Raw genomic sequence first — 64,776 nt, 5'->3', positions numbered from 1 at the left:
TCCTTGGGCAATATTGTATATGTGATGTAACTGTTACTTCAATGGTGACGATATACAAGAATTATTTGGTAAACATGCATGTAGCTGCCAGACTGCTAATCCAAATTCCATTTGCTGCTATGATTTAGTGATGATTCGACATAACGCATTACTAGGAATACTGCTGCTGAACCAAGACTCCACACACGTACATAGTTAATTACCACTAAAATTACAAAAGGCATTAAACGTTATTAAACCTAGTGAACCTTTGGGGAAACAAATTAAAGCTTAAGATATATTATCATCGAAACCCTGTCTTTCCAATATAAAAACAGTGAAACAGCGTAGTATGATGATGATGATGATTATATATATATATATATATATATATATATATATATATATATATATATATATATATATATATATATATATATATATATCTTAACAAACCCAATTTTATCAGTCATCTGAGGACAATATATATATATATATATATATATATATATATATATATATATATATATATATATATATATATATATATATATATATATATATGAAATGAAAAAAACTGACCGAAATATTTTTTTTGAATGAAATGAACTTACTTGAGGAAAGAAAAGTGACAAGCTGTAGGAGTCACCAGAATTCTAGTGTGATTGCTCTGACCATCTGCCCCATGGCTTCTCACCTGTCGAGGAATAGATATAACCAGGACGACACATGAATCTACCACTGTAACAGTTATCTCAGCTGGACAGACCACACCACAAGGGACGTGAGTTCGACTACTACACGTGTACCTTTTCATTCCGCAATTAAATTTCAGTACACACACACACACACACACACACACACACACACACACACACACACACACACACACACACACACACACACAGATATACATGAGTTTAAACGTTTTCACCATACTGGCATTCTAATATGTTCACATTGTCTTTGTTACATAATATAGTTGGAAATAAAATTTACAAACACGTGATGTAGAGCTTCGAACGATTATTTATGAGTCTAGGGGATAGCGTACAATGCGTTTCCAGACCTTGTCATCGAAGAACACCATTGTAAATATGTTCTAGATAGTGTGAATGTAATGTTATGTGAATGAAACTAAAAAGCAACTTTACATTATTTATCGAAATACTCTGAATGCCTCAAGTGTTTTAGTAATGGTACTTAGGGATATAGCTGTTTTACTGTGTTCAGAATACAGATTGTCTTAAAGGTTCAGGTAAGGGAAGTAAAATTGACAGGAGTGAATCCCAACTTCGATAACCTGCCATATTTACATATATATTTAAACACAAAACATTGAAATTTCTTCATTGACTATCGTCATTTGATACTCTAAGCCAGAGTTCGCTTAGTGGATATCTGCAACAATGGCGTCTAGAATGATTATGTTGTATTAATGTTTATTAGTAGAGCATGATTTATGACACACTAAAATAGTAGGCTATATACACATAAATATTTGTGGATCTTTTTGCTATTAAAGTTTAATTCTTTTGCACCACTATACTATATTAAGCATTTTCACAGTTTTCACATTTAGATATTGTAAGCCACTTTATTTTTTCTTCCAGATCTCTTCATTTCAGTCCTCTGGCCATGGAGGGAGGGGGCTATTACAATGGACTCCATCCGTCTTCCTGTCCGTCCGTCTGTCCATAATACATCATTTCTCGAGCAGGCAATATCTGATTTCTTTTGAACCTGGCACAAAGATGAAATGTAATATGTGACATATATACGTCACTATTTCTTACGAATGCTGGCCATATTTATAGAAAAATCGATATTAGCAGCATAACTTTGAAAACTGTAATGTCTAGAGACTCCATTCAAGTGTCTACCCCTGCCTGCCTTGTTATCAAGTGCAAGCTTTATTTAGGATATTGATTTTTGACCATGACCTTCAAGATCAATTAACAAAATCTCAGCCACTTTGTAGTATTTATTGTTGCCAATTTCTCTCAAACCATGTTCACAGGTGAAATGCTACAGACTGCCTGCAGTATGTACTAATTAGCTCGATTTTAATAATTGATACTGAAGGTCAAGGTCAAAGGTCAACGTGTTTAAAGAACGTTGCACCTGAGATTAGGGTGTAGGCACTTGAATGGATTCCCTATGTATTCAAGTTTTTGAGTTATGCAGTTATATATTGATTTCTTACTCCAAATATGGCCTCCATTCAGTAACTAAAAAGTGACATGAGCACAAGCTCATATAATATTTCTCTGAATAATGGCAATATTCGTAGTGAACAATCATGATTTGTTGCATATCTTAAACATTATTAATACAGAGACGCCATTCAAGTGTCTATCCCCGTGTTATTTGGTAAAACCTTGACCTTTGACCTTGCCTTAACGTTCAGGGTCAATTATCGAAATTCAGCAATTTAATGCATATATCGCAGTCACTTATTAGTAAAAAACTCTTAATGCATTGTTACTAATTACTATTAAATCAAAGTATATAGGGTAAGGTATATGGGGGATTGAGTCTTTTGCGAAGACTTGTTTTCGTCAAGATTGGAATACTTCCAGCCCGGTTGAAATATTACTGCTGTGGCATTATTAATGGACTTCCGTTTTCTTCAATTAAGATTAAGACAAACCTGATTCAGAAAAGCAAATACACTTTTATGGGTTAATTTTAGAGGATTGCGTATGTCCAAATTACTTTTTTATTTGGCGGTGTTGACGCATATGGTACCAATACTGTTAATAAACAAATTCACTTATTGTGTTATCAGAAGTGACACCGTACTACCGTATGTTGTATGATCATGGCAATGTATAGATAGACCGGAAAACAAATTAATATGTTCCACTTTCTGTATACCTTCATCCTTTTATTGACATGGAATAACGAGGAACAAGGTTGCATGCAATTACTGTCTTACAGCAAATGCGTCAGTTGCTTTGAAATGCCCACATTCTTTACACAGCGTCTGCACGCAGTATGGAGAAAGCTTTCTATTTGATGGCCTCGATGACTTGATTGGATATAACGACAGTACAGTGTGGCCAAGAATAGCAGTTCCACTCGGATATAGAATGACAACAAACACTTCCTACATTCGTATCAAATTCTTCCAACTGTACGTTGCACTGAATAAGCTTAGCAACATTTTGCTTTCCTCAAGATCAAGTCAGAGCGGGCGTTATACTGGCGAGGGGGTCAGCTGGGTCAAACACGGAATAGTTCACGCCAAGAGGAGTCGTATTCATAGTTGCATATACCCACAGTACTGTTGTGTGTCGGGATGCCTTGATGTACGGAGAGACTGACTTGAATGTTGCTAACCCTATGTTTATCATAGATTAGTGCACGGGATACAAACAATAAGGGGGCGAGTCTACTTTGTTTTTTTCACGAAGAACAGTAATGGATATTACGGAATTACTGTATGTCGTAGTATGGAGTGTTTGCCTTCACTGGTTGTCAATACCATCTGCAAGAGCGGGGCTTGATGTCAGCCATCTACCAGGTATGAGTTCATTTCTGTATTAATACTGTTTATTCCTTTATGAATAATGCTTATTCTCATGTAGTACTGAAATAACATTATTCAATTGCAATCGCTACTTCTGTATACTATCATATCACAGAAAGTTCTGCTTCTAAGTGTAGCTAAATCTAGTGCAACAGAAAATAAACTTGAATGGCGTAAATAAGGTAAAGATAAACAGCTTCGCTTGTGCTTACAATCATATGATATAGTAGACGCCAACAAATCACATTATTTCATGATGTGTTTAAAGGAAATAGAGGTAATACAATATTGTCGGTTTTGTGGTCATTGTATAAATTACAACTACAATAGGTTCCATGCAATTCTCCATATTTCATCAAATCAACCCTAAAGACGTAACAATGTTTATTTTCAAAAAAATATTGTTTTCAATAAATAATGACCATATCTGTCACACTAGCACAAGCATATTCTCAAAAACAAAATAATCCGTCTTAACTCTATCAGAGATATCTCAAAAGGGTCAGTTAGAGTCCATACATTTCTACTTAGACATTAGTGTAAATAGTCGGTCGAGTCATTACACATATTTCACACGCACATTATTAAGTGGTCCTGTTAATTCGTATTGTGCCATTAACAGTATGTATTTACTTACTTAACTTTGTCCACAAATTCACAATGATTAGTTTTGAAATGATGGATTACTTGGGTGATACTCAGAATTTCAGATAATGTATTCGAGAAATCATGCTTTGTGCGTTACACTGTGAATACCTGATGAATATTATAAATGGCGCATTAAAGTTTAATTCAACGATGCATTACTAGCCCTTAAACGAATCCTCTCTCCTGTCATTTCACAAGATAATTGCAATGACAAGCTCTTGATATATTTTACACGACATTGGATATATTTCAACTGTCATGACTATGTTGTGTCGTTCTTTTTTGTCGGTACCTTTCGTTTCCTCAATTTTGTCACAGATGCGTGCCATAATGGAACGCTTCAGGTGATGACAAAGTCAGCAGGGACTGTCCGCATCCACACAACTGAACAGAGTCTTCGAAGCGCATGCAGGTTTCTGATCAGTGCTCCACAAGGACACCACATCGAGGTAATGGCAAACCCAATGTCAATAACATATTCTCTGAAAATTAATTTCGCTTTTTTTTCTGTATGCGCTTTTCTGTTATATACCATATATTGTTGGTACAAACTTCGCGTGTCCGTATGTTGAAACAGCCAAATTATTTCTTCTGCCAGTATGCCACCCGTGAAAATAATTTCAAGATAAAACGACCTTGATAATTTGTTTCCGACTCACGCACTCGGATAATTTACAATGTTCCCCTTGAAGCCCGCTGGCTTTTTATTGGGCCACATAACGACCTTATGTGCTCTGTAACTCCTCCGTACAATCGGATATGCTGTGTAATTTTCCTGAACATTTGTTCTTAATGCTATCTTGCCTTGGCGATATATTCGACCCCTTATGAGTATCGATCGATAAATCACACTTGTTGCTAGGCAACGCCCACACAACATGTGTAGTGTCAGGTAAGTTCAGGTTTGATCCGTTTGGATATTTGCTTTTATTATTGGAAATAGAGACCCATAACAGTATGGTATGTAATTAAGTTAATTAGATCGTTATAACGTCTGTCTTTCGATTGTGAGTCCGCTATCTATTTTAGCGAGAAAGAAAGATGGCGATGGATAAAATATATAACACAAAAGAATGTAGGAAGACTTACACAATATATATATACAGTACATTAATACATACACAATACATAGATAGATAGATAGATAGATAGATAGATAGATAGATAGATAGATAGATAGATAGATAGATAGATACATGCATGCATGCATGTATCCATCCATCCATCCATCTATCCATCCATCCATACATACATACATACATGCATACATACATACATACATACATACATACATAAATCAACATCTATCGACAGACAGACAGACAGACAGACAGACACATGGCGTATTTTACAGATTACCCCCCCCCCCCCAACCCGTGTCGGTCTTACAAACAGGAATAATTTTCATCCCATTTTCTGGCCGTTCTTGTTGATGATTAATTTACACGAAGAAGCAGCCAGAAAGAAAGCTACACTCGTGTGTGTTTAGTCGACTAGACAGAAAGAATGTTCGTCCTGTTTCCGTTTGTGCTGATTGGCAATTCACCAATACAAATAGTAACAACTAGACTAGTCCTAATTCTGACTGACTATGTCATATACTACCTGTAATGAAAGAGAGAGTGGAAATGAATTGCTGTAACAGTTACAGACACTGACGTCTCTTGTTCTTTTATTCATTATCTCATAGAGGTAGTCTTGGTTACTCAACCTACGTGCAGACGAGGCTAGGTAACTGATAATGCTATTTTGAAATTAACTTTAAATTGTATTAGTTCTGCCTATAGTATAGCATTACATACGCATATATTTTTGTCTGACTTGGGGCAATAAGTTCAACGCGATATACATTTCATATGTATAGATATTCAGTATATAACCCTTGAATCAACCGCCCCCCCCCCCAATTTTCATAAAGTTTCTGGCAACTAACACCGATCACTGTTGAAGTTCCTAAATGTTTTGTTTTATTATAGCTTTTTATCTGGAACCTAAGGGTTCATACAACGTATTCACATGGCTTCAACTTGGAAAGTTTCTTCACTGTTTCTTTCGTATATAGTATGCCCACCACCAACCCACCCACAACGCAAAATGAATAAATTGTATAAAAACGACATAGAGAAAACGCATCTAACTATGCGTTTATCATGTTTCAGAGTCCCTCTAACCCTCGAGAACCAACAATGTTACCGCCGTCAAGCAATGTTATTTAGATTCATTGCAATGATATCGATTTAGGTAATGATATAGAACTGCTATTTTTGTTTGAAAACATCCACACAAACAGCCATTTTTAAAAGGTCGAATTAGTACTAGTAAGATACAGCTCATTATTACCTACATTGTACTTTCACATGGTAATGGCTGTTCACTACTCTAGGGGACACATCTGCACTATAACGTCTTCGTTAGATGGAAATACTCATCTAGGTGCTCTGATATAATGGTGGTAGAGCCATGTTTCCTTAAAGGAAGTACAGTATAATAAGAAAGGTTGGCAGGAAGTCATTTATCAAAACTGAGAATTGAAGCTAATGAGGCTATATTGTTTGTCACGTGAATTCGCGAAGACATGTAGCTCGGAAAAGGTTTTATTTTATTCTCCTCTCAAATGTACTTTATTTGAGCTAGCCTTTAAAACATTTGACTTAAACCGGTTGTAATTCAGAAATTTATTCATGAATTGAGGTAATATCAAAAGAATGAAATACTGATGAAACCTTGATATGACAGTTAATTGCATAGCCAAGAAACCCTAGAAATACAACAACACACCTAGCTTCTATTATTTTGCCACGTTGGAAAAATACTTAAAGGTAAATGAAACAGGACATCTTAGAATAAATTTGCCCTGTCCTATATCCATTTCAATCAACCAACTTAATGCTGTATTTTCCTTTCACAGCTTCACAATATTGAGTTTCGAGCAAACCATCCAGGGAATTGCAACGAGGAGTATGTCGCCCTCTTCGACGGCCGCAATGAAAGTGCACCTGTTATCTCGCGATTCTGCAGAGACGAACAACATGCTCCTCCAAATATTGGATTTGCATCTCGAGGGAATTACATCTATGTTGAAATTGCTGTCCAAAGTATCACTGAAGAATTTTATTTCAGAACTAAATACATAATGCGGAGAAAGCCACCTTCTGTTCCTTTCGCAGGTATTCACGGACTAATGTATTCTAAAGTTTAGTTCTGCATTGAATCTTTTAAAGCTGGAATTACATAAATAATTTCAATATACGTTTAGGGAGCCTTCAGTAATTACAAGAGGGATGAGTAGGGAAAATCAAGCCCGGTCTGTGGTATGATAGAATGTGACCCTCCGCCAAGTCCGCTGTGCTAAAAGTCTCCCTCCCTCATTTTCCTTTTTCTAAAACATTACCCCCACCACGTGATGAATGCAAAACTCTTCCTACCGAAGTATCATATATGAACAGCTGCTTGCAAGAAAACGTTAGTTCGAAGTACCTGTAATTATTATCACAAGAGTACGAAAAAGTTGTTCAAATAATTTCGGCAGAACAATTTCGGTCGTGTGAATATTCTTAGTAACACCTGGTCTGTTTAGGATTTTTATTTTCTCACCCTTTCTTAAGTATATGTTTTGCTGATAAAATGCAACATTTCAAAAACCTTGGATAACAATTATTCTTTTGCAGGATTTTCACTTGTAAAGTGTAAGTTTTGAAAGAGATTATCAAAACCTGAATATTATGTTGTCAAATTTATAACATTTGCCAAGAAAATAAATAAAAATAAAAATAGATCAGAAGGTGTTTGTCTAATTCATATTTTCCTACTTCCAGTGTGTACAGAATATAATCGCATACGACTACCTCTGGATAGCCGTGGTGGCCATATTACATCACACGATGGATATCCTAAATCACACCGACAGAGTAATATTACATCTTGCCAACTAGATATTATCAGTGATGATCCCACCGATAGAATTTACATCAAAGTTTCATCTGTGCTGAAACAAGAAAATGGTATGTATGACCATAAACTTTGGCGAGAAACTCCAACGTCTATGGTATAATGACATGAATACTTACTAGATAATAGTTTGTAGGCCAAGGTCGTAAACCACAGCCTCTTTTACGGCACAGTCTATGACGCACCGTCGCAGGGTCGCTGAAGAAAAATCAGCTCTAGTTGGCGAGCATGTTTGTAGGCCTACACTGCGTAAAGCTGCAGTGAAGGATCACAATACACTTTAGTGATATGTATGTTACACTCTCCATCCCACACTGATTTTAAAAGTGTGAGGACCAAGAACTTCAATTCTGTTCCTATCAGCATTAGCATGCTTTTAGGTGTTATATGTTATAATAACGATTGAAAGTGCCCATAAGTGGTTGATTATTGTATTCTGGAGAAAGAATATTAATCAGATGCTAATAGACTTGTTCTCAATGCATCAATTAGATGAGGAATATATAGGGACAATATAATATGATACATTGATTTGAAAACAATTTCATATTAATTGTACCTTCTTCTACATCAGGGGAATCGTCAGATTGTCTCCAAATTACGGAAGGAAATGGAAAGCAAGACGTGCTTGGTCAGTTTTGTGGACAAGCAAGTGGTGAAGTCATTTCTAAGTCTTCCAGCGTCCATTTAAAGTTCGTCAATAGTATCAATTCTACACGTGAATCAACCAGCTATGGATTTCTGGCTAGCTTTACAGTCTTCTACTTCGTAGGTAATCAACGTTACTTTCTTCATTTTTTTGTGTGACAAACAGTCCACAATATTGACACTGAAGTTGTCTTATAGACAGGCAACAAACATCACCACCAACGAAGCAGGTATACGTATTAGTCACATATATATTCCATCTACAGTCCATACAAACTTAATGAATGAATGATCATAAATGTATACTCATGATAATTAAAAGTTGGCGTTACCGAGAAGCAATAACATTCGATAACGGAACCAATTGAAGAAAATACTTCAGTTGCAAAAGCGAAAAATTGTTATCTTTTTCACTTTTTTTTTATCAGATGATACATTCGAGTGTGAGAGGAACCCACGTGATTTCCACTGTGCCTCTCACTGGTGTATACCAAAATGGATGTTATGTGATGATACAAATCATTGTTCAGATAAAAGCGATGAATTGGCCTGTGGTAAGTAAGCCAATTATGGTAAAGAGTTTAACGTTATTTATCGGTGCGCGATGAAGAAAGGTAGAACGAAGGTTGCTTTTTGGTGCAAGTTATTGATTTGGAAAGAGAGAGAGAGAGAGAGAGAGAGAGAGAGAGAGAGAGAGAGAGAGAGAGAGAGAGAGAGAGAGAGAGAGAGAGAGAGAGAGAGAGAGAGCGAGAGAGAGAGAGAGTGTGTGTGTGTGTGGGGGGGGGGAGAGGCGGGCTAAGTGAGAGAGGGCATGGAAGGGTGGGGGAGACAAGACAGACAGACAGCTGAGGCTGATAAAACAGGCAGACAGACAGTCAAGTTTAATTATTGATGTTTCGCAATGACGAACTCTGTCCTTTTTAGATTCACTGTCTTCTGCAACATATGTCGCAATATTTTCTGGGATGGGACTCTCAGCCTTAGTGATTTGGTCCGTTGCTATGGTACTGATGATGCTTCGTTCTAAGGCAAAAAAGAAACACTTCCATCAGTCACAAGGTACTCGTAGTGTGAGTCAAAGTCAGAGTCAGAGACGTCATACTTCCTCTAACAGGTAAGGAAGATATATGCATTGGTTCGCCGCTCTTTATTTTCCAGTTGTGCCCTATATAAGCACTCATTCATATGCACATTAAAATATTTCGACAAACGCTAAATTTAAATGATCGTATCACTGGTATATTGAAGTTAGGTTGATAAACTGATTAGTGGAAAAAACTCACACTCGAACTAAAAGTATAGTTTGAGAATGGATTTATGCAATATGTAGATAAAATCGTAGTGTTCGCTGACTCTATTGTTACAATATGTCCAATATGATATGAAATGACGAATTTGCTATAATGCACAATTGCTATTCTGATAACATACAATTTATTTCAATGAAAACTTAGAGCGTACATGATGTGCTCACATATTTTAACAGTACGACCTCCTACAGTTGGAATCTTATTCATGGAAATTATAGTTATAAATACTGGAAGTCCATGTTACCATATAAATACACCGATGGCTTTGTGGTAGATGGGGGTCAGAGATCCTTAAAATTAATACAAAATATGCTCATATACCAAGTGCTAGTACTACTGTTGAGGTGTTTTCGAAAACGATACCTTCGAAGTTTTTTTTTATCCACAGCGAACTACCCATTTCAAATTTGCTTCTTTTTTCAAAATGCTCCAAGTAGTTGAAAGTGATGATGTTGATTTTTTGATAAATGCTAACATACACGTATTAGTGTCAAAACATCTCTTATATTTATACGTTGTTGTGATCATCATATTGAAAGCATGGTAGTCAATTCTGCATTGCAATTGTCCATTTTCAGAATTTTTTAGAGCCAAGAATGTTATACGTCACTGTTCAAAGGTCGGTGTCTTTTTGAAAGCTATTTTTCGTGGATGGGAAAATGCCAATAATGCATGAGTGGAAGCAGCCATGCTTTGCATTAGTTTGTTCGTTCGCAGTGATAAAGAATGTATTCACAGCACGTGCATATATTTGCATGAATCATAATTAGGTGACACCATAAAACCCAATTTGCCAAGAACACAGAACACAGATAGTACATGTAAATAGACAAAGCGTCTCCGCTCCTCCATTAGGGTTCACTCTTAGGAGGAACAAAATGGCATCCATAATTAACTTGCTTTGATTCACTAATAGTTGTAATGTGAAAGGATACCTATTTTATTGACTGGCTTACCAAGTGCGAAACACATTAATCACTTATTGTGTTCAATACCACCTTGACTGATCTGTGAGTTTCGATTTCATCACTGTTCGTCTCTCCAGTGAAAACGACGCCCATGACTATTCAAGATGTGTTGTGAACAAAATAAGTGATTCTGCGACGTAATCCATTTCAAGTAAATCAATGTTGTCATGGTACCATTGGACATTTGCAATAAAGTGGCACAGTCTGTAATAGGGAGGGGGTTACATTCTTTTGGATGAAAGGTACATAACGCAAGTACATAAAACATATTTACAACTATGTGGGACACAACGCGATAAATGTGTTCGTGTATCCACAATGATGTATATCAATTGCAAAGACCAATCTGATTAAAATCTGATGTGGTGAAAGCGGCTAAATGCCTTTATTTACCTCTATTTCCATCGTTTTGTATCGTTTGTTTTGTCCTGGTTGATCGCTGCCTTCCCACCCAGAACAAAACAAACCACACAAAACTATGGAAATAGAGGTAAATAAATGCATCTAGCCGCTTTCACCACAGTAGATTTTAATCACATTGATCAAAGACTGCAATTTTTACCAAAATACCAGTACATCATCTGAATACCTGATTAGTGCTCTACAAGTTATTAGCTATGAAATGACATTGTTTTGGATATTGCAAATTTGCAATACGGTATAAGGATAGTGTACAATCACAAAGTTACAGACTGTGCCCTTTAAACGTAACGGCGAAGTACGGAACCATAAAGTTGCAGACTGCATCCCGAGTAACACGGGGTCATAGCACGTACCGGGGCCAACGGCGACGACAGTGTATATTTCAGAAATTGGATACAAATTACGTTCAAGTCACTGTGTCCATTTCTGTGTGTGTATCCATTTGAAAAACAGAAATAACTGGAGTATGACCATCACCTCTGGTATTCACGGAAAGAAACTAGAATTATCCACAGCAAGGAAATTAACTTTTGGTGTTCCTTTTAAACTAATACATATCTAGGTGATTATTTTGAATAAATTATTTGTCAAAAATGATCATGAATATATTTTAATGTTTTCCTAAACTTGCACGTGCTACCTGATTTATATGTAAAAGAGACCAAATGCAGTGTTTCTTTGTGAAAGATACAAGGAAATCTTAGGTGCATGCATGGTTTATAGTTAAAGCATGTGTTTACATTAACACAATAAAGTGGAAGTACGTTTTACAGTTACTATTTATGTGACACTATTTTTTCCCTGTTTCTCATTACCCGACTGACCCAAATTTTCAGCTCCAACATCAAAATAAAATATAAAATGTTATTTTCGTCAGCCCTTAATATTTTTTTTGGAACAGCGTCATCTCTGGCAAGAATAAGCGAGTGTCTGGACTGTTGACGTCATCTACAGTCATGGTTGCGGGCGACGATTCTTGTTCACGAACAGAGCATTTCTTTCATGGTGGAAGTTATCATTATTCAAGCAGGGGGCCTGAGAACATGCCAATTGTGTAGAGAAGCTGGGAAAGGGTTTGTTACCAGGAATCCAATAACAAGAAGATAAAGAGGAGGAAAAGGAGAGGGGCGAATTTAGAGAAACATGAAGAAGATGATTTTTTAAAAGATTTTTTAATTTTTTTTTTAAAAATCGACCGACCAACCCATAGATGATATGAAAAAGTAATGAGAAACATAAAAAAAAATAGAGTCACCCTAAGTTATAACATAACGGGCCCGACGAGAAAGCACCATCGTCATTTGAATTCCAAAAAAAATTCTTCATCGTCATCTATTAGAATACCGTAGTATAAGTTTAGTTAGATTTTCTTTTCATTTTTATTTTGTTGTTTTTGTCACTAGTTTGAATGCTTGTTACACATCCGTAATAGTTGGCCGCACTACATTATGGAAGACAGTTGACTTGAAACAAAATTCAACAAAACTCTTACTGTGATAACGACTTCTCGTTTAGCTACACTTTCTGTGCATGAGCTACCATAGTCCTGCAGATCATCACCGAATCACATACATTGTAACAACGTTTACTTACCCATTGCAGGCATGTCAGTAGATAAAAATGTAGCTAACATACTTGCCAAACAATAAAGATGTGACGTTGTGTGGCGCCAGTCGATAAGATTTAGTGTAATGGTAGTAAGATATTCGTCAAGCATGAAAGTAAATTTATAGACATGTTTATAGAAAGAGTTTTGTCGAGCCGGACGACAATTTTTTTTCAACTTATCTGGTTTATATTGTAATATAACCATAGGGTAAAGGACAAATAATCAATTTTGTTCTCGCGATTTTCCGGATTTCCAATATTATTTTCTCTATATTTCAAATAAAGTTTTTAAATATTGTTTCCTCTCACTTTGTTTTCCGTGTATCACGGTCTCAGAGTTTACCAACGTTGCATTGATTAATAGATTGTTAATCCTAGAACAAACTCACGCCCACATTGCAAGTGAGTGTAAACATCTACTGATGGCAGTACAAGCACAGTAGATCTATACTTGTCTGTGGTACAAGGTACACGGGTCTGTGTACCTCGTCACATCTTAATGGGCAATTAGCCCGTGAGTTTGTTCTACGATTAGCAATCTACTAATGAATGCAAAGCTGGTAAACTCTGATAAGACAGTGATAACGGTATGAAATAGGAAAAAAAACAGTAAGAGGAAACAATAATTTTATTAAAATTTTTATTTGAAATATAATATTAGAAATCCGCGAGAACAAAATTGATTATTGGTCCTTTTCCATGTTGAGAGCGAACTATGCGCACTACTATACTACTTGAGAAATTGATAATTGTTGTTGGGTGCTGTACTGTTTTTATAGCGAGGTTCGCCTTGTTGGAATATTACGCCACTCGTCCAATTCTCTGTCGACAAGAACGCTAAATGTTTACAATTTCACAGCTATGTATATAATTTCTATTCCTAGATCGAACCACAGTTGGACTGGTAGTAGACGAGAAACCAAACATTCCAGAAATGTAAATACATGTTGTGGTAGGAAAAAGAAACGTCCAAGAAGGCAAACCTCAACACCTTCGGTTGAAGAACGACACTATAAATGTAATGGAGTACGAAATGTGACTAAGACATCCGAAGGTCCAAGGACTGTCATTTCTGAAGAATTAACTAGCATTGATCTAATAGAACAAGCGTTTGAAGGCAATGCCTAGTTTGTGTTGTAATACTAATTCCTACAATCTCGATGATCGGATCGACACGATCTGTGGTTCTATCTATCTCAAACACGTACACGTTCAAATTGGCAAGTTAAATTGTAATTGTGAAGGCTATGATAGGTCTGCGATATGTCTCAAGTAATGTCACGGTGTATGGTGGTTCTATACGGAGTCAAGGATCTGTTTGATATGTAATTTGATCACAAATCGATGACACATAAACCCAAAAGGTGTCGCTGCTCGGTCCAGATCTATGCTGGGCTTCGGTGATCTGAAGGCATGAACATTTTTCAGTTTGAAGGGGTAAGTGCCAAACGGGTCTAATGACGAAAATGCCATTTTGAGAAAAAGGCCAATAACGCAACTTTTGGTACTATGCCTTTACGCATGGCTCTGAGGCAGATTTATCTTTAGTCATCATTACCCATGTCTGTCTCCGCTTATGGCATCCATTGGTGAGATCAGAGAAGAAACAGTAAACAATCGGAATCTATCACCAAGGTCTTTGACAAATATGCAATTTCTAGAAACGAAAGCTAGGAGATGTTTTCACTGGACACTTTATATTTTGACGCCGAACCAACTTTAATTCATAATTTGCTTGGTTGTATTTCAGAATCTTGAAAGGTTGGCCTTTCGTGACTGAGATCAGAAATCATATTAAAATTATCAAAATTGTTAAAAGAGAAAAACCCATAAAATGGCGCTAGGCCCTTTTGCCGTTTCATTTCATAATATCTTGCATTGACTTTTTACCCTGATGTATGACTTTGGTACTCCTTGGATTAAACCAGTTGACTTGAGAGAAGATTGAGACTTAATGTGCTGTCAAAGTCATGGTTTATAAATCACTATTCAAATCAGTGTTTGATGAAGTCAGACATTTTTGGTGCAAAGACTGTCATAGTCGAGGAGTAGCCACAATGATTTGGGACAGACTAGACTACAAACTCGAACTAAACGGTACGCGTGGTAGCTTTTAGTTCTTTCACAGCTGTTTTCACAGAAAATTTAATAAAGATGTACATTCATTTTCCATTCTGACTTTTGCACGTTAGTCAAGTTTAAGAAAGTTTTGCTCCTCCTCACTCTTGTTAAATTGTTTTGTGTTTTGATTATTTTCAAGATTTTTCTTTGGTCATTTGTGTTGCCAGATGAGTTATTTTGACGATACTACATGTTCAATATATTGAGGTGTAAATTTACATATGCGGCTTAATAATTATCTTCTCATTTCATCAGATCACGTCACTCACACCTCGTCTCGTCTCGTCTCGTCTCGTCTCTCGTGCATATTGACACGAAAGCGGGGTTGGGGTGGGGGTGGGCGTGATAAAGTAATGACAAACCTCTATGTTGCTTTGAAGTTGGTGAGAATTGAGAATGATATAATTATTCTTTATGATTTATTAAATTATGACTGTGTTATTATATACCATTGTAACAGTTTCGTGTTCTTGTTATTTTACCTTAACGTATGCAGACTCTGTCTTTTTATTTTTTTCGAAATTAAACTAGTCTTGTCTGAGATGTTTAAGTTTACAGTTTTCGTCTCTTTGGCCCCCACACTGTCATATTTTACTGAACCAGTCAGTGACCAGTAGAACAATGGAAAAACAGTCAGTAATCATCTTAGGCAAACAAATTTTTTTTTCTAATAACATAACTTCACAAAATAGGGTGGGTAGATCGGAATTTTATTTTATTTATTTATTTATTTATTTATTTATTTATTTATTTATTTATTTATTTATTTATTTATTTATTTATTTATTCATTTAGAGATTTGTTTATTTAGAGATTTATTTAGAGATTTATTTATTTAGAGATTATACTGTGTAAATTCAACTTACAGTCTCAAAAGACGTGGAATGTGAGTTTAAAGAAAAGTTGACCAAAAGCTACTAAGAAAATTTACACGGAAATAGAAGTAAATTATCATCATTTGATGTGAAAACTATGTTAAAAATTTACATGGTAATATTAAAAACATAATAAAGAAAAAGAAAAAGTCAAAATAAAAGATAGATAGATAGACAGACAGACAGACAGACAGACAGACAGACAGACAGACAGACAGACAGACAGACAGACAGACAGACAGACAGACAGATAGATAGATAGATAGATAGATAGATAGATACGATGCCAGGCCGGCCACAGCAAGAAATTTCAATTCATGAATTCATTTCAACTGCGAATTACGTACCGTGTGAAATATATTCATTTGAATAAGCTTCATCCTAAGGTAGTTAGTTCATCATAATCGTTTAAAACACGGTTAACATCATCCCGGCATATTTGATTGATTGATTGATTGATTGATTGATTGATTGATTGATTGATTGATTGATATTAATCAATTGATTAATTGATTTATGGATGGATGGGTGGGTGAGTGGATGGATGGATGGATGGATGGATGGATGGATGGATTGAATTACCATGATATATTGGGTCTGTTATGCTATGTAGTTGCTCGGTACTCACTTACTGGAGTAATGCATGATATAAATAAACGCGCAAACATACGGAAGTATATCGCTGCTTTCCTGATGCGGGACAGCTTGGCGGTGGGACTACGACAGGTCTTTCACGAAGTGCAGGCGTCGGCAGAAGAAAAGAAGGTGGAAATACACATACTAGATGCTTAGTAAAGGTGAAGTCGATAATTGACAGGTAAGAAATCAAATGTAGAAAACTCATTTTGTTACGGGCTGGTGAAACATCTGATCGATGCAACCGAGTTCATTACTAATACTTGGCGAAATACTGCATTTGTCACACCCATATTTACTATGTGTTCATTTACTCGGTAGATATTGTATGGGAAACTCTTCCACTTTCAGTTTTCCTCCGTTCTTTTACTGGGGTTCATCAACCTTAGCAAAATACTGAAGTATTAACGTACTGTATATCTATGTAAAGAAAACCTTCTGTGAGAGGTCACCTGGCAAACATTAACTTTTGTCACTGAGTGACACTGTATGTGAAATGCATAAGGAACTTGTGAGACAGTCCGAATAAATAGATGTAAAATACGACTTTTCGAATAAAAATTCTTTTTCAAGGCATTTATAGGCAAGACAAATTAGGTAAACACCTGAATATATATCTGAATGTTATGTGACAGAACAAAAAGAACAAGCCTGAAATATAAAATAAGCGTGATTAGATTGGGAATGACGTGAATAATCTATTAATTCCAAGGGGTTCCAGCGTTCCGAGACGGAAAATGATTTTCTCTTCCTTTAACCTCATACATGTATGTGGATGTTGATGTAGTGGTAGTAGTAGTAGTACCCTGACATATCATTCATACATGGAAGTATCACCCACATTCAAGTAAAATAAAAATAAAAGAGGCAGGTAAGAAATGGGTTACAAAAACTTGTGAAGGTCTGACGTGATACTGTTTAAAAATGACAAGATGTAGTTCACCAATCACCAATCTATCCAAGACACGATAATCCCATATTAAACACTTTCAAAACAACATGGTCCCTTGAGATATTCAATGTAAAAAGCATATTGACTCCTTACCAATACCCATTGACGATCCCCAGAACTTTCTATGGCAGGTAAAGAAACTCATAGCTTCAGTAAAACCCTATCTAGAAAGAACAATGAGATATAACATTAACAATTATATGATAAATGTGCTAGCAACATTTTATCATTGGGCGCTGTTCTGAAATCAGATCGTTGACATTTAGTGTTAGTGCATGCCCCCTGTACAATGATACATGTAGTAATTTAGTGTTGGGTATTGCATAAACTTCGACACAGAATCTAAATATGTTTCATCATTTACAACTAATTTTTGTTGAAAACTCATTGTTTTAGGTAAATCAACTCTTTTAATCTACCTCATTGAAAATTTGTGAGGTGAGATTTTTGTAGCAGTTCTGAGAACATTTGAAAGAATTCATTTTGCAAGGATGGCATATCCAACGGCCATGACACCAGGGACAGCTGGCAATCCTGCCAGCAAAGTTGAACTGAGGATTTCGTGTAAGAACCTGCTTGATAAAGACATTACATCTAAATCTGACCCATTGGTGGTGTTGCTGATGGAACAAGGATCAAGATGGTATGAGGTAGGTATTCTAAAACATGTACATGTTCAAACGCTGTTTGACTAGTCTATAACTTATGAGTTTATGACATAAATCTGTTCATTAAAGTGACTGGAAACACAATTCCAAATTAGTTATTAATTTTTGTGACTCATCTGTAAGTGGCTTCCTTATACTGCTCCTGATGGGAAAATAAATATACAAAAAAATTAAAGAGAATAGTGACATTGAATGTGTATATTATGCATTGTAATTATGTATTGCCAAATATGGATCATCAAATGCTAATGGTAATTATGTTCAAAGTGTAATAAATATTAATTTCTCACCTTTCCAGTCTCATATCAGCTGTTGGTCCCCAAACAGGCATTATAAACACCAGCGGGGACACTTGGAATGGGTCCCAGCTGTCTTTGTCTGTGCATCTATCCACAATTATAACAGATTTTTTTTCATATTTTTAGTTTGATAGAACCGACAGAGTGATGAACAGTCTGAATCCACAGTTTTCCAAACCATTTGTGGTGGATTATTTCTTTGAAGAAGTTCAAAAACTAAAGTTTGCAGTTTATGACATTGATAATTCTACAACGTCAATGGATGACGATGATTTTCTTGGAGCACACGAAACAACTCTTGGACAGGTTAGTAGAATTATGTGTGATGAGGATGACAAGGTTATGGTACCTGTTGTCTTGGAAATGTGTTGTGACATGTAAATATATACACCCTAGTATGATTTTATCCTCATTAGATAAGTCATCGAAACAACCACGGATTTATGTTATTTCATTTTGAGGCAAATCAGTCATTGTATAAGAACTACAGCATACTGTGGTTGAGAGTTATGTCATGGATGGGAGGTGAGAATTCTGTTTTCAGGCATCAGACTCTTTGTAACACTGACTCTGATTGGTAACCCATTATTAACCTACTGTCAGGGGCTTCTGGGTCAAATGAATCTTCTAAAACTATGGTAGAGGACTTATGTGATACCTGGAGCCATTTAGGACATGTCTGGTATAAGGTTTACTGGCTGAAATCTTGTGTGTGGTTTCGATATCGGAGTGACAGTGGCCAAAAATTCACAGATGTTTGACATGTTTCTCAATTCATTCACATTTCTGGTATGAAGTTGACTGTGTTTGATCTTGCTGACATCTTGGGTATTGTTGAGACATCTAGGATCTTGGTGACAGTAACCAAAGATTCACAGATGTTTTGACATACTTCTCAATTCATTCACATGTCTGGTATGTTTTTTGTAGGTGGTTTCAAGTGGTACATACACCAAATCCTTAGTTCTGAAACATAACAAGCCAGCTGGTCGTGGTGCTATAACAGTAAGTATTTTAACATCAATGTAAGTTTTACACTGTGTAGACATTCTGTGTTTTCACATTGATGAATAGTAGTATTCCCTGCAAGGTTGTGTGAAGTTGTATTTACAGCACATTGCAAGATACTGTTAACTGGCTCTTTGCCGAAACTAATAACAAACTGTACATGATAAACTTTCAGTCAACAAGATCGAATGAACTTAGTTCCATATTACATTTGTCTAAATCAGATAAACTAATATGCCATCATGCAGACATCAAATGCTGACATGAAAACATCTTTGCCGGCATGTCTGCCATCTAGGTGCACATTTGAATGGTTTATTTCATTTAAATGGTTTATTTCATTCAGACTATATGAAGCAAGAAACCATGATTTACAAGTGTAGAATTTACAGTTTCCAATCGATTTCTTGACGATGGTCATCAAACAAAGCCTGTGAACAGCCTGTGTAATGAACTATATAAATAAATTGAGAATGTGTGTCAGATATACCTGTATTTCGTGTTCAAACACATACAACTTGTTTTGTTCATGTAAGAATGATTCAGATCTGAACAGTTATATACTACCCAAAAGCTAAAGTTATTTAATGTCTACAGTGAGCATGTTTGTCTGGTACTCAATATGCATCATAATGCATTCTTAGCATGTGTAGAAATTAACTTTTAATGTTTTGATACAAATACATAGCGATTGTCACTGATTTACAAATCCAATTTGTTGGTATTTTTACCTTCCATTAGATTGTTGCTGAAGAAATGTCTGGTACCAATGACATCCTCAACATGTCTTTCAGAGCAACAAAGCTAGATAAAAAGGTAAGATTTAGTATAATTAGATATTATTCTTTGTTCAGCAAAGGAAAATATGAGTAACCTTAGGGGCCTTGTCACTACGAGTCACCAGACGAGTAGTGACAAACCCATATGTCACATTTTCTGGCTAAATGAAGAGAAATATTAGGAAATAGCATAATTGTACACCTATGGAAAATCATGAAATCTAATGGTGACTTGGAAAGTTTTGACTCAAAAACTGCAGAACCAGTGACGTAGACACAGATTGTTGTGATATAGAATGACAAGGGTATATAATCCATATTTTCTGTTCAAATGATAACTCGGGCCTGTGAATGGTAAAATAAGATTTAAAGGGATGTAAACTGAGTTTGTACATATTTTGGGAGCATATTCAAAGGTATATATCCTACTGAAGCGTTACATGTAGATATTGGCGGAACTGAAATCGGGCATGCTGCATATTTGTATGTAAATAATTCCATGACATAAGTTAGTAAGTCGACTGAAATGTCAAAGCAACCCGTATTATTGGTTCCAATAAACTGTACTTAGTATTTTGATGACCAAGGTCAAAGACTGGAAAACAAAAGAGTTCAAGTGAAACTTTTTTCAAAAGTATATCCCTTTGTACTTGACCAATCAAGTTTAATACAGAAAAGCAATAAAGTGAATTTTCTCTCTCTCTCTCTCTTCTTTTTATTTCAGGACTTCTTTGGAAAATCTGACCCTTATCTAGAATTCTGGAAAGCTGGAAATAGAAGTGGAGACTGGGTTCTGGTTCACAGGACAGAGGTAAAGAGACACTGATTTGTGAGATTTCATTATTTTACCTTCATTCAAACACAGACTGTAACATACATCATTTTGTTCAGCCCTATCAGGCTTCTTAAATCATGATTGCTGTCGCATAGCCTCTTCAAATCCTAATCTGTGATTTTGCTTTGCGAGTTCACTAACCGCTTGTAATGCTGTCAACAGCAACCAATTGATTTAACCACACCCACAATTGCAGGTATCAGCATTTTCTGTTTATAGATATTTACAGAATATTCACTGTATGTAAATTATAACAAAGGCGACACTCTGGAAAAGGCATCTCTTGAGAGAACAGTGCTCAATGCAATACTACAAGGAATTAGGAGAAACTCTGGAGTTAATGATTAAAGTCTCCTAATTCCTTGGATTAAGTATATATATAAATTATGTATCTCTTGTACTCATCTCAGTGATAGCACATTTACATATTGACTTCATTTACAGGTTCCCTATTCTATAGTGTAATGTGCTAACACAGTTATGTAAAGATATTGACAGATTATTTGGTTATATTTGCAGTATATTAAGAATAATATAAATCCAACATGGAAACCTTTTAAAGTATCTGTGCAATCAATGTGTAATGGTGACTTTGAGAAAAAGATCAAGGTAAGTAAAATGCTTTATTTGTATTTCAAGTTCTTAAAATGGTGAGCATATCCAAGGACAGTGCATGGTGGGAGATTTTTTTAGCAAGATGGAGCTGATGTTCAGCTGTAAGTATTGTGAAGTGTCAGTCTTGTTGTCTGTTCTAGCTTGTCCAAATCACATAATCTAAGACTCTAAGAGTGTATGTCAACATCAAAAGCAAAATTGTAATTCACTAACTAACTAACTAACCATTCAATAACTGTTATCTTCCAAATTTTAAAAATATATTTACTTAGTTTTCTTCTTCAATAGATACAGAAAACGCAAATGTAAAACAATACTATCATTTGGTTTAAAACAATTTCTTTTTTTTTTGATATTTCATATTAAAATATTTTTCAAGATCTTATTTTCTATCAAAATAGCATAGGTTGATATGAACATTTACAGTTAAAAAGAGATCTCTGGACAACAGGCCTATTATAAATATACTTGATCATCATCATCATCATCATCATCATTATTATTATGATGATGATAGTACTACCTACACTGACATGCCCCTCTACAAAACTAAGTCTAACATGGTAAACTTGCTAGCACATTATTTTAATTACCTAGAATGATTGCACCCTAAATGTGGAACTATTAGGCAAATAAGATATGAAAATTAACTTAAGCTTGTTCTTGTGTAGTTGTCATTTTTTAACAACCTTACAGAATGGTAATACTACATCATTACATGTAGACATACTGGTGCTGATATAACCCTTTTGAATGTCGTTAACTCTGACCAATGAGAGTGGTTGTATTTGTACAGGTAATCTGTTACGATTGGGACAGTGACGGAAGCCATGATTTGATTGGTGAATTCTATACATCTGTACAAGAACTAATTGACAATGGAAACAGACAGGTATGAGATGTGTTCATGGAACAGAACTGTGTGATACTTGTATGCCAGTATTGCTTACTCGGGGTATTTGCATGAGTGCTTATATGGTGTTACCTACTGGCATACTTTATGATGAGTCTAGTGAATGAAAATGCTGCAAGTACAAATGCAAGTACCCGAAATGTTTACACTGACACTTTTAGAGTCATTATAAAGTTCTGTTATTATTAAAAAGTAACACGTGATAATATAAACGAGCTAAGTTTGTAAAAAAAAAAAAGTTACAGCTGTGTGTCCAAATTATTGTAATTACCTAGTAAGACTGCACCTTTAATGTGGAACAATTTTGAGAAATGAGATATCAAAAAAATTGTTATTGTGTAGTTGTTAATATTTACACAACTTAAAGAATGATAACAATACCTCATCATTACATCTAGACAATCTAGTCAATTTTATAATGTTTTGTTATTGTCATTAGTATGAGGGCGTTATACCATTACTGAAATTCTTATACTGTAACAATCATTAAGTTTGACAGTACACAATTGATACACTGCATCTTTACATCCAATACATGTCATTTTTTATTACATCCAATACATGTCATTGTCGATAACAATGTTGTGCACAATGCAGTAAACTCGTCATGTCACCACAGCTAGACTGTGAATGACATAAGAAGAAGAAGTCAATAACACTGTAATTGACAATAAATGTTTGTCTTTTTTAATTCAACTGTTTAGATGGAGTGGCAGTGTGTTCATCCTAAGAAGAAAGCCAAAAAGAAAGGTTATACCAATTCAGGTCTTGTGTTTATGACATCATGCAAGGTAAACGTACAGTCTGTTTCCCCAACATATCTTCTCTATCTTCTTATGATATATAATTTGTACTTCAATCTTCATGTTGATATTCAAAGAGTAATCCAGTGAGGACAATACTACAATAAGAGAATTTATGTCCAATAGCTAAGCAAATCTCAGAAGATAGCATGGCAACAGTTGTCAAGCATGTGATTATAGTCAAGCTTTTTTTGTGGCCTTGTTTATTTACATGAAAGTCAACATGTTTGACTTAGAAAATACTGCTTTTGTGACCTTATCTACTATTGTCTGCCGAACAGGTGCTGGCATTACCAGGATTTAGATGAAGCATGTATAAAATGTCAAACACATGCAAGATTTTTCAGAGAGAATCACTTTCATTGAGAGGAAATGACCAAACTAACAAGTCTAAAATGCCCTAAGTTTATAGGATCATTAGCATGACCTGATGCCTCATGATCAACCTTTAATATATAACTTTATAACCTATCTCTTGTTTGCTGTTTTATCACATTAAAGGTATAGTGTGAAAAATTGAATTATGCAATTTAGTTACTATAATTGGAGGATGCATACTGATTTGATAAATATTATAATACTATAATGAATTTTTTGTTTTACAGGTGACAAGAGAATATTCCTTCCTTGATTATATATTTGGAGGCTGTCAACTGAATTTCACAGTAAGTAATCTATTCTAAGACTCATAGTGAGGTACTTGGAAAAGGCTTGTACATTAATTTGTTCATCCCTTTGTGTATTCATTTGTCCATCATATGCACCAACCAACTACAGAGTGTACTTTCATATTACTTAGGTAATATTGTTGTATGTATAATTCTGTGTTTGCTGTTTGTCATATTTGTTTGACTGCTGGCCATTTTTGCTGTAAAAATCACAAATCCACAGTTTGTACAATGTTTGGGAAACTACAATACAAAGAATCGCCAGGGTTGAACTTTTTGTTCAGAAAATACAAACTGATTTGAATGGAGAGTATAGGTACCGGTAAAAATTAATCTGGTTATTTATGTTTGTAATAATTGAATGTTACTGGGTAACTGTAGTATTTTACTTCACCAAGAGTACAGATTAGTATAGCGAAAAAACAGTTTGTTGAAATTTCCCCAGAGTATGGAATGCATTTTAAGTATAATTAGATATTATTTCCCTACTCACTCAGCTGATGAAAATGTGACTAAGGGGCCTTGCCACTACAAGTCAAGACAAGTAGCAAGAAAACTCTTTCATCTCAAGTATTTTCCCCAAAATTTACAGTTTAGTGACAGTATTTGGAGAATAGTATTATTATACCATTTCAAGAATGATTTATGTAAAATGAGTAAAGGTAATGGTGATTTTGAATCTTTTGACTGATATTGTGAGAACCATGCACAGAACCAATAATGTAGACATAAGTTAACATAGAATGAGCAGGGCATAACGTCCATATTTTCTGTTTGAATGCATTCAACTTGGCTTGGATGAAGTATAAAATGATGTTATTTTCCTTCCCAGGTAGGTATTGATTTCACTGCATCCAATGGTAATCCAGCCAATGTGAAGTCTCTTCATTATATCAATCCATATGGTCCTAATGAGTATGCCCAGGCAATCGTGGCAGTTGGAAATGTCATTCAAGACTATGACAGGTGATCCAATAAGATATATTTGAGATTTTTATCTGCACGCTCTATGCATATGTGCACGAGGGCGTAACACTATGTCAGTGGAACGTGTGTGTATGCGTTCACATCTTTTGAACAGAAGGCTGAAGGCATGCCATTGTTTTCCAAACTTGTCAGTATTTTAGACAAAGTACCCAAGAGAAAAATACAATAATTAGTTTACAGTTATTATATATCTCCACTTTGATATCAAAATTATGATATTTGATAGAAGAAAAATGACAAAAACTTGACACATATTTACAATTATGTGTAGACTGCCCTCTACAAATGCAGATGTCTGCTATGGAATGATGCATGCATTGAGACTATGATGCAGCAATGTGCTTCTAAACCTCAATATTATATGATGATACACATTGATACCAAAAATCAGAAACATTATTGAATACTTCTATGCAAGTCATTCCATATGCACAATAATACTGGCATCATTAGGAAAGACATACAAATGTATACAGTATGTAGGAATAAGAGATCCCTGGACCATGACTCATAAGTGCCATTGTGAATAATCTTAAGTATTTGCACCTGTGTCTGTGGTGTTTTATGCTGCATTCATTACACTCCTAAGAGTATACACTGCATAATGGCTGCAGGGAACACCACAAATCCTCAACAACTACTCAAAGTACACCACACTAGCACCCAAACATATAATGCACTGGCTGTCATTACGATTTGCTTCACAATTGATGTTTACCACTAGATGATGTACATGCAATCTGATTGAAATCCGATGTGGTGAAAGCAGCTAGATATCCTTATTTACCTCTATTCATCGTGTTGTGACGTTTGTTTTGTTTGGAGTGATTGCCGTGGGAAGGCGACGATCACTCTGAACAAAACAAACGTTACAACACGATGAATAGAGGTAAATAAGGATATCTAGCCGCTTTCACCACATCGGATTTCAATCAGATTGATGTACATGCTACTTACATCTTCTCAGTTCTCATCTATACTGTTCACTTCACACTCTGTAAAGTAGACTGTCATTGTAGTGTTGATTTACTGTTATAGCAATTAAATATTGTCATACTTTCTAGTGACAAGCTATTTCCAGCATTAGGATTTGGGGCCAAGATTCCTCCAGACTATCGTGTTTCTCATGAGTTTGCCGTCAACTTTAATATGAGTAACCCTTTTTGTGCAGGTAAGAACTTTGACCATTAGCTATTTTAGTCTTTCTAAGACAAGAGAGAGGCTGAGAGAGAGAGAGAGTGTTTGCGACCATATAAAATTCTGGCAAATGGTACTCCAAAAATACAAATTTTACAATTTACTCTTTGGCATAACTGAATGATGGTTCATAAATGCTATAAGGATGATCAAGTGTGTGTGCCATTGTGTGTGTGACATTGTGTGTGTGTGTGTGTGTGTATGTGTGTGCGTGCATGTGGGTGCACATGCAAATGTGTCCATGCATGTGAATTCAGTTCAAAAACCACTGGATCAAATTTAACAGTATTATATGTAGATTGAATCAATCAGTAACGTAAATGTCTTATGGGTTGTTACAACAGGAGTTCAAGGTGTACTTCAAGCCTATGAGAACTGTATAAGACAAGTCCAGTTGTATGGACCAACCAATGTGTCTCCAATCATCTATCATATGATAAGATTTGCCCAGGAAGCCCAGAAACTACCAGGTGCTGCAGTAAGTAGGATGTCAACAAATATATTTATAAACAGACAGATTTTAGCCATTGTTAAAGATGACATAAGAACTGATCTGTCGGCCCATATCACAGGGAGTGGGAAGCATGCAAAGACATAGAATGTAATGTACAGTGCCACTATAGATTCTGTATGTGCAGGGGGTTTGCATGTGCTTCTCTTGAGAATGGTTGTCACCTGACCATACCCTGGGTTTACCACTAAAATACTTCTCTGCCATTGATGGTGTTTAGTCTTTGTTCTATAAAATCACTCACAATTAAAGAGGTCAACATGTCTTTCCATCATTTTATGATGAAAATATTCTTTCAGCTGTGATAAAGATAAAACAAATATAAACAAACACCATAAACTATGTTGTCTTGCGCAGTGCAGCTTTGAACCAGAAAATCGACTATTATATATTCAGTCAATAAGGCGTAAAAAAAATTGTGTGGTTTCGATTACATTCAATTTTAAAATAGGTAGGGTAGGTAGATTTTTCATTTTATTTTATTAAATTTTTTTTTCATGTGTGAGTGTCTAGTTCAGGTTTTTCATTGTTTTCCAAATGGTCTTTTTGTTGTTTATTTCTTCCTATCAGATGTACAGCCATTACAGATTGGAAAAATAGTTTTATATTGTGTCAGTTTCCGCACCCACTATTTCTTGTGAGACTTCACAATTTTCACAATTTTATTATTATTTTCCTCGAATACGTAAAAGCAGTTTTGGGTTGGCGTGAAAAACTAGGTGGGGTTGGGTAACCGGAACCAAATAGCATTTTTTATTTAGCCCAAGTAGGGTGAATATTCAGTCAAAAAAGAAGACCAGAACTCAATCTTTATATTTAAAACACAGTTACTCTATATTGGCTTCTCTTCCCTTACAGCAATACTATGTCCTTCTTATCCTGACGGATGGTGTACTAACAGACATGGACCAAGCCAGAGAAGCAATTGTCCAAGCATCACATCTCCCCATGTCAATCATCATAGTTGGCGTTGGCAATGCTGACTTCTCGGACATGAGAGTACTGGATGGTGATGATGGAGTGCTGAAGACAACACGAGGTGAAAAGGTGGCCAGAGATATCGTACAGTTTGTTCCATTCAGAGACTTCAAAAATGTAAGATATTGTGATTTTCTTCAAACAATTATGGACTGTAAGATATGTTGTGTCACTCTGCCCTCACCGGCCTCCTCTCAGGTTAACCGATGTGTGAGGGCGCCCCATCACAGCATACCTTACAGACTACTTTATAAATGAGACAGGGATATTTCCTTAACTCAAAAGGCTGATTACAGAGAGACTCCTTTAAAGAGTCTACATATATTTTTCTGAAAGATCTTGAACTTTGACCTGTAATTCAATCTTCGAAGTCAGGTAACGAAGTTCTTAATAATACAATACATTGTATGCAGTTTTAGTACACAACACCATTCAAGTGCTTGCACCCATGTCATTAGAAGTATGGTTTCTGGTCAGATACTGACGTGGTAGAACACGAAAGAGTCCTCTATCATTATCCAATTGAATATGTGCTGCAACAGAATCTCCTGCTCCTTCTCAAGTGGAAAATAACCCAGAATGATTGCAGGATCCAATCTCAAAGCTCAGAACGAAATGGTAGTGGTATATATTAGTTTGATTGATCAATGAGGGAGCTAAGTCTCAAAGTGTGTAACTTACAAAAGGGAATAACAATTGCAATTAAATTTTGTATTTCATTTTAAAAGTGGACAAATGAAATATTTCCAATATTTTGTTTTGATATTTTGTATACCAGGCAAGCCCAGCAGCATTAGCTAAAGATGTGTTAGCAGAAGTGCCAAAACAAGTAACAGACTACTTCCAGAAGAGAGGAATTTCACCAAATGCTAGAATGGATGCAAGTCAAGGACAGGCCTCAGCACCACCACCACAACCACCACCACAAGCCCCACAACCATAAATCATTAACTACATTATTATAACAGGAGAAGGGATACAACTCTAGGACAGGCCTTAGCACCACCACAAGGACCACCACCACCACAAGGACCACCACCATAGAACATAAACCGATTATTATTATTATTATAACAGTAGTTGGTTATGAACTATTTATGCCCATATTTTGGGTCTATATATTTTATGTAGTAAACTCACCTTATATAATTAACACTGAAACACTTTGAGATGAAAACACTCCAATTCAATCCTCACTGTGAATAGATGTTTTTGATTTAAGGCAAACATGAAGAGAATGCTATCATTCCAAAGATAACTTAATGTAAGTTTGGTCTATCACTAAAATTTGAAAATGGACTTGAATATCTGTATGTCTTAAACGACCCATTACATGTCAGTGTAGGTTTGAAAAGTTGGAGAAAGAAATGGTGATCTGACAAAGATGTAAGAACTGGTGATTTCAAACAAAAGAATGATCCTGTCTAGTCCCTATGGTTTCACTGATAAGATAACACGAATGTGAGAACATAGCATTGAATCATTGGCCTTTAAACTGTTATCACACCTAATTGAAGCCAGCTGACCCATGAAACATAACAAAAATATTCCTGTTTTCCCAAATTGTACTTTTTTTGTATACAAACAAATATCCCTCTAGTACAAAAAGGAATATTTTATTCAAGAGAAATATTGTAAAGTTAATATGTAAATTTTTATGTAGCCTTTCACAGACAGTTGAACAGAGACTGATGAAATATTTGTAGGCTTTAAAGGCTCACGTTGGTTTGGGATTAAAATATGAATGGGAAAAATAATGATGGTGCAACAGATTTATAAAAAGAAATATCTTATTGTGGCACAACTGAAGAGATAACACTAAATGAAATCATGAACCTTTTATACTTTGCCAAAATGTGTGAATCACTTCAGTTTCGAATAAAGTTAGACAACATCAGATCCACAAAATATAATGGAAACTATGCCAACCAGATAAATAATGAATGGTAAATTGGAAAATTTATAATGTTATTATTATTAATTTCTATTTAGCTTACTAACAATCTGCCTTGGTGATATTTATAAGGGTAAGTGGATACATTTATTTTTATAAGACACATGAGTAAGGAGAAGTTTCATCCTTCTATACAGTGGTAATGTTTTGCAATTCTGTTCATTTTGAAGACACTGATATATTTTCTGTTTTTAGGGTGATTGTTTTGAAATCCATGGCTGGCTTGCTATACTGTATAAGTTACTAGTATTTAAACAGATTTTCTTATTATGAAAAGTGAAATATTACTGATATCTTTGCTGGATTGTTATAGAGTATATTATGACAATTCATTAAAGTACCACATATCTTAGTGATGTAATTCACACTAAATGGGAATAAGCTGAGTTGACAAATTTCGGGGTGTAATTCTTGCTGTAGATAAAAATGTATACAGTATGTTGTGTTCTATGTCCTGAACCATATTAAACTATCACTCACTATTGGCAGAACTGCAACCTGGCATCTATGGATAACATACACACAATTTGATGACATAATTTATTGTATGTTTACGATAATGTTTAAGGAAGCCACTATTATGCTATCAAGTGTGCTAATAATACCAGAATACAATTTCAGTGCTGTTGAAGACATGTATTATATTAGTGTAGTTACAAGTGGCCATATGGATGAGAATTTGGTATTTATTTTCGATTTTATTTTTTATAAAACAATTTATTATGGCTTCCTACTTGAAAAATCAATATGAAACAACATATACATTGGAAAAAGCTTAAAAAAAAATGTGTTAAAAAAGTTTGTTATTGTACATACAATAACAAACATTTTACACACTTATTAATCTTTTGCCATTGATTGAGTTACAAACAAGGACTTGGCATATGTTGTTTCACATTGATTTTTCAAGTAGGAAGCCATGATAAAATTGTTTTATAAATTAAAATCCACAATAAATACCAAATTCTAATCCATATGGCCATCTATATTTCTATGTAAATATTTTCACTCGTCAGCTAGCTAATAACTTTAAGCTTAGCTTGTACAACTTAATACCTCGACATGCTGTAGTAGGGTTTTCCTTCAAACGGTTGGGGTTGCTAGCTACAAATCATATTTACATGTCTGAAGAAGAAACAAACAGTTACTGAACATATTTGTCATGTACTTTTGCATACAATGCAGTTAAAACTCGAGAGATGTTTGAAAATGAATATGTATATAAAAAATCGTCTTGTCAATTTGTGCCACCATAATTCGCAGCAGTGTAGTAAATTTACTCAATGCACTTTACTCTGTAGTGTAGGGGTTGTTGGTTGTCTTCTAATGGTAGAGATAGCTAACAAATCATAGATAGCAAGTCTACTGAATGGAATAAATCAGAAATAAATCATTTACTGTAATGTATTTCAGCTTTCCTATGTGCTTTGCATACTATTAAACTTTTTAAGTTACATCTGGCAGCATGTTTGTGTCAATGAATATAAAATCTCTCAGTGGCGTCTTCTTGTGCTGTTACATTGTAGCAATCCTAATAACGTCAATGACAAAACAGAATGCAATTGCTGGTCAGTGGATAGCGCCCTCAAGCACTAAAGTTGACTTTTAATGGTGATCGAAAGTGAACTTGGGGAAAATTTCATCAAAAGTTAAGTTTGTATAGCAGAACTTCTTCTCGCATGCAGTAATTGTCGCCAATAATTAAAAACACACCTTGGGTTCAAATTTTAAAAGCATCTTGATGTTGCGTCTACTGGAATATACTGACGGTCGGTGGCGCACATTTCGTGTTTCTACCATGTGTTTCTACGAACATTCCAAATAAAACGTCCACATTGTACGTAACAATTCAGTTAATGTTACTATTTAACAATTCGAGATATATAAATATTGCAATCGATAAATTAGATAAAAAGAGCTGATAATGTCCCAAATTTACGATATCCCACACCTGTCGTTTCTCTAACACTTGAAAATCGTCGCGTCGTATATACAATGGAGAACTCGGTACGATTTGTTACTCTTCTCAGTATATTGTTTCTCTACTTGGGGAAAACTCACCAACAATGTCCATCACCAATTCCCGATGAGTCTCGTGTGGATTGTCACCCCGAAATAAATGCCAGTCCTGAAGCGTGTGAGGCAAGGTAAGTCATGGGGTTCCTATAGTTCCAGAGAGACTTGAGACTACCGACATGTTGACTTAGTTATCTCTGCCCATTCTCATGCAGCGCAGTATACGACTCGCAAATAAAGCAAATCTGAAAACCTTTCCCATAACTTTGTTCAAGAAAAATCTGACCCATTCTAAGTTCAAATCACTGAACATTTTTTTCAAAAAGAGAAGTCAAAATGATATAAACATTTCATCCTTTTAGAATCCAATATGGCAGCTGAATACTGTGTTAACTCGGTATGGGAAAATAAAATATTGCCAGTTTCCTTGAAAACAAGACGACGAACCGTAAAATTCAAAAGGACCAATTGCAAAAACAAACTTTGAAGTTTGAAGAGACTTTAAGAACTTTGATTTTAATGGAAATTGGTCCCCGAGGCACATTCTAGTTCAAACGACATACAGGTTCGATCGGCTTTGTAAGTAGTTTGAGGGGGAATGGCGCATATTTGCTTATTTATCAGAGTTGCTAACCTGTGAACCATCTGGTTTATCAAATTAATCGTCACCACTAAATGATACATCAGTACGAAATATTTTCTAGTGTCGAAACAAAAATGTCTCTGACTAAGGTCAACTCTGAACGAGTATATTTTGTATTTATAACTGATCTAAATTCGGTACATTCCCGTGTCTTGGAGAAGTGTAGATATGTAGAGATAAACAATGACAAGTTGAGAGAAGGCGACAGCAAACGTAGACAGAAAAATAACAATACCTATTTAGTGTACGTGTTATTCCCTCCTCAGAGGTTGCTTGTGGTGTGAGGCTGAGACACCTGGGGCACCATGGTGTATATACGGAACAGCCTGGCAGATACCGTCGGCGGAGAGAATAGATTGTCACCCAGAGCCAAATGCTAATCCAGGAGTTTGCAGTTCAAGGGGATGTATTTGGCGTGAAGACTTCGATTCTGAATCACCCTGGTGTTTTTATCCTCTTGAACGAGGCTACAAAATGATTGGTTTGTAACAAATTCAATTTCAATCAAACTTGGCAAAAATATCAAATGCTATAGGGCACATATCTGTACGTCACATAATTTTGCGACCTTCATCACCTTGCCAAAATCAGTGTCTGCACCTATATAATGAACAGCAAGCTTTTTAAAAGACATTTACTTTGCTATATATAGGCAGTCACTCCTATACCATGCTATTTTCAAGTTCAAATTTATATAAATTTTTCCATAACATCCTCAGAAGTTTTGTACAAACTCGATTCACATAACTTCCTACCCTTATATGCTAACAGTAATACGTTTTCAAGTCAAACAGTCCGTTGCCCTTGCCCTTCATCTTCAAGGTCAAATAGCAAATATTTCAATCCCTTCAGATGTGTTATACACATCTATAGATTCTATTCACCTATATTATATATAAATAAGTAAATGAAAATGGACCTTAAGCTTGTACATCGTACGTGTCTAGTCATGAGTTTAATCATTCACAATGACCTAATATCTCAGGCCGAAATATATCAAATAACTGGTCTACATCAGAATACTTGTCACTTCATTCCCCTTGCCTTCTTCTTATATAAAAAGGTAACCCGGTGGAAACTACTCTGGGGTACAGTGTATCTTTGGAAAAGATTGAGCCATACACACAGCATGGTGATGACGTCATCAACTTGGCATTCGAAGTCGAGTTTCAGACTGACGACAGAGTACGATTTAAGGTATGAATTTATTTTGGATTTTATGATGACGTTACCTTTAAAGTGGCCATATAGATAGGTTATTTTGGATATCGGATTCATAACACAATTTTACAATATGATTTTATCGAAAAAAACCACATGTGAAACAGCCTCAACCAAATCTATGTAAAAACAAATGGGGGATGGGGGTGTTTGTTATATATTGTACGTACAATAACAACGTTGTACAAATTCGTTATTTTACAAAGCTCAAAAATAATCTTTGCTTTTTTATTTACTGTATTTGAAAAAATAGCAAACTGCTCATCAACTGCATGCTTTGTGCTACGGTGTAAGTTCCACCTGCACAGTTCTCACGAATCAACGTTATATAGTTAGGTAAACATGTAGTTCACGTTAGAGAGTTCTTACTTTTATATTACAGTTTTTTGATCCAAGCAATCAACGTTTTGAAGTGCCCATGACGATTTCAGCTCCTGGAGGCAAAGCAAGTAATCCTGACTATGACATCATTTTTGGGACTGATTTCGCGTTTTCCTTCCAAATCATAAGAAAATCAACCGGTACTGTACTGTAAGTTCTCTTTCGTTACTAGCAGGAGTTAAGACACATGTGCTCCATTTGCATAATGCTTAATTAATTCCACTGAATATTGAAGCTTCGATATAATTGTTAGATATGGTGAGAACTGTAAGGACATTAATCACCGTAATTTTTGTAACTCTTGCAACACGTGGTACATGTATGTATGTCACTTGCAATGCTCAGCTTGTCTGACTTCATATACAACAATGGTCACCCCACACTAGTAACCACAAGCCTGTCTTACATGTAACAAATATACCCACATGGCCATGACATGGTTTCACGCACTAAGTTTAATATACCATTCCATGTTCCTATTTTCCTATTTAAGTTTTGATACTTCTCTGGGTGGTTTCCTGTTTTCTGACCAATACATCCAAATTGCTACAAGGTTAGCTTCCAGTTCTCTATTTGGGTTTGGAGAACATGAACACCAAACATTCAAACATGACGTTGATTGGCATGAATATTCTATGTTCGCCAGAGATCAACCACCACAGGTAAATAATACTATTACCAAGACAGCACACATGTTTTGTTTAATCTTATAAAATCTTGTTATTTACACCAATTTAATCAGATTTCTTTTTTAAAACCAGGTCCAAGAATAGAGCTGATTTATTCCCAAATTTGCATTATTAAAATTACTCTTCTCATTCTTAAGAAATATTACGAATTTAAAACAAAGTATGTATGTATGTATGTATGTATGTATGTATGTATGTATGTATGTATGTATGTATGTATGTATGTATGTGTGTGTGTGTGTGTGCGTGTGTGCGTGTGTGTGTGTGTGTGTGTGTGTGTGTGTGTGTGTGTTCTAATTTTGCCATTTCTCAGTGGGCAGTAGAACATGCGCAGAAGAGCATGATTTGATACTAAGTTTAGAATGATTGTGTCCAGTCCATGTTAAAGGTACTCGAGTGGAAACTTCAATTCAACCACTATTGTAGGATATAAGTGTTCGTATTTTTACTGAGTTTATATTCAGGTTATTAAGCGTGGTGTAGGTGAGGTTTTGTATCTCGTTAGGAATAAGTGGAGGCATCTATACCAATTGCCCCAGAAGACGATTTACTACACTATACGACATGTCTCCAAATTTCGGACAGCTCAATATATTTTTGTCAAACTAAATCTTGAAGATACAGATAGTATGTTGTTGGAATATTTATTTGCTTAGCAACCGATATGATATTATATCAATAGTACGATGTTTATTTTATATCTAGACAATGCAAGTTAGTTAATATGTATTGAGATACTTTAGACACCTCATTTGTTAACACACATTATTTAAATACATCGAACCATTATAGTATGGTTAACACATCTGGTGTGTTCTCATGGCCGATTTTCGTTGTCAAGTTAGAACGCGAATGTAATGTGTTTAACCTTAGGAACGACGATGATGGGTACGTGCAAGCAGTCATGCCTTATGACATACACTTATTCAAACCTTGTGATGACATCACACAATACATGTAGAACATGGCAGTGCACACAGGATTATTATTGTGTGTAGGATAATTGACTATTCACTGAAACATGAACCATTAATTAATACCCATACCGATTTACCGATTCGTAATTGTTCACCGGTTCGTAATTTACTTGACTGACTGATTTATTGATTGGTGGAGATATTGATTGATGGAGAGATTGTGTCAATGAATGAATGAATGAATGAATGAGTGAGTGAGTGAGTGAGTGAGTGAGTGAGTGAGTTGTTGTTGTTGTTGTTGTTGTTGTTGTTGTTTCTTTATTACTCCTCAAGAAAGAGAAGATTACATGAACACAAAATCAAAAACTACAAGCATATAACTCAATTAATTAATTTGTTTATTTATTTGTAGCCATATGCCAATATGTACGGAGTACACCCTTACTACATGGTCGTTGAAAATGACTTCAATGCCCACGGTGTTCTGATCTTGAACAGCAATGCCCAAGGTAAGTGATATCGTTACCATGGTTACTAGAGTATACTGTGAACATGAATAAAATTAAAACTTACTCCTTACACAATGGTCATTTTGCGGCTATTAATATACGTGTATCATAAGTACAGTAAGGGTGATTTACAAATAGAGGGCTGAGTGACAGAAACTATTTTTTAACATAGAAAAAGTTGGTTATGATCAAATTAAGAAACATCATTCACAAACCTTACGACTCAATTTACATGGAAACGCTAAAGTACTGAGGATCGAATCATGAGCCTTTAACTTCAGTGTATTTGCCCACCTATAACAAATCAAAGGAACAATATACCAGTTACCTATAAAAAGTGGTCGTGTTGTGTCTAAACTCTGTATATTTGGTTGTGCATTCACTCAGTTTTGCTTATTTTCCAATTTTCCAATTTTGTTGCAGAAATCGATATCCAGCCTGCACCATCTATCACTTACAGAACTATTGGTGGAATACTCGATTTTTACTTATTTCTTGGACCAACTCCAGAAAACGTCGTCCAGCAGTACACCGCTGTAAGTTGTCACATGTTTATTTGAGAATTAAGACTTGCATTTATCATTCACAGTGTGTATGAGTAGGCGCTGGTAAAGCTTGGGGGTCACCGGAATCACGTGTGAAAGAGCAATAGAAATAAAACGATTATTACGACATTCTACACAATAAGGTTCAACCAATTCAATGTAAGTATATTTGCATATATTTTGATCACACAATGTTTTCAGGTACCTCCTGCGATATCTGCAAACGTATATTATTAAGTATTTCCCTCACCCCCACCGCCCCTCCGCGATCAGTAATTGCTAATACAGCTCGTATGCACAGTGTTGAATTCGTACAAGTGTTTACCATAAACTTCACATACATACATACATACATACATACATACATACATACATACATACATACATACATACACACACACACACACACATACACATACATACATACATACATACATACATACATGTAAACACATGGATTCATAAATTATACATTTGTTCACCTTTTAAACAATGTCAATATTGTTTTACAGGCTATCGGCAGAACTTTTATGCCGCCATATTGGAGTTTGGGATTCCAGCTGTCTCGTTATGGTTATGACCATATCGATGTCCTCAAAACAACTGTTGACAGAATGAGAACATATGATATACCACTCGTAAGTACACTTACACCAACATATTTTAATCTTCTGAGTAGTTTCTAGTTTTAATATGTAAGAACGGAAAACACTTTGTGTTGTCTAGTTATTTATGATCCCCATTCATGATATGGAATAGGGAATTATGGGTCATGTCACCAGAACATCTCTAAAGTTGATGGCATCAAGACAGGGATAATATTCATAGCTATTCATTCCAATGCATTCTCATATTTTTGATATATTGATATTTAAGTAAGCCGCAATATCAGCTGATAATATTGCCTATTGCTAAAAATACACAAATGTTCCCCCTACAGACACGTTGTACCCTAGAGCAGTTACCACTGCAGTGCAGTACCTTATACACACGAAATGAAGTGCCAGGTATATAAATAGTAACGTAATGACGTATAAAGTAAAATTATGACGTAGTATATCGTATTGTTTATTGCAGGATGTTCAGTTTGGAGACATAGATTATATGGATCGTTTCATGGACTTTACATACGATAAAGTGAACTATGCAGGTTTACCGGAATACGTGGATCAACTCAAAGAAGAGGGCACCAATTACATCATCATATTGGTAAGTTGAATTTTGCGATCGCAGTGATTTTGTTTCGGTTGGTAAGAAAGTAAAATCAACCCAAAGTTCTTCAGGTGTTCAACTGAGGTTTCACACCAAAGATATGGTATGCAACTTTTACTGTATGTCCATTCTCTTACGGGGTTCCAATAGCGTGGCAGGAAACTGAAACATGATTTAAAACGATCACCCTAACTACGTAAAATGTATTATGAGTAATATGTTACGTCACAATTCTTTCCCAGGACCCGTGTATTATGATGGAACCCCCTGGCTCATACCCGGCCTATGATCTTGGCAATGAAATGGACGTCTGGGTGAAGGCCGCTGATGGCACTACCCCGGTTGTTGGAAAAGTAAGCTTGAACAGGTCTCTGAAAAGAACAGATTTTTAAGTCTCTTGATTTACTTGTTGGTGTTTAGTTTCAATGTGATGGCCAACAAGCTTATTAGAAATCATAATAAAGTTGTCCGGTGTTAAATATTTGTTTCCAAAAGGATTGTGGACACTTACAATAATGTTGTGAAATTAGGTTAACTTACAATCATTTCATCTCAACACTTACGATATATGACCTATGATCTTGCCTAGGTGTGGCCCCCAGAAGAGGTAGTATTCCCTGACTATACCCATCCCAATGCTACGAAGTGGTGGGTAGACCAATGTTTGGAATTCCATGACGTCATTGACTATGATGGACTTTGGATTGTAAGTATTTGGGGCCAATATTTACACTGTAAAAAACGTTTGCTGGGGTAAAATGGAAGTGATTTTTGACGACAGTTCGAAAATGCTACTAGAAATATTTTACAATAGTGAAATTAATTCTAGAACCCCCCCCCCAAAAAAAAACAAAAAAAAACAGTATTTGCCTTAGTTTCTATAACATTCTCACAAGAATCTGAGACATGCATACTTACATGCATACTTTCTCTTATATCTTCCAGGACATGAACGAGGTTGCCAATTTTTACAATGGAGAATTAAATGGCTGTGCTGCCAATAGGCTTGACAACCCGCCATACAAAACAAGTATTGCATATCTTAAAATCGCATTTACTGTGTGACGTCATACTCACGTGACGTCAATTATTCATAGACCTTGAAAAGTGTCATCCTATATGTTGCCACGTGCTATTGGTTTAGTACGCCCCTATAGTGTTTTATTTGATTTCATACAGCTAAACGTGTGTCTTATCTGTGAAAGTTATCTTTGTGTGACTAACAACCAGTCAACAAGGTTTTACCTTCTTTCCGTATTTTTGGAATTTTCAAAAGAACCATGATTAACAAAAGACAGGCCACAAAGAACACGCAAAACTTTGTGAGTTGTCAAATACTGCACTAATACTAACGGAAAATATTGTTGATTTTTGAATAGCGCTTAAAATGGTCAAACTATACAAAAATCTGATACACGACGAAAAACGCCCGCGCAGCGGAAACAAAAATCTAACACAAAAACAATAAAGCAAAAAAGTAAAAACAACCAACCACGTTTCGCATTATGACAATACCATTAGATAATAACTTGAATGAGAAGACAAAAGCAACAAAGAAAACATTATCAACACGAACATCGAGGCTAATGAAAAGACATAGATTGACATTTGTCACATTCCTCTTTGGTGTAAAGAAAGCATCATCTTATGTCATGATACTAGTTTGGCCCGGGTTCACAACTCAGTAATTATTCGTAACTACTTCAGAAGGCGTACATAACTACTTAGCTCAGTATACAATAAACTTCATTATCACATATTTTCAAACACTGATCAACGAACTCCATACGAACTGCTGCCTGGGTATTTCTGATAATCGGCGATTTGGTTTGAATTATTTTTCACAGGGGCCTGGGGACAGACACTGTCGGACAAAACCATATGTATGGAACATAAACAGTTCCTTGGTTATCATTATGATGTACACAATCTGTATGGATGGAGTGAAGGACAACCATCTCTGGAGTGAGTTGACATTTTCTATTTAAAAAATATAGTATGTGATAAAATGTAACAGTTAAAAGCAAATTTAGTAGTTAAGCAAAACTTTGACAGTAAAACTATCTATATACCAATTCCTTCTAACATTGTTCAAGTTTATCAAGCGGGTATTCGATATGTGTTTGAAACCAAAGAATCATTGCTAACTATCTTTTTTTCTTCAAATTAACATTTTACAGAGCTGCACGAACTGTGACTGGTAAACGAAGTATAGTTATATCTAGATCAACTTACCCTGGTATGAATAGTTATGCTGGACATTGGCTTGGTGATAATTTTAGTAATTGGCCAAATATGCATTATTCGATTATAGGTAAATATATCATATACTGCAACTTCATAAACATGAAACACATATACGAATTATGGGCATACAACAATATCATTGCAATTAATTTTCTGATAATATGTATTATCCTCGTGTGATGTTAATTACCATTTTGAATAAGAAATGTTTATAATGGGGAGACACGAGCTGAGTTATACCCTGGGGAGGGGAGAGGGGATTAGAGAAATGTTTGCTGCGCACATTAATATGTATTATGATTCGAGGACATAATATATATATATATATATATATATATATATATATATATATATATATATATATATATATATATATACACATATACATATACATATACATATACGTATACACATACATGTAACGATCTTAAATCATGGTATTTTCTTTACCTCTGTAGGAATGCTGGATTTTAATATTTTTGGAATTCCTTACGTAAGTCAATGTTATGTCTCTGTTCTTGATCCATAAATTCCTCAATTGCACATAGAAGATAAATAATCCAACAGTAAATCTAAGTGTAACAAAAACATTTTTTAACATAATTTAGCTTAAAATATTAAATTCATATATGAATATAGATATGTCTTCCTTTCTTTCTCGATAAGTAAAATCATATAAACATCAGAAATAATATCATGACTGTTGTATTAGCCACGTTCTGTTTTAGATATTATAGCATTGATGCAATGGCACATATATCCCAACTGTGCCAAGATTAGCCACAACTATGTAAATCAGTGACGTTCCATCCTTTCTTTGAAGACATACTTTCATGATGTGTTTACATCCAAGAAAATGGCGTTAAAACACACTTAGTCTGGCACAAGGTTCTACTTTTGCAGGGAATCCTATACCCCTTCTCATTCACACAGAATGTGTTTTACTTACTACGTATAAACTCGTCATCTCTCACATATGTTTCATAGTCTTAGGACATAAATCATATAGAGTAACTAAAGTGTACATATTGTATCTGATATTAGATCGGTGCAGACATCTGTGGCTTTATTGATGATACTGAATATGAACTGTGTCTAAGATGGCATCTATTAGGGGCTTTTTACCCCTTTTCACGAAACCACAACGGATACGGTTATATGGTCAGTCTTGTACATATACATATTCTATCTATATTCACCATTTTGTTCTAAACTTCCCATACTTGACATTTCATTAAGTTTTATTCAGTTACGAAATACCATTTACACTTTACTTGTAACACTATGCTTATGATAATGCAATTATATTCATCACACATCTAACAGTACCCGAGTAAATATATTAGCCAAAATTTTATTCCCCGAGCGAGGAATCGCCGACATGAAATTGATCATACAAGGCCATAAGTGCTCGTTTCCAATCCTAACTCTGTGTCTGTTTTATAACTTGTTGTTAGTGTGTATTATTGATGGCAGATTAATAATTTTGGATAAAATATTCTATAATATCGATTACACAATGTAAGAAAATACGTTAATGCACTGAGTTGTTTTCTAATCTTTGCTGAATCGATGAGCAATCATTGTTCACACACATATTAGATACACAAACTATAAGCTTAATAATTAAGTTCACTCCAATAAGCCTAACAATGTCAATGACACGTGTACATGTACACAGACCTTATGCCAAACATAGACGTCTTTGTGCTGTACTTCGTTGCTATAGGAACAAGATCCGGGTTTCTTCGGTGAAGAGTTTGCTGATGCTACCAGAGAAGTGTTGCATGTTCGATACACATTGTTGCCCTATCTGTACACTTTGTTTCACAAAGCTCATATTGATGGCTCAACTGTCATCCGACCTATGATGCACGAGTAAGTACATAATTATAAATATATACTGTGTAGTAGACCAGATACCAGTGTAACTTCGAATTCCTCTTATTCTTTGTTTGTGTGTTTAACGTTAACAGTGTAAGCTTAAGGTTAGTTTTAACTTGAAACTCAAAGCTCTAGCATTATAACATCATCCAATCCAATTTTTAGTGACTTTTTAGGAATTTAAACAAAATGGACAATCACAATCCGTGACACATAGCGTCCAACATTTCTGAAACTGTAATAATACGTAAGCCATAAATCAAAAGAACGCTTTAGCTATTACTACAAATAATAAAGTTTTTTCAAAATAAATTACGATGATTGTCCCAGATTCTCACTTTAAAGTGGCCATATGGATGATAACTTTGGATTTAGTTTGGATTTTTTTTTTTACAATGGACCGTCTTTGTTGTTCGTAGGTTTATAACAGATCTCCAAACCCAGGATATCCACAGACAATTTTTATGGGGACCAGCCTTGCTGATATCACCTGTACTCAACAAGGTACGAATGTCATGGTATGATTGGTAACCTCATATCTTGTAACTTGAAGTGTAAAACCGATACCGTGCTCGTCCTCATGGCACAATTTGATATATTTGTAATTGTTTCAATCCAGCGGTAGGCAACAAAAACTTCATACCTTACAAAACCGCTCCAGCAGTACATTCCGTGCAGCAAATATTTTGCTCCTTTTCAGTAACTCGCCTTCTCAACACTCCACGAGTATAGTGACAAAATCCGTTAGGGAGAACGATATTCTCCTATACAGGTCTTACATTTCCTTTCAATCTCTGCAACTCCACCTCTAAAATGTCATTTCTCTGTCACTCACTAAATACGTACCTCTTTACAAAACGTTGAACTTATAGGGGCACATTTGTTTTCATGTGTATTTATACATGTTTCCATGTTCGATCTCTTAGTATGTAACTATTCCTTTCAGTACAGACCCTCGAGCTTCTGAATCGCTTGCAGAAACAGGAGAATTATACTAGTACATCTACTCTATAAAGGATGTATAAAAATGTAAAAGTGATTCAAGGTCTTGTGACGTGTACGCCATTTGAACTCAAGCTAATGAAACACGTTTATATCTTGAATGATTTATAGATTCATAGATTCATAGATGCATTCTGACTTTAGGCCTATCTTTCCTCTACTAGCACTGTGCTAACTTAGTCACGAGGTTCCTCTGTGCCACAGTCTCTATATAGTGAAGTTGCAATAGTCATACCACATGAATATAATCACAGTTCAAGGGTTGGTTTTCCCACAGTTTATTTAGACGACTTTCAAACATCCATACAGTTGATGATGATACCACATTGGTTGCCAATTTGTTCTCTACCTTAACTGATCTATTTACAAATGCATATTAGAATGAGATCAAGTGAAGGACCGGTACCATCAATCTAACTTATTTTCAGCAATATACTGCATACAACTTTCCCTAAGCTTCATAACTAATAAATTGTTTCACAACCAGCATCAGGTTTTACTCTAGTGATATGTCAAGTGCCAACTTAGTATTCATGTCCGAGATTGTGTACCTTCTTCAGATCTGTATCTTTTTATATATATTCTATTTTATTGTATGTACACTGGCTGTTTCTCGATAAATGGCTTATTATGAAAGAGATGATCATGTTCAAGTTTGTCAACCCTTGCACCTGGTATTTTTTATTTCGTTTTTTCTTTCTTCAGGGTATGACCACGGTCAGTGCTTACTTTCCAAACGCAAGATGGTACGACTATTATACAGTAAGTGATGCGATATTTCATTTTTGCGATCAAAATACTACAATATGTCACGCTAGGAGAACGCTCATTTAATCAGACTCATTTCTCTGACAGATACTTTTACTGTCCACCTTTATTTATCAGCATCGTACCACAACGATAAGCCACTGAACAGGATGTTTCATTAAAGACTGTATTTTCACTATGTATATTCAATAATTCACATTACATTTGCAGGGACAAGAAATGACAGCTCGCCAACGTTTTGAAGTACTGAGTGCACCATTAGATTATATACCACTTCACATACGAGGTGGATATATTTTACCGACCCAGAAGCCCGGTAATTCAACCATGTTTACGTAAGTTGTAAATCAATATCGGAATATTAATGTAAGTTATACAAAACTAGGAAATCTGTTTTACATAACGACCGCATATATATCACTTTAACTTATGTATGTACATTTTATGTATGTACATTAACTTATGTATGTACATTTTGTATTGCTGGTGTATTGGCGCAGTTTCATTTGATGTGCCCACTTGATGTATTCAGTGCTATTTATTAAAAATCTGATATAGTATATTTAAACTTTCTAGGTACAATGTTCATGTATTTCTTTTGTCTTTTTTTCCATTTAGACGAACCCATCCGATGGGTTTGATTGTTGCATTAGACGACATTGAAGAAGCTTCGGGTGACCTATTCTGGGATGACGGTGATTCTATCGGTAGCCATAATATTGTTTTGCAACAAGAATAACATTTCGTGTAATTTCACGTCATACAAATTGCTTGTGATCTCTTTCACATAACTCTTACTATATATCACCATATTAATCAGTGTCCTTCTACACTAGTATACTCAATTATGGTCTGCGATTGCCTAAAGACCTTCTTGATGAATGAATATTTACAGAAATGTATGACAAACTGACAATCGCAAGTACCCTGGGTGGCTTTCTTTCTTTCACTCTTAAACATCGCTCCGACAAACATTTTTAAATCACTTGTAGATTTCTTTACATTTTTCTGTACAGATATTACTATCATTGATGATTTCGACTATTATATTGTATGTCAAGCAATTATTGTCGCAACTGTTTCAACAATAGCGTCAAAATAGAGAGTAGAAAATGTGTTTGTTTGTTTAATTTCAAAATAGGTATGTTTTCATAAGTGGATAACGTAATTCATCTCGTCAGACACGCTGTTAGTTGTCATCATTTCTATTGGTAGATTGACGATTTGAAATTCCCCCAATTACTTCTTGTACTGTTTGATTGTTGTTTGTTTTCTTACAGACACCTTTGAGGGAGGTGATTATTTCTTCGAGGAGTTTATTGCGACAAAGGTTTGTTAATTGTCATTTTGTAAATGTTGAACATAATTTTGACATGTTGATAACTTGTTTGGGGAGTACTGGATCATTGCTGTTTCTGTGTACACATAGTAGCCACAACATAAACAATACCAAAACATATTTGAAATACGTATTATTAAATACGGAGTGAATAGCAACTTTAACTTCCGCAATTCTTAGATGACGTCACTAGCAAAGGGCGATATCGTTTTTATTTCCTTATCCATATGATTACATAATTGTGATTTAGTTTTCCGCTTGGCAAATTTCCACCTACCCATAACGTTCGACCCAGATTTTTCCAGGATAAAATTAGACTTGGTCTCTTACTGGTCCTGCCAAAGCAAAACTGTCAGTCTTAGATTTGTCAAGCCTCAAATTTGATTTAAATTCAGTCTTGCTTTGTTAAATTCGACCTTGTCGATCGTGCTTATCCTAAATTTCTATTTGGCCTTACCAGGCCTAAAAGACGACCAGGGCTTGTCAGCACAACCATGTTCCATTCCACAGGAACAATTTACCTTAATAAAACTACGAGTGATAGAATACTGAACCAGACACGAAATAGTAAAGTTACTGATTTTGTTTTCTAGGATAGTCTGACAGGAACCATACAGCATAGTGGTTACATGGGCATCAGTACACTAGAGTGGGGTACCATCCGGGTATTCGGTGTGCCCGTAGAGGTGGTGTCTGTGACGATCAATGGAGGAGGACATGTTGACTTCACCTACGATTTAACCACTTCGGTAAGATATAAATATGATTAAACTTGTTAAGAATATGATCGATATAGATGTAGGTTCTAATAGCTCCCATATGAGGGGAGATGTTGAGATATCGATTTGCCTGCCCGTCTGTCTGTCTGTCTGTCTGTCATCAATAAATAAAATCGCATGACTTGATGATTTGTGTTGTGTTGTTACTTTTTGCAATTTATACACAAAAGGCTGAAATAAACTACTGAATAACCCAATTTTTACCACCAAGGTAATGTTAGACAACAATTTTATCAATGATGGTGGGTGGATATATTAAAAAAAATATCATTACATATATGATGGTACAAAGCTCTCAAACAGAGTACTTTTTGCGGTTAGTAAAGTCCTCCTTTACGAATGGGTACGCCAGCTTCTGCCTTGAGAAGATGCGTAATGCTTTAAGTCTTTAGACCAATCCTTTGATCTTGGAAATTAAATAAAAGACATCTCATTATCACTTTAGTGCGACTTCTATTTACTGCCATCATTTTGAGGGATGTTATAAAATACTAAAAATATAACTACATGACACGAAATGGTTCTAATTGTTAGATTCTATATTATTATGTTCATTATTTCCAGGAGTTGACAATACGAAATGCTAACGTCGCAGTCGATGCAGACCTAACAGTGACTTGGCTGTGATCCACAACAACAACTACTAACTGCAAATAGATCAAACACATAAAGGGGAGATTGTTTGCTAAAGATGTTATTGCCATCAACTTTTATGAAACTGAAAATAAGATATGAATAAATAATTAATTACGTAACCAGTATATGTTTATAATATGCATGCCTAGCTGATGATGATGATGATGATGATGATGATGATGATGATGATGATGATGATGATGGTGATGGTGATGGTGATGGTGATAAAAGGTGGCGGTAGCGGTGGTGGTGAGGTTATAATAAGGTTTTTATTGTTGGCAATAACGTGTGGTATTGCACAAGCGTATGATAGCAAAGCAAATGAATGCACCAACTCAAACAAATCAAAATCTGTCCTGTGTTGCTAGAACAAAGACACTAAAACTAAACTACAACAACTGAAACAAGCTCCGTCACCGTCCCCATAAAAAGTGATAAACTCTCCTTCCTCGATAAATCGTTGACTCTAACTTTTAGATAAAACATTTCTATTATATTCCTAGACACGCCAATCTTGAATGTGCAAGTGTTAAATGTCGGAAGGCATTCACTGTCAAAGAGATGGCGGAAGGCAGTTTATGTCTGTGTTTTGTTTCGTGACGTTTGGTACCATATTCAAAAGAGAATGCTGGTGTTTTCCATATGGTGAAAATGTGAAAGGAAATGATATTCAAGACATGGAATCAAACATGCCGAGTTAAATACACATCATGATTTTCTTCGAGCTGAATTTCGCATAACAGTGACATACTGTAAGCTTAGAAATAATAGGTTTTAAAATAAGACGAAGTGAAAAAAAACCACAGACCAAACCCATATATTTGGAGCTCACTAACGGCAAAACACCAAAACATATAAGGAGTAGACAGTTTGTTATTTTACGCACTAGAAGTGATTTGTAAATAAACCTAGGTAAACATAAGTAATCACATAGAATCACAGGTATACACATGTACGTAATTTGCCTATGCATGGCGATATTTCAATATATGGAGAAGTGACAGACAGTCCATAGGCTGGACATGGGGCATAGGCTGGACATGATGTAGTGACCATGGGTTTCTCTGGTTTGTGTACAAATCAATTCCTTATGTACTATTTGTTGCTTATAACACACAGCCAAAACGCCGTATTTATTAATAGTCCTTTCAGCATCTCATAGTCAAATTGGTTTGACTGAATTTCGTTTGATAGTAAGATAGGTGTTCACATGTGTCTTGTGTCAATGGGTACAATTTTGTGGTACTCAAAAGTGAACAACATTGCAGAATTTTGCCAGTTCTTGGTTCTAGCATTTACTCGGAATGCAGAAGGAACATGAGGTTTACGATCCTCTGATGGTTGGATATCTTGGACTATCGACTTTTCGACACCGAATAAGTGCCAATAATGTTCTCCTAAATGCCCTGTTATAGATTACGTAGATAATAAAGTTGTATACGGTACTGAAAGTAGCAGATGATATTTTGGTCATGTTTTCCGCAGACATGGCTTCTGTGCTGACATCTTTGGCGGTGATTTGCTGTGGAGACATACAAAGAGGTTCAATCATAAAAGTAATACATAACGTATAATTTCTGCAACGCGCTGCAATTTACGTAATTAACTTACTTTCTATTACTTTCTATTACTTTCCTTTTTATCTTAGACAATGGATAACCATTTCAAATGATATAATAGTGAAAGACTTCCTGATAACAAATTGTCACCGATTTAATATATGTTATTGAGAGTACTGCTCCAGAGGGAGCAATGACTGTTGTCTCCTTATTTCGATTATATATTAGTCGACATACAATGTATGAATCTAGATAAAATGACCATATGAATGGTTATTGGGCACTTACTTTGGATTTTTAATTTATAAAGCAATTTTATCATGCTTTCCTACTTAAAAAATCAATGTGAAAAATTGTGAAACAACATGAACCAAATCTGTCTTTGTAACTCAATACATTGCCAAAGGCTAAACAATGAATGTGTAAAATGTTTGTTATTGTAGGAAGCCATGTTAAAATTGTTTTATAAAATTCAAAATCCAAAATAAATACATAATCATAATCTTTATGGCCACTTTTAAACAAATATGCCATCTAACAGGTTACCATGGTCATTCCTAAAACGAAACGCTGTTTTCTGAAAATTTCTTGATGATGATTTAATACATACCATAATTCAGAATATAAAGACAGTAAATCTGTTGTGACATGTTAATCGGATGGATGTGACAATTTGGCATATCACCATGACAACGAACGGATTACAACATATTGTTCTAATTCTAATTAATGTTATATGACAGAGGTTGCCCTCGTTACATGTCAAATGACAAATATCAAATCTACAGAAAATTATGACTATTATTGGAGTTGATGGTTTCCTTTGTCTCAAGTATTCATTTTTAACATATCTAAAATCTCTGAATATTTATACACATAACGCAATTTGGTTCTGGAAATCACTGCCGAGTGCTGCACAGAAACGGACTCCCGATTTTATTTTCTGACGTACTGGAGGATTAGCAGGCCAGAACACTTTATAGAATGTACCTGATACATGTATGGTTGTGTGATTGTATGTAACATTGCAGATTTAGCAATTAAGTGATGTATTAACAATTATTGCTATTCGAAAGTTCAGTCAACATAAAGGATACATTTATGATATCAGGTCACGTGGTTGGCTAATAGACATGAAAGGTATAACGTCATTTGATTTACCAATTTTATGGTATCATTAAATTTATGGTAGCTTTGAAGGTCAATAAACTTTCTGGCTATATTGATGATACACTGATTCCAATGTACAGTTATAACCTGTCTGTTAATGACTTGTTTACAGATGTGTTCACGTTTCTGAATTCAATGATTACCTGCTCTGATATTCTTACACTTTTAGGTATGATGCGTAAAGCTTGCCTATTATATGTTACATTAAATTTATAAAAGGGGAGATACGACTTATTATTATAACACATATACTCATAACATGCAGTAGAAAATAAATATGATACAAATAGAGCAATTATGTTTTTCAGGTTAATAAGACTCGTGATCCGGTAAACATTACATATCATAGGTATGTGAAATATAATGGGTAAACTTTTTTTAGTTACAGATTATTCCTTTTAAACTATTTGACAATTAACGCTGGCCTCGGAAAGCTTTTAAACGTTCACAATAAATCTAACATAAAGGGTAAAGCATATTGAGATGAGGTCATTTAGAGATATGGTAGGTACACAATATGTTAATTTTATGTATTTTATTCAAATAGTCTGATACCTGCTGTGTATTCTTAATGATAGTACATACTGACGCAAATGATTTTGAGATTCGTGCTATGAGTATAAGTTTCCTTCAGAAAATTTTTTTTGCTCACCGTTGCTGCCATGATCACAAAATAAGGTGCCCAGGAAATAGCATATATAAATGTTACCACAATCAGCATTTCCATTAGTCTAAGCTTGTTACGGTTTATTGTAGCGTTCATATGTTTTACGATCATGTTAGTTCCAGTGTCTTGCTTTTTCACCATTGATAGCACGATTGCTAAGTAATATCGGCATACTGCAATAACAGGGAAAACATATGCGACACTCATTACAAAGATAGCGTTGGCCACCTGAAACCAACGGGGTGACTTTGACGACCCGCATACAATGATTGGATTCCCGTCAACGTGTATGACGTAGTCAGTATATACATATAGTTGGGGCGCCATAGTTAGGATTCCAAACAGCCATATCAAACAGATAGCGAGCCTTTTTTGTGTCATCATTTGCTGCCTTCTTAGCTTTAAGGGGTGGAGTATGGCCATGTGACGTTCATAAGACAGCAACACGAGGCAGTAACTTGATATAAAGACGCAGAACACCGGCAGGGAATGAATCAGTTTACACTGAATGGTACCTATGATAAAAAAAGAAGAGAATATTATACTCTATTTCCATATTGTTGCGAATTGTATTTTTGACACAAAGAATGTTACTGGTTTTCTTGCGTGTTATGGTATGGGAATTGATTCAGGTAGAAAATGTATCGTAAGGTAACATCGTGTGTTATCATTGAGCATATGAATAATTAAAGGAATATGTACTACCTTCAATACGTTGCTTTAATGCTCTTTAAAGTCAGAATAACGTGAAACTGTAAGTACACACTGCCATGTATGTATATATATATATATATATATATATATATATATAGTTTATTACGCTCTGCCACTGCGGTATAGAGCACTGTCTTAGCAGATTGATACTCACCGAGTTATATATACATATATATATATATATATATATATATATATATATATATATATATATATATATATATATATATATATATATATATATATATATATATATACACACACACATTAAGCTTTAAGGGATTTTCTGTAAGAAGTCAAATATCTGAGTACTTTGTCTTTAATTTATAAGGGTCTGAGGTTATTTGGCATGTTCATGCGTTATGTTTTATTGAGGGGTTTTATGTTACCCTAATGATTGGATCACTGAGCGTCGACGTGCCAACGTGTTCGATATGGAACTCACTACATATGACAGTATTATGCGACATATGTATCATATTATAAAGTGTTATAAAACACCTACTATGTGGACATGTTGATGTTAAAAAAATATGAACAGAAACATTAACATTATGAATTTAAGTATCTTCACACTGATTGGTCGTGATTTCATTTTGTTAGCATTGTATGAAGTCATTTTAAGAATGGAGTAAAATGTAATTAGATACTTATGAAGTATCAGACATTAATTGAAAAATACAGCAACATTCGATCTCTATTGTTGTAGGAAGGGTGAGCGGAGGTCGTAACGTCGACTACAGTGACATCATACATTTACTTCGAAACATTTTATCATTTACACAAATCGTCCTGTTTACAACTTCGGTTTGTTTTAGGCGCTTACACACGGTACGATGCAACGATGCAAAATTTGAAGACGAAGTGTCATATGGATAAGAAATGAACATTTATTTATTTTTGATAATAAAATAATGTGACCAGATCCGTGTTTGTAACTCAATACTTGCAAAGAAAAAAAACTATACAAAAATGTGAACATTTTATTTACAAATCACTTTACGTATGCATTAACACATTTCTTTTTCAAGTAGAAAGCATGGTAATATCGTTTTATTAATCCCAATTCCAAAGGTAAACACCAATTTCGCATCCATGTGATCACAACAACAGATGTTTAAGTGTTTTTAAAGAAAAAAAATAATAGTAATATTGTTATATTAATCGAAATTCCAAAAGTAAATAGTTACTACTCATATCTGTGGCCATAACAAATGTTCACGTGTAACCCCCCCCCCCCCAAAAAAAAATAAAATAAAAATAAATAAATAAATAAATAAATAAATAAATAAATTAAAATACTGATAACCTACCTTCAAAGAAATCCTCAGTATGGGTCATATTATGTAATTTTTGTGGTATAACTATTCCAGCCATGATAATATCAGTCACAGCAATATTGACAATGTAAACATCAGTAACGGATCCCATGGCTTTGTATTTTAACACTACAACAATCACCAGCATATTACTCGTTACACTCAAAATAACAATCATTGCCATAATGGTGATAAAAATGAGACTATACTGTTCTTTGTGGCTGATAGAAGCGTCCGACATCACCTCTGGTATTGATTTGTTATACATGTCGCAGCTTAACACCCACCTTGCATTGCACCATTCGCTGTATATGATGGGCAGAACTTCATCGGCACTATCATTTTTTTTCGACTTGCGAATAGCACGAAATGTTGTAAACAGTCGCGTAGGGACAATTCATCAAGTGTGTGAAAGGGCACTCAATTACAAAAAAAAAAATAATTTCAATTGGTGAATATTCTACCCAGTGCCGATTACATCAGTAGACCCAAAATCCATCAGTACTCTGCATCGGTAGCTATAAATAAATACGTTGATCCCATGAGATTTTAGAAGTAATCAATGCAAATACTATTAGATAAAGGTCAATACCGGCCGCCATTGGCAGGTGTGCTATGTTTAACCACTTGAAAGATTTCCTATGAGGGTTGTGATCATGATCAGCAGTCTAGCCGTTTTCATCGAATTTCAACTTTGCTTAAAAGCTCTCTCCTTAATTCATTGCACACCATTTAAATCGAAGTTGTAAGATTTTTTTGAACAAGTATCGATATCTCAAAATTTGAAAAAGGATCAATATTTAAAGAACACACGACTTGATTTATCGGAACTCGTATGTGTTGACATCGACCAGGATCGCATGCCATATTGCTAGATTTCACCTTTGGTATTTTAAACATTCTGTTTACTGAAGTAGTGTGATTTGGGGAATACTAGGAGGGTATATGTTGCGCATAAAATGTCAACATATTTTTTTTTTACCCACCGACTACATCTGTTATTGTATATACGCTATAAGCCGTATGGACATATTGTCGTGTTTTACTTCAAACGTAGCATCCACATATTAAATATATATAGTGTGCGATACAGCATCAGCAATATGTTAATACTCTGTCAAAAGTACCATTCCATTCATGCACAGCTTGAGAGTTTGTTATCTCTCTCATATATATATATATATATATATATATATATATATATATATATATATATATATATATATATATATATATATACCAAAACTATTACGCTCTGCCACTGCGGTATAGAGCACTGCCTTAGCAGATTGTTATACACCGAGTTATATATATATATATATATATATATATATATATATATATATATATATATATATATATATATATATATATATATATATATATATATAAAATTAATATTTTATTGGAAAGGCGTACAAAGATCAGTGGAATATTATTGCTTATGTGTAATAGATCTCTAGGAGCGACTCACGCAATAATTATTTACTGAAGGGGAAATAGCTATTAGAACAGAAATATTTTAGTGAAATTCGGGCAAAATCTGGGTCAAGGTGACACAGAACAAGGGACACACGCACACATAGCCTTAGTGAATATCTAATAACGTCATTATTTTGTGTTATGATTATCCTATACTAGAATAATACCATCCTGGAATAGAATATTAACTCACAAGGTACTGTGGGAATAAGCTCAGTTAACAGTTTCCGCGTAGATAACATAATTTCACCCTGCTCAGAAAAAGCAAGACGCATGGCATGTATAGACTCTTTTTTATTAACCGATGGAATCACAAGCCGTCCTGTGCACTATAGCTAGTGTTTGAAATGGACAAACATACGAAAGGAAAAATGACAAAAATCCGTTTTTATATATGTTAATTGTTTACATGAGATTTTGTGTAAACAGAACACTATGTTAGTTCAAAATAACAGTAGGTAATTATTCTAAACTTATAAGAAATCCTAAATTTACATATCTAAACAATAAATATTGGACAAGAAATATAACTAGTCTTACTTCAGTTCATCTGTATTGTCCTCATCCTGAATAAAAAACAGTAACAGTAACAATATGTGATTTTTGTCTTTAATTAACAATTAAATTAGAAACATGACATTAACTATCCAGTTGTCGTCTTAAAACTGCACTAGCAGCAACTGAGACCTTTTTTTTGAAAATATTTTGTCAGATACAATAACTTACTCGTAATATCGTGCACCGTAAACAGTTCTACAGCACCAGGGGATAACCATATTGTTTGTAGCTGTATACAAGATAAATTAAATCAAATTGATTTTTGGGTCAACACCCAAACATTAGCGCCCTCAACGGCGATCATAATTTCTGTCCTGCTGAGGGGGATAATATCGACCACTGATTAAAATGTTCAATATCTAATTATTGGCATTTGATAATTTTCAGTGAATATATTGTGGTTGTCTGAAAAATGTTACTCTAAAAATACCTAATATAATAATATTGACCACTAATTAACACATATTGTGAATATATAGAGAATGCAGTATATCTTTTGGTTATTTGATGAAACAAATATGCCAGTTGCAGTTCATGCAGGTTTAAGCATTATGTGTATATGCAAAACTTGTTCCATATCATTTTGATACACATAGGCTAAATAAAAAAGCTTCAAGTGAAAACCCTTTTTGGTATATACTTCCAATGCTTACATAATACCCTCATAAAAGTAGCCATTTTATGAATTCATAGCTACTGAAGATGCTTCATCCAAACGACTAACAAAATATAATTCAGGTATTTAAGTGGTCTAAGACTATGCATTGGGTAACCAACACTACATTGTAATGTACAGTCGTCATTGGTGGCGATGTTACTACATTTATCTCAATGCTATATACGTTTGCAGACGAGACCATACTAAACTAAACTATTCAGATTTTTTTTTGCTTTAAGTTTCATCTGAGAGGGATGGCATTTTATTGAAAATTAATGTTGCTTTGACATTAATGACTAATTTACAGAAGTTATCACCAGAACAGATGCAGGTTTTCAATCATGCTATTACTATTAATGGTGGGACTACATGTTCATATCTCACTTACCATCCAGAATGGCATGGTCCTTCCTGCCAAAAAGTAGCCACTAACTGTACTTCTGTTAGATCGGCATATTGCCTGCAATAAAATACATAATCACGAAACTTTACACTTCGACCGTACAAACACAATTAGGTTTATTACATACATACATTTAATAATAATAATAATTTATTGTTTAAAGACCACTACACAAACATGTCTCAGCGGTCTGAACATTACAAAATGAGAAATACTAGCAAAAGAGCAACAACAATAAAAATCTAGCATAAGAACAAATCAAATAACAGCATCATCTGGTAGGCAAGTGAGTAAACATTCAAAAAATGTACGAAAATACCCCTAGCAACCATGACTACGCCTATAGTAACAGCCAAATGGTGGTGTATTCCCCTAAGATAACAACAGGGATTCGTAGACAAGTGAACACACATTCAAAAAAGTATATGCAAATATGCCTAGCAACAAGACCACGCCCATGGCAACAGCCAAATGATCACGTATATCATAAAGATAACAACAGGGATTAATAGACAAAGGAATAAACAATGAAAAATGTATGCAAATATAACTGGCAACAAGACCAGGCTCATAGAAACAGTCAAATGATCATGTGTATAGCAAAGATAACATCAGGGATTCTTAGACAAGTGAACGAACATTCAAAAAATATATGCAAATATGTCTAGCAACATGACCCCACCCATAGCAACATTAAAGTGATCACATATATTGCAGCGATAACAACACGATAGGCACTGGATAGTCATTCAGCAAATGAACACCTGTACCTACATGTAGCATGGATCAGCATGTGGGTAAACATTTTTAACACCTGTACAGTTGTGCTACAATGCCATTGTTGCTATTTTTATTATTTTTTTAAAACATGAATTTAAATAGTAGTTAGACATGGCCACAAAATATTTTGGTGATTTAATTACAAGTACTTTGACCCATTTTTATATTTTTTATGTGAATTTAAACAGTAGTTAGATATGATCATAAAATATCTCGGTGATTAAATTACAAATATTTTTTATTTTTTTTCAAAATTTCTTGGTGATTTAATAATTCAGTATTCATAAACTATGTTTGCTTTTCACCCTAAATATCACTTGACTGTGACCACTTGTTTTGTCCAATGTTAAATCCAGATATAAAGTAAACTTTGCCAACAACTTGTACGTGAGAGGTTGATGTAGTCCGTTTAATCATTCATTCAAAAATTTATTATCACTGAAGTTGACAATGGACATCAAGTGTTTCTAATATGGCTTGATTTATAATCATAATTCATTAGTATAATATGTTTATTGTGTTTCTAGGCCACATGCCAATATTCAAAGTTTAAATACAGTAGTGAAAAATACTTTTCTGTGGTACACAGAGCAAAATTGAGAACAAATATATTACAAAGTATTTACTTTGGAAGTTCTTATCTTCATAGCTTTATTATATACATATTTGTAAATATAATTCAATAGTGTTGTGATTAAGGGCAATTACTAGGTAAATCTACCCAAAGTTCAGAAGGTATTTTACAAGCATTTCTCATCAAAATTATCATATAAGGTATAGAAATATATCCAAGTTTGACCAGATTCCTCCCTTTGTTAACAACACTGAGCAGCTAATTTGAGTCCAACACTGAGCATCTAATTTGTATCCGACACTGAGCATCTAATATATGTCTGACACTGAGCATCTATTTTGAGTCCGACACTGAGCATCTATTTGAATCCGACACATTCTTGTCAGTGTAGTCAAACATGTGTTAAAGTACTGCTTTAACAATTAATGATCATCGTGTTGTGATCCACATATTTTTTTCAACATTAGTTTTTAATGTTTATACATTAATTGTATAAATTATTTATCTTATGCCATTCGCAGGTATCAATTGGTAAGAATACGGTCGTAATCGTAAACTACTTTCACGTTTGAGTATATAACCGTTATAGCAATATGCCAAGCGCGGTAGGGGGCATCGTCGCAAACCACGGCCTGTTTTACGGCAACTTTCTTAACGAGCCTCCCACCATTTCGAAATGTAGTGGTAGAAATAATAACTCTGGTTTGCGAGAATGGACAGGGGAAGAGAGCAAAATCTACACAACTGGATCCCAGACTAAGATAGGTATGATAATCATGTAGTATCTTCGCTTACAAGTAATCGCCATAATTTATATCATTGACTTGCTTGCTTTATCACGTTCCTCAGTTGACATTTGAACCACGTACACGTTCTGTACGTGGTCTCTAACGATTAAATTACTGGACCACCTATGAATAGTGAGTCTATCATATAACACTTACATAACTAAATCTCTGTACGTATTGGTGAAATGTTGTTCAAGAATCATCTGGATTAAATCCTAACGGATGAATGTCTTACTTATCGCCGTCTTCTTAGCTTGTCATTGACGTCAAACATTCATATATACGGATGCTGACATTTGATCATATTAGATCCATTGCCCATGTTATGTATACCTTTTGTAATTGTCTTTATCTTGGCAACTTTATAAGTTATTATCTCAACTTTATAGATATCCTTATATATGTATGTATATATTTGTAAATTTGGGTCACGATGTACTCTACATTTCAAGACGTTATTAATTCTTAGGAGAATGCATGGGTCATGTATCAATATGTTGACTAATATGATTGGAATGGAAACTTTTATAAACCACCACTATCTATAGTAACATATCAAAAGGTCATTTTAAGTAAGTGTCTGATGGCAAATATTCAAACTCAACAAAGCACTGTCTGCGCATGCTGAGTATTTATACCTCCATAGTAATACTCTTGCTTGTAGCACCTACCCCCTGAGGAGAAGGTTGTGGAATTTGCAGTCGTTGATATACATAAGTTTATTTGTAGATGAGTAATTCTCTGTAACATAACATAATATAACATATTACGCATGGTTTGATCTCATATGTGGCATGTAGTTTCGAGTAGAAAGTTATGGAATCTGCAGTCGCCACTTGACATATACATTTTTCAACAAAAACATTCACACGCAAAGGAGGAATATAGAATATTGTTGTTGAGTGTTGCCAAATAGCTAGGATTGTGAATAAAGTTGAGAGGAAGGACAACAACCCTTTGGTCAGTTTATATTTATGTCAGGCAGTCTAGTAAGATGTGACAAGAGAGGAGTCGTCTTTCGTAAATGAGCCATATGAGAAACCATATGCCCCCTCAAAATTTATGTAACGGACCTTTTGTCCAAAAGTGTAACTTATGAGAAACCTAAAATGTGCAACTTTTCGAGTTTGATTTTCGATATCATCGGAGGGGCAATTCCATGGTATGGGGAGGCTTCATGCAGAATTCTAAACCAAAATCGTTGTCGTATCCTATTAGTTTCGCAAAAGGAGACATTTCCACAAAGCCTCCTACAGTCCCAAATATCTGGTATATTACGAAATGAACAGTTCCTAATTTGTTGCTACACATCATGATCATGTATGTATGCCCAGATCAATCATTTCTAATTTCTAATGTATGTATGTATGTATGTATGTATGTATGTGTGTGTGTGTGTATGTATGTATGTATGTATGTATGTATGTATGTATGTATGTGTGTATGTATGTATGTATGTATGTATGTATGTATGTATGTATGTATGTATGTATGTATGTATGTATGTGTGTATGTATGTATGTATGTATGTGTGTATGTGTGTGTGTGTGTTTGTGTGTATGTGTCCATGATGTATGTCTTAACAACGCGTGTACTTGTTGAGAAAATGATGGTGACATATACTAGTACACCAAAGTGAAGTGTGAGCCTCATTAAATTGACTGTTTTGTTATAGATGTGCCACTAATGTTATTCCTAAAACACACAGTACTTGATGTAAAAGAATACTTTGCAATTGACTCCATAAAGAAGATAATTATTCTGCTCACCAACTGCCTGTCACATCGTTTATTTCACTTACAACATCTGCTTGGAGGCCATGATACTGTTCTCATAAATCAAATTTTGAGTGTAGTCTTGAATTGGATGTTTTTATCACAGGTCTCTGCACTACAGCTTTCCCCTTTCACATTTCTTTCAGATAGAAAAGGAGTCTAATGACTAAGATAGTCAGCTTTCCTGTTTCTGTTTGTTTGTTTGTTTGTTTGTTTGTTTGTTTGTTTGTTTGTTTGTTTGTTTGTTTGTTTGTTTGTTTGTTTTGTTGTTTTTCGTCTCGTGAAGTGAGATAATAACATAGGCAAACAGAAAGACAAATAATAAATAAATAAAAATAAATAAATAAATAAATAATAAACAAAAATACACAAACAAACAAACATGCAGACAGACAAGTAGACAGAAAGACATCGTAATCTCAACCCCTTACAGGAGGTTCAATAGTTCAGTTTTCGCATAAAGTGGTTCACGCTCTGTTGTTTGACTTCGTTGATACTTTCCAACAGCAAATGATATACTAGTCTCGGTTACCCAGGCTCTCGTCGCTCGGGGCTCTTCTACGAGGCCACCTAGACTAGAGTCTGGAGAAACCACGTTCCAACTACTCCGCGACGGAAGTGACATAGTACATTTAAACAATGGGCTTACGAGGTGAGAAGTGATAATCTGTAGCGAAGGAACCCAAATAGTTCAGCCCGCAATGTCAGACGCAATGTTGGACGTGAAGTACTTCCCATGATGCACTGCTCCAGAGGCTACTTTCTGCGCAGGATAGTTTAATTTTTGACATCGTTTTCCCAGACTCTCGTTTGGGGTGGTCTCGTAGGCAAAGCCCCAATCGGCGAGAGGCTGGGTAAACGAGACTAATGGAATACAAATTAAAATCAGAGAACAAACTTATTAGATTCTCCACATATATGCCGGCGCGGTTCTAGTTTCCAATTACTCCTACTGAAGACCATCTGCGTTTGAACTCCAGGCAGAATAATTTAACCTATGCCATTACTATATCATACATAAGTGCAGATCAGCCTTCTCAAGATATATTTAGTTTAACTGTGTTGTTTCTGGCAGGGTATTTTCTTTGGAAACTTCGTGATGTAACAACGAACGTATCTCTTTGACATTGCTGACCCCTACCTGAAGAAGTCGACCACATATTTAGACTATCGGCGACCGCAGAGAATTGTTTCAGTGCCAAAACTGAATTTTTAATATGGCTAACGGTAAGTAAAAGCTTTTTTTTAAAATAATCTCAAACTCATTTTCTCAACTGGATTCGAAGTTTAACCCAGCTTTTAAAATAACGTGAACTGTGTAAGTTGACTCAACAAGTTCGCAGTAGGGTTTTAAGCTGGCTTAACTTTTGAACACAAGGCTGACCCGGGTCCAATGGCCAGTAGACGATGCTACTTTTAGTGATTGTCAATATTAATCCTTTATAGGCCATAGTAAAAGTTGAGTTTACCTTGAAGTAGAGTACCGTAGCACAGTTAAGAAATATAATATAATTGCGGCCGCAAAACATTGTTTTTGTGTTTCATGAGTCCACTGTGAATGAACAATTTAGTTAAAAGTAGAGCAACGATAGTCAGTCTCATTCTGTCACTGAACATTTAATATTCAAATTTATGAACAAACAAACCCTGACAATTGAGTAAAGGTAATGCATTGATATTATATTTCGTCTACAGTCAGAAATTACATCTAATTAGAGTTAATTTTTATATACTTGTACAAATGTAATTCTACAGTAGTTTTTGTTGATGACATCTTGGTTTGTAATGCTTACTCGTGTTGTCATCCAGGCCATTCATGTTTCCTTAAAATATAACCTTTATTGTTTCCTCAGTAGTTGTAGACAGATTCCAGCTCTTCGTAAACACAGAAACAAAGTATGACTAGTGGCAAGCATGATATTATCATTTTGTCTCCGATGTCAACCATACAGTATTACAGCTAAAATGATGTTGACTGGGCGTTTCACGCATGGGACATCACGTTTTTGACACAGAGCTAGACATAGTTTAACTCTCGACTAACAATAACAGAGACATGATAAACGCAGCTGGATCCTTTACCCAAAACTTATAAGCATTGCTATTCTTTCACAGTGCAGTAGAAACAGGCTTCTAATGAAAATATTATACATGGACTTGATGATTTTAAAGGCTGCAATTGGTTATTTTCTAACTGATAATCAACATTTAAATTTGACTGCTTCTATATCCCCACTGTGCACCTATGTAATTGTTTGCAGTGGGGTTTATATTAAATGCCATGTTACATGAGTGAAACATCAAGCCTGCATAATTTTAGCTATGCTGTAACACAAGACGTAACTTTCACTACAAACCACACTGCAGACGTAGACATGAAATAGTGCCACATTCTTCAAATTTAGATTTTCATCTCGCTTTACGATAATATTTGGTCAAAATTGAATACCACAAAACCAGGGCCTAAACTCAGATGTAATTCTAAACTTAACATGAAATCTTACATTTTTCCTTTAAAAAACGAATTCTGTCATCTCGAAGTAGAGTAAAATCTAACGTGGATGTCATTAGTCATGGACCAAACAGTTACAATAAGTAAATCGTATTCAATCTTTGTCTACGGACTTGTTATGACGTTGGTGTTTGTAATTCTTTACTCGTAATCGTATTTCGACATTTAGTAAAAGTTCATAATGATATGTCAACGTCTGTTTGAAATTATTGCCGTTCTCCACATTGTTTGACTACCATTAAACTTAATGAAGAAATAGTCTCGTCACGAATGACATAAAAAATGTTCCGACAGACTTGTTGGGTTTCCGATGTCAGAGATTAAAAACTGCACGTATGATATCAATGCATAATACGCTTATGGTAAAGATACAAGACGAATAAAACTGAACTGATGTTGAGGTGGATAGTTATGGAATGAAACCATCTTTTCATTCTTCATTAATAATGATATACATGTAAATAAATTATGATTCTTATAAGAAATAATTCTTCCTTCATTATTAATTGAATTTTGATATTGTAAACATTTCCTAATGTATTCCGCAATTCTAAGGGAATGGGTAACCCGATCTTGACATATGACCCCTTCTTTAAAAGGTTTTCGAAGTTTGCGATGGGTAATAGCCGCGTCCTGTTGATTCTCTGCTGTTATCCGCCGTTATGAGACAATTTAAAACTTTCAAGTCAATTTTGGACCAGAACCACCAGGAATATCAGATAAACGATACCTCTAAGTTGAAATTTGGTGTTTCTTTTATAGAATTATGTATTATTATTTTTTACAGATTTTATCGAATTATAATTTTGATTATAAAGTGTCACAATCATTTTCCACTGCCCAACTGATTGTTTTGGGCCTCGCCCATGGTAATTGACACGTGTTTCATTCACGTGACGTTTACTTGAGATACTGTCTTTGTATTGCACATTAAGAATCATTTATGCCAGATATGTTAGTAATATGCTTACATATATAACGGTACCCTATGTCATTTAAGGGAACCCGATATAAAACGTACAATTATGACAGAATAAAAGTAAGATTCATTTTAGTTGCATATTGGATAACTATTGAGCTTCCAGGAATCAACATCTAGACACTCCAATATTCCTAGTGTACGTGGATTTCTTTATATGTTTTAGATACTTAGCTTAATTTTGACGTAAGACTTTGAAAGCAAGAAATTTGATTCCTATTAAGCACGCTTTGACAAATATTGCGGTCTTCTTTAGTAGTTCGATTGAAATTTGCTTGAGATTTAACACGCTTGCTCTCCTTCACTTCTGGCACCAATTATCAATACAAATGAAGGAACAGATGCTGCAAAAGTATGGACTCATTACCTCAATGTAATGTGATGAAGGGGGCGTAAAATGTCCTCTGCGGTTTCCATTTGACGTATGTATGTATGTATGGTGGCATGTGTAGTTCATTTCACTTTGGCAAAATATAACAAGAAAATGTGCTCATTCAATATATCTCTCTCTGAATGCACTGCATATTAACCAGTTTCTTATTGGTTTCTGCATGATATGGTTGTATCAAATAGAAAAGCTGAACGGTATTGTGAAATTTTCTGTAGCAATCGTTCAAACCAAAGAAAAACCACATTATGATGTGATTTCCGAAGCTAACAGAACACTCGTATTTGTTCTTAAAACTTAAGACTACACCACCACCACCACCACCACCACCACCACCACCACGTCATTCGCTAATCCTTTATTGAATATGGGTGTTGTGATTGGGACCTGCTTACGGCTGTAGAACCATTCTACAAAAAACTTGTTCAGGAACTAGCAGCTCCCTTCGTTTCCCAAAGCTACATCATTGAAACCGCACAGGTAATGTAAAAGCCCCCCTCTTTATAATAAAATTTCGGACAAACACAATATATTGTTGTGTATCGCAATGTGCTTTTATCAATGTTTATCCATTTATCAGGACTTGTCACAAAGCCAACACTGTGTAACCTCGATCTGACACAGAAGGAGAAGTCCTACTTGGCGAAAAGAGAACCTGATGAACATGAGAAGACATTCATCGAACTGGTGGAGTGTGGAAATGTGGAAAGAGTGAAAGATATCCTACAGGTACAATGTGTTTTCCATGGTTTTAATGGAGTAAACAAATTGTATACGCATTTTTTGTCTTCCTAATTATAAGAAGTATTGTTGTTTGTTTGTTTGTTTGTCTGTCTGTCTGTCTGTCTGTCTGTCTGTCTGTCTGTCTGTCTGTCTGTCTATATGTCTGTATGTATGCACACACGTACGTACGTGTATGTAAGTGCAACTTACCTACCCTATTATATATATATATATATATATATATATATATATATATATATATATATATATATATATATATATATATATATACATATATATATATTACTTTGGGATTGGAAGTACCTGTCCAACAAGTATCTGTGTGTGTGTGTGTGTGTGTGTGTGTGTGTGTGTGTGTGTGTGTGTGTGTGTGTGTGTGTGTGTGTGTGTGTGTGTGTGTGTGTGTGTGTTTCCCCAAACCGTGAAACTGCCCAATTCATGAAATGTGCAATGTAACTTTGCCTAGTTCATGGAATGATCAACCTTATACAAATAAGGGTATAGATTACGATCTAAAAGTGGCAAAATTAATTTTTGGGGGTTCTGAACTGGGGTGCTGATTATCGAACTCTATTAAATACACAAGCTACACTGAATTATAATAAAATAAGAATTGTGAAGTTATGAGTTTGTAAATACATGATAATAAAGTTGTTTGATTCCTATAATTATTCTATTTTGTGTGTGTCCAATAAAAGATGCTCATTTCATGTACTGGGCATATCTTACCGTACCCACTTCATAACCTGGGCAACACGACTACCTATTACATGAACTGGGCAAAGTTACCTACCCATTTCATTAATTGGGCAATTTCACAGATTGGGTGTAACATATATATGTAAAATGTCTATGTTGGAGTACACAATGCTCAGTACATATGTATGTAGAGCCGTACGGCCGTGTAAATAACAAGTAAGATACACAGAAGCCGTTACACAGTGTTTCACACTGTTAATGTTGCGATTATCAGGCGACTAATGGTGTAGTTCTATGAAGTTCCAAATTCAAAGTTCACAAATTCCATTTCACATGATATGGGTTCCACAGTG

The 64,776-nt window shown here is 35.0% G+C and overlaps 2 protein-coding genes and 1 long non-coding RNA gene across 3 annotated transcripts; all 3 read left to right on the top strand.

The window, feature by feature from the left end:
• The first annotated feature begins 9,298 nt into the window (after window positions 1-9,298).
• On the top strand, window positions 9,299-14,516 carry LOC144437121 (uncharacterized). The gene is made up of 4 exons (XR_013480991.1): window positions 9,299-9,312; window positions 9,683-9,872; window positions 10,647-10,687; window positions 13,952-14,516. It is a non-coding gene; the product is annotated as an uncharacterized LOC144437121 (long non-coding RNA).
• A 2,238-nt stretch (window positions 14,517-16,754) lies between these two features.
• LOC144437854 (copine-3-like) lies at window positions 16,755-30,585 on the top strand. Its single transcript, XM_078126884.1, has 15 exons — window positions 16,755-16,880; window positions 18,048-18,301; window positions 18,745-18,924; window positions 19,549-19,623; window positions 20,368-20,442; window positions 21,130-21,216; window positions 21,760-21,849; window positions 22,652-22,747; window positions 23,473-23,559; window positions 24,177-24,236; window positions 25,072-25,205; window positions 26,291-26,397; window positions 26,768-26,901; window positions 27,793-28,029; window positions 28,691-30,585. The coding sequence occupies exons 2-15, from the start codon at window positions 18,143-18,145 to the stop codon at window positions 28,853-28,855; spliced, it is 1,686 nt and encodes a 561-aa protein (XP_077983010.1). The 5' UTR covers window positions 16,755-16,880; window positions 18,048-18,142; the 3' UTR covers window positions 28,856-30,585.
• A 1,276-nt stretch (window positions 30,586-31,861) lies between these two features.
• LOC144437464 (sucrase-isomaltase, intestinal-like) lies at window positions 31,862-46,645 on the top strand. Its single transcript, XM_078126407.1, has 24 exons — window positions 31,862-32,013; window positions 32,792-33,006; window positions 33,589-33,722; window positions 34,129-34,277; window positions 34,621-34,789; window positions 36,146-36,242; window positions 36,666-36,778; window positions 37,300-37,425; window positions 37,865-37,996; window positions 38,242-38,352; window positions 38,589-38,705; window positions 38,945-39,029; window positions 39,847-39,964; window positions 40,180-40,313; window positions 40,705-40,739; window positions 41,291-41,407; window positions 41,976-42,124; window positions 42,550-42,634; window positions 43,838-43,894; window positions 44,111-44,235; window positions 44,519-44,607; window positions 45,181-45,230; window positions 45,833-45,988; window positions 46,583-46,645. The coding sequence occupies exons 1-24, from the start codon at window positions 31,862-31,864 to the stop codon at window positions 46,643-46,645; spliced, it is 2,778 nt and encodes a 925-aa protein (XP_077982533.1).
• The last annotated feature ends 18,131 nt before the right edge of the window (window positions 46,646-64,776 follow it).

The sequence above is a fragment of the Glandiceps talaboti genome, chromosome 7, assembly GCF_964340395.1.
Source record: "Glandiceps talaboti chromosome 7, keGlaTala1.1, whole genome shotgun sequence".
Classification (NCBI taxonomy): Eukaryota; Metazoa; Hemichordata; class Enteropneusta; family Spengelidae; genus Glandiceps; species Glandiceps talaboti.
The sequence above is the reverse complement of the archived record's forward strand: the minus strand, read 5'-3'. Positions and strand labels throughout refer to the sequence as shown.

What these genes read in the sequence shown, in the direction of transcription:
- LOC144437854 (XM_078126884.1), top strand. Translation starts at nt 18,143, where the DNA reads ATGGCATATCCAACGGCCATGACACCAGGGACAGCTGGCAATCCTGCC. An exon ending in CTGGTCGTGGTGCTATAACA is followed by an intron (nt 19,624 to 20,367) that starts GTAAGTATTTTA and finishes ACCTTCCATTAG; the next exon opens with ATTGTTGCTGAAGAAATGTC. An exon ending in ACTTTGAGAAAAAGATCAAG is followed by an intron (nt 21,850 to 22,651) that starts GTAAGTAAAATG and finishes GTATTTGTACAG; the next exon opens with GTAATCTGTTACGATTGGGA.
- LOC144437464 (XM_078126407.1), top strand. Translation starts at nt 31,862, where the DNA reads ATGGAGAACTCGGTACGATTTGTTACTCTTCTCAGTATATTGTTTCTC. An exon ending in TATGCATTATTCGATTATAG is followed by an intron (nt 40,314 to 40,704) that starts GTAAATATATCA and finishes TTACCTCTGTAG; the next exon opens with GAATGCTGGATTTTAATATT. An exon ending in ACAACGGATACGGTTATATG is followed by an intron (nt 41,408 to 41,975) that starts GTCAGTCTTGTA and finishes TCGTTGCTATAG; the next exon opens with GAACAAGATCCGGGTTTCTT.